The sequence below is a fragment of the Marmota marmota genome, unplaced genomic scaffold (assembly GCF_001458135.2).
Source record: "Marmota marmota marmota unplaced genomic scaffold, marMar, whole genome shotgun sequence".
Lineage (NCBI taxonomy): Eukaryota > Metazoa > Chordata > Mammalia > Rodentia > Sciuridae > Marmota > Marmota marmota.
The window spans coordinates 51,083,185-51,142,435 of NW_025999968.1; the positions used below are offsets into that span (position 1 = coordinate 51,083,185).

The 59,251-nt window shown below is 33.8% G+C and overlaps 3 protein-coding genes across 3 annotated transcripts; 1 reads left to right on the forward strand and 2 right to left on the reverse strand.

The window, feature by feature from the left end:
- Positions 1-962: 962 nt before the first annotated feature.
- On the forward strand, positions 963-11,693 carry LOC107136122 (keratin-associated protein 6-3-like). The gene is made up of 3 exons (XM_048803863.1): positions 963-1,087; positions 10,242-10,296; positions 11,108-11,693. Exons 1-3 carry the CDS (start codon positions 963-965, stop codon positions 11,432-11,434), a joined length of 507 nt encoding a protein of 168 aa, XP_048659820.1. The 3' UTR covers positions 11,435-11,693.
- A 9,229-nt stretch (positions 11,694-20,922) lies between these two features.
- LOC125617016 (keratin-associated protein 6-1-like) lies at positions 20,923-21,518 on the reverse strand. The gene has a single exon (XM_048803864.1). The coding sequence runs from the start codon at positions 21,516-21,518 to the stop codon at positions 21,240-21,242; it is 279 nt and encodes a 92-aa protein (XP_048659821.1). The 3' UTR covers positions 20,923-21,239.
- A 20,895-nt stretch (positions 21,519-42,413) lies between these two features.
- LOC107136255 (keratin-associated protein 6-5-like) lies at positions 42,414-42,982 on the reverse strand. Its single transcript, XM_048803249.1, has one exon. It carries the CDS (start codon positions 42,930-42,932, stop codon positions 42,657-42,659), a length of 276 nt encoding a protein of 91 aa, XP_048659206.1. The 5' UTR covers positions 42,933-42,982; the 3' UTR covers positions 42,414-42,656.
- Positions 42,983-59,251: the final 16,269 nt, after the last annotated feature.

The following is a 59,251-nucleotide window of genomic DNA, read 5'->3' on the forward strand; positions in this document are numbered from 1 at the left end:
AGGTTAACAGATCTGTTTGTTTACTTTCACCTTTCCTTTTCATTATATTTAATAATTCTGTTCAAGATAATGTAAATTGTTCAGAAAATTGTTTTCTTAGTACCTGTTGGAATGTACATAATTTTTTTAGGCATCATTGCCAGAATTCCTATCTTCATCCTGGTGCCAGTGAAGACAAAGATAAAACCAAACTACAGCTTCTTCGATAGCTATCACAGTAAACTGTATAAACTGATGCATCAATGAATAATAACTCAACAAGTAATGTGCAATCAAGGAGTCAATTTACTTTGGGAGGAAATGGACATATTGATAGATTCCTCTGCTTTGAACTGCTTGCAGAACTTGCCTGGACTTTGTATCACTTGTATGCATTGTGAAATATCTGTTGGTGCAGCAAATTGTGATAATGCTGGTGTATATTTGCTGATGGTGTCACCGGTGGTACAATTTTTCCATAGTAGCCATCAATTTCTGTATCCTCCCCCCTTCTGCTAGTGATGGTCTAAAATTTGGGGACCAACAGAGGTGAGGCAACGAACCTCACCCCCCACTGGTGCAAAGGCCATATTTGGGGGCCAACAGAGGTGAGGCAAAGAACCTCACCCCCCCCACTGATGCATAGGCCTATCCACAAGTATGGCTGTATGCTGGACCGGTAGTCAGTGACGGGTAAGATCCAATTGCAGTGGTACCAACCTAAGACAGGAGGCTGACCCCTTGAGGTCAGCTCATCCGATGACGGCTAAAGACCATATGTAGTACTGGACAACCTAACAGGCACGGTCCCTAAGCCACATTGCTTGTTGTTTAATTAAACAGAAGAGGGGAGATGTTGAGAGCCACAGCTGAGTCGGAATGGCCCCTGGCACTTTGCCAGAAGTAATGGTTGAGAGGCTAGCCATTAAGATGATGCTGGATTGATTCAATTGTATATTAGACCATTACTGTCCAGTAATAGGATGGCTCTTGCTGTGTGGGACGCCCGCTACTTTGGAGTTCCCATTGAGTTCTTGCAGGGTTCCGAGAGTGAGTGCGCATGCAACCCATGGGGGGATTTCCGGTTGGTGGTTCCTGGAGGAGCCGTGTGAGTGGCGTTCGGGGGAGTTCCTGGGGAGCGTGTGTGGAGTGTGCTGGTGGAGTTCAGAAATAAAGTTTGTTCCTGCTTCAGTGTCTTGTGATTTGTGCCCAGCCAGACTGTGGTAGTTTTTCAGGATAATTTGTTTAGGAAAATATATACAACATAAAATTAGGTCTCTACAAACCAAATTTGAAATTTTTATTTCAATAAATTAATTGAACTAATTTTTATGTATTAATATGTTTGATATATTAGGCCATATTCTTTATTTGTTAATAAATTTCAAAATGGCTTTGAGATAGTTCACCTAGGATTTGTATTTGTACTTCACCAGTTTTAATTTGTATCAAACAATTTGCTCCTCCTATTTCTTATTTCACTTATAATTGTCTGATTTATCTGTTCATATGTATATTCTTTAACTCTTCTTACTTTTATACAAAATTAACTTAATTTTTCATTTTCCTTTCTCACTCTCCCATTCACTTCCACTTTTTCAGTAGGCTTGTTATTACTTATCATTTTATGTATTATCCAAATGTCAGTTTCTACCCTCTTTCAATCTATATTCACTACCTGTATTTTGCTGAAGTTTCCCTAATTATTCCTTCATTAGATGATTATTACTCAGTTGTTCACTCATGTGAACCTGGAGGTACAGAGGGCTATATTTTCTTATATAGTGAAATATTGTAATTCATTAGAATATAAAGGAATGTTTAACCAGCATTTAAAATGCTTCTCCATTCTGTTTTTAATGATTATAGTGAAAATGTTGATCATAAATCTAAATTATTTTCATTTGTAAAGGATTTGATTTTGGTTTGATCTAAAATAATAAAGAAAACCTTACTTTAACTTAGAAATCTATTATTTTAATTAGCTTATTATTGAAATTGATCTTTCTAAGTTAATATTTCCATGCAACTATGAGTTATAACAGTGAATAATTGCAGGTCTTTTTTACTTTATAGAAAGTTTCTTGAATTATAATTTTAAATATTAGTTCTGCTTTTATCCTTTGATGTACTTTTACTCATAAGAATTTTAGCAATATGAATGTTTTATCTTTTTTGTTGGGCTTTTTTTTCTAAGTATTTTTTCTCTAATAATTTCTTATATTCTTTTGTAAAATTAACTGAATCATTTTACATTGACATATAAAATTTGTACATGTTTATGGATATCATGATACATGTATATTTTGTGCAATATTCTAATCAAAATAAATATATTAAACTTTTTACATGTTTATGATTTATATGTGGTAAGAATGTTCAAAATCCCTTCTAGCGTTTTTGAATATATAGATTTTTTTGTTATTTCTATATTTCAATACCATTCTCTTGATTTTTATACTTCTTAAATTTCCATTATTAAATTTCTATTTCAGTCTATTCTCCTTTAGACACCATATAATTTGTTTTTCATTTATAAGATAGGGTCTGTTTCTTGTTTCTGTTTGTTTTTCACTGAATTCAATGTATTCTATTTAATATATATATTTTTTAAATTTGTGTTTCTAATTCTGATTTTTAAATAAATTTTATTTTCCATGTTCTTCCATGCTTGCTTAAGTATAATTAATTTCAAGGAAATTATTTGTCTTTCTGTTATTCTTTGCTTTATTGTTTAACACGGGGTGTTTTCCTCAGTGATGTATACTGAATTTCATTTTATGACTTTCGCATTAGTTCTCTGTACATTTGGTAAGCTTTCCTGTGGGAGGAAAGTACTTGAGTGATTTAATACTTAATTTAGTACAACTTAATTCCTTCAATGCAGAATTGTCCTGGCACTTCAGTGAATTTTTGTTTATTGTTTTTCAGGAGAAAAGGAGTAAATTGTCTCCTAATTTTCTCAATTCCTTTTGTTTGTTTGGTACCCCTAAGTGTTACCCTTTTCCTTTACTGTTCCTCTTCATTACACCATTTTGAAGAGTGCCTCTTTTCTTACACCTTTTCATCCCCAGCAGCTCGGCATCCTTAAGATTGTCCCTCCACCATGCCAGGTCTATTTTGTCTCTCCCATCTCCTGTTCTCTGATCCACCTGTATACCTAGGTTTAGTACTTTCTGATGGTGTTTTATTCTCTTACCCGCAGTTTTCCCTCTGTTTTTACTATGCAGCCTCAATGAAGGACAGGGTGCTGGGCATACATAGGAGTGGTGAGATTTGTTACTGTTTCTTTTGTTATCTAATTTTGTTTGTTGAGAGTGGGGCATTCCTCTCTCCTAGCAATTTTGGAGTTTGCTATTGAAGTTGTTTCATATCTTACCTTTCTTGCCTAGGTTCATTTATTTATTTCTTTTGTTTTTTTCATTTGTTATTCATTTGGAGTAAAGTATTGGGAGCCAGGTACCTAGACTAGCACTATTTTCTTAAGTTACCTATAAATACATTGTCTAAATATTGAATAGAACTTAGTAGTACAGATATCTGGGCTTATTGTTTTCTAGGTGGAAATGTTTGAATTTATGAATTTGCTTTCTTTATTATATATAGCAATATTCATATTTCCTTGAGTCAGCCTGATAATTTGTATATTTCAGGGAATTCTTCATTTCAACATTTTGTGGATTTATAGGTATTCATTGCTCACAATATCCACTTTATATTTTTAATATCTCTAGGATTTCAGTGTTGATTCATAATTCCTATTGGTAATTTATAATATCTCTCTTATTATTCTTGATCAATCTAGCTAAAATTTATTCTTTTTGTTGATGTGTTCAAAATGCCAAGTTGAGGTATTATTATTTTTTTTAAATGTGTCAATTTTTAATTAAGTTGATCCTACTTTTACCTTCACTTTTCTTCATTACTGTCACTTTGTGATTATTTTTCTTTCTTTATGTTTTTTGTAAGTTTAGAACATTTATTTTTTAAATGTAAATATTATTAAAAAGTATAATTTTTTTCTATAATTACTACTTTAGTGATTTTACACACTTTTTTTTGTACTTTATTACTCAGTCCAAAATGTTTTTCTGATTTACAATGTGACTTGTCTTTTGATTTATCTGTAAGTTAAAGAGAGAGGTTTTCAGGTTCAGGAAGAATCTGCTCTCATGAATCTGACTCTCCTGCCCTCTCTAAGAGATAGCTCAGCAGTTGAGGGACAAAGGTAGGAACTCTCAATGCACCATTAGACATCCCAAATGATGCACAGTAGATGGGATGATTAAACTCATCCTATATGCTTGGACATGCTTGTAAGAGCAGTGGGAAACCAGTGGCACAAGGTAACTAATCAGATCAAAATGACACTAACAACTATGAAATATTTTAACTATAGCCTGGAAGAGTAGACAAAAGCCCATTGTGCTTAACATAAACAAGGTGAATAGCTGCTTCATAAATATTTAAATAGGACCAACATTATCTTACTACATAAAATTTCCATCATAAAATATACCAAGAATCAAGAAAATTTAATTTGAATGCAATGACATAATTAACTAACTTTAAAACTCAGTTTATATTGTCCAAATTATCAAAAAAGAACTTAAAATTCAAAAACCATAAAAATGTTTCAAAACTATATCCTTTTAAATAGTTTCAAAGTAAAAGGATGGAGATACACATCTGTATCTGCATATAGCAGCCCATGCAAACTTTAAAATATGGAATTTTTTCTGGGGAAGAAGCATTTCATAATGAATAAAGAGACAACTTATCAGGAAAGTATAACAACTTAAATCAATATGTACCCAACAATAGAGCACAGAATATGCAAATCAAAAAAATGACAGAATTAAAAGGAGCAAGAGAGGTATGCAATTTTTTAAAAAAAATATTTATTTATTCTAATTTGTTATATATGATAGCAGAAGGCAATTCAATTCATATTACACATGTACTGCACAATTTTTTCAAATCTCTTGTTGTAAACAAAGTAGATTCACACCATTCATGTCTTCATACATGTACTTAAGGTAATGATGTCAATCTCATTCCATCATCTTTCCTATCCCACCCTCCCCTTTGCCCTATCTAAAGTTCCTCCATTTCTCCCATGCTCTCTCTGCCAACCCCATTGTGAGTCAGCATCCTCATATTAAAGAAAACATTCAGTCTTTGGTTTTTTGGGATTGGTTACTTCACTTAGCATAATATTCTCCAACTCCATCCATTTACTTGCAAATGTTTATAGTAGCACAATTCATAATAGCTAAATTGTGGAACCAATCCAGATGCCTTTCAGTAGATGAATGGATAGGAAAACTATGGTATATATACACAATGAAATATTACTCAGCATTAATAGAGAACAAAATCATGGCATTTGCAGGGGTATGCAATGTTAACAATTGAAGGCTTTCAAATCCTACATTCAACAATAGATAGAAAAGCTAAACAGAATGTCAGAAAATAAATAGAAACCTCTAAACCAACAATACCTGAAAATTTTTAGAATATTGTAGCTACTAAGACAGGGAGCAATTTTCTCTCAAGTGCATATGTATAATGTTCTTTAAGATAGACCAAATTCTAGGTCAAAAATAAATCCATAAATTTAAATGGATTGAAATTATGTATAACCATGTATCACCTATCTTCAGCTAATGGAAAAAAAAAGGAAATATCTACCTGATTCTCTCTGTCAGATGCTTTCAGAAGACATACTTTGTGAAACCAAAACACAAGATTTTGGTCATCTTCATATTTTATTTTTCTATAAAGAGATAATTGTTTATGTACCAATTGTAGGTCATAATTGCTTCACTTCTATTTTTAGTCAACAAAATATTATTACATTGATGGTTTATATGTTTTCATTATTGGAATTACTGCAATTTAGTAATAATAAATTGAGTGAATTCAGAGAATTTTTCTAAAGATTTCATGAACAAAATTCAGACAGTCAGGATAAGAGGTACAATATGTAGACTATATTTTGGATCAAACTTTGTATGATTTGATTCATCTGAAGCCACTGCTTTGTTGTAAAAGATAACGGGTCTCTTTCCAAATACAAGCAGATATTCATCCCCTGAAAGATTCACTGAAATAGCCGTCAAATTCTATATTTTCTTGTGACAAGATGACAGTGGCAGACAAAAAAAACATCTGTCCTGCTACCAAACATGAGTTCAAAGATGCATCATCTATAAGGGAAAACAAAAAGCAATAATATAAAATTTTGAGGAATAATCACCTCTATGCAGTCTTATTCAAATACCAAGCAACAAAAATAAATGAAACCCTGTGTACTGTTTTCCTGACATCTTCAAGCAAACATTGGATCTACCAAGGATAAGGCTTTGACCAGGTCAAGATATACCATGGTAACACAAAGAATCTGCCTATGAAAACATATACTACAAAACACTGATGGAATGCAGCCATTGGTTAGAATTGACACATGTGCATTGCCAACTGTAGAAAACAAAGGTCTCAATACTCTCACGCATATACTCAATCAATCTAGAAAATAAACACATAAAATTCTCTACAAGGTTTGCAACAGTGATTGTCTTTAATGAAAAAAAATGAATTTAGAAATTTTCCTAAATAAAACTGGCTAAGATCGTTCATACAAATCACGTAATAGTACACACCTTCAAATAAACATGTTTTTAAATTGATGGAAACTCTAGGCCATTTTAATAAAAAAATGTTCAGATATTACATGATAAATCTAAGATGCAGCTGTCACAGTGTGTTTGAACAGACATCATTATCACAAATAATGTTGGAGGGAAACATAGTGCCTATAAGGAATGGCCTAAAGGCACCAGTGATCTTTAGTTCTCCAGGGAGATCAGAAGACCAGTATCCTCCTTGGCAGTCTGGTTGGTAATAGGCAAATAAGTATCCCTCAGACCACAACTACATCAGGTCACCACAGTAGATGCTATAGAAGTTCATGGTATCAGGAGAGGAAGACTCAGTTGTACAGCAGGGGCAGGCTCTAGGGTTTTAAGTTCATAACATGCACAGGGCTTTGTAAACCAGCTGAGTGGTATGTGGGGCCAACCATAGGCACTGTTGGGTTCACATTCTAAACTAATTAGCATTGAAGCCATCTAAAATAGTTCTTGGCACCAACATACCCAAGATAACTTTGCTATTTATGTGTGAAGACATAGATAATGATATGATGTACCTTTAACAAGAGACTCCTCTGTTTTGGTGACTTATTCATTCCAGATGCCAAATTTAAATTATATTATTAGCTACTGTGAGATCATAACCAATACAGATTTCCCTTCTTGCAAGTCTTTTTTTTTTTCACTTTTAAAGGTATCCTCCTTTGTATCTTCACATATGTAGTCTTTGGAATGAAAGCATGACTTTAAGACAACAGGGCAGGATGGGAATCTCGTGGAGGAAAAGACAAGATTCCAGATTTGATTTGTAAATTCTTGAATTATGATGTTTTATTATTTTCTTGTGAAGCAACATCATTCACTTTGATTTATCCTTCACATGTATACACCCTATAATTTTGTGTAGAGTCCAAAGCAATGGCACAGTCAGTCTCTGAAATTTCAGCAGATGGGCCATGGGTATACACAAAGGGTTATATTCAAAATTTGTTTTTGTAAGACTTGCATTTTATTGTCATCATAATTATGATCCAATGAAATAGACACATCTCTTCTTTGTGTATTCTACCCAAAATGTATAGCTATACCTAGTGGTAAGAAAAGGAGAAGCTCAAATTAAAACATTCTATAAAGCATTTCCCTTCAAATTTGTCAATATAGCTAAAATCAAGCAAGACTAAAAATTTGTGGCTAATAAAAAGATGTGCCAAACAAATGACAAGTGAAATCCTAGATTGGCACCTGGGACAGAAAAATAGATAGCAGTGGAAAATGGTGAAATCTGAATAAAATTGTTGCTTAGTTAAAAATATTGTAAAGGATTAATTTTTCAGTTTTTGAAACTATATTATGAAAGATAAGAACTGACTGAACAGTGGAGATCAAATCTCTTTGACTTTTCCCAAGTCTAAAATTATTTCAAAATAAGGTTGGAAAGGAATTTTTAATTGCAAATTAAATGCAATGATTTGGTCATTGATTAATTCTTTCATGTATCAGATTTTAAGTGATCATTTGTATGTTGGACACTATTGTAAAAGGTGTGTGTTGGGGGAGTTAACAGAACAGAAAAGGTCCCTATTGTTACAGATCTTAGATAAGCCAAGGGGACAGGTACTTCTAAATATGTGGTCAAGAAATACCTCTCTGAGAGAATAAGAGAGAAGGGAAGACAAAGATTTTGCTGTTACTTTCAGAGGGGAGTAACTCAATGGCAGAAGCTTTAATCAGACATAAATTTGATCATTCTGAAGAGTCTGCAGGCTACTGTTATCTGTTTACCATTATAAGAAATAGTGTTGAAAAATCTCTCCTACATAAAGCCAAGGCTGTTGCAGTGCGAGCAATAAAGGCCATGTAATCCAAGCCTCAGGTGCCAGGCCTAGCAATGAAAATTACAAGGCATGCAGTTATACTTGATTTTCAGACAAATAATGTTATACGCATTTCCTAATACAATATTTGAAAGGTTCACATTTTGAATATTAATATTCCAAAATTTGTATTTAACTGAGTGTCTTCTATAATATAGACAACTATGTAGAAAGGCATTAAAGAATTTTTTTTCAGCATAGGTTCTTGGCTGAATGTATCCTGCATATATTCAGATGTAGAAAAAATGAATAAAAGAGATTTGGGAGCATGGAACATTGTGAATTTAGCATCTTGATAATTTTAACCATTTGAGGACATGTCAAGTGATAATTTAGAGATAGATATCTATAGATCAGGATTGGAAATATGTTGTGAGATTAATACTGCAGAAGTATATATCCAACGAGAGAGAGCTAAAGTAGAGAATATAAAGTGACTAGTACCTGCATGGACTCCTTCCTATTTGAGGGTAAAATCTGAAGAAAATAAAAGAGAAAAGTTACTGAACAGGAACAGCTGGTGAGATTGTAATTAAATCTAATGTTTGAAGGAATATGAAGGGAAAAGCTGGGTAGATTTTTAGGAATGAAAAAAGAGTTTGATAAATCTCAGCACAACTCAGGCAAGATGGAGGTTTTAGTGATCCTTGTAAGAGGAGTTTTTCAGTGGAGTGGTACGAACTAAAGCAAAAAGATGTGAGAGAGAGGAGACTAAAAATACACCATGGGAAAACATGTGAAATTGTGTGATGAACAGAAAATAAAGATTTTTCTGTCATTTCTCCTTTTGCTCGCATCCCCCTCCCCCACTGTGAAGTATTCTTAAGAACTCAATATAGATCAGAAAATCCTAGCAGGAAAAAAGTTAAATAGAAATCTCATTGGGTTAATGCTTTGCTATTATGATTAGAGAGAGGAACTTAATTCTTCTGAAGAAAGAAATTAAACTTCAAGCAGGAAGTTCGGTAGAGAAATAATTTAGTAAACATTATTAGGGATATTATATTTCACAAAATGTCTTCACAGCTATTTTGGTTTAATGCAGAAAAAGTTAATTACAGATTTTTAATTGACAGATTCAGTATACTTATGCCAATTTCAAGTAATTTTTCTAAGAACTTAGCCAACAGGAAGACTGACCATCATGTTCCTTAAGTTAGTATTAACCAAAAGATTATTCTAAGCTATTTCTTCATTAACTTTGCACTAGGATAACTTGAGAACACTCTTATTATCTCTATGTGAAATATGAAAATGATATAGTGAAGATATTCTCTAATTCTATCACTTCAAATCAGCCAGTATTAATACAATAAAATGTCATAATGTGTCTATTTAAAACAATTAATCTATCAAGGGATACACATGGAAAGAACAATCATAAACACGCATTAGATGAATATGTGTTTGATCTAATCATTGCTATGATTGTGCAGGGCATGTGTATGTGGGTGCACGCATGTGTGTATTCCTTGGTATTTCTTGGTTTTAATGGTAGGAGGGATTAAACCCAGGGCCATGTGCATGCCAGGCAAGCATGTACCACTGAGCTTCATAACCAGCCCACCATGAAAGTATTTTATTAAGACACATCTTTTTTTTCATTTGATATAAATAAGGTGTATTGGCAATCTGGATAATATCATTCGCTCACATTCACACTTCTATAGACATGAAAGTACATTTTTCAACTAAAGTGCAGATCATTTCCACATTCTTCTGCATCCAATAGGAGTAATTACCAGAATGAATTTAATGAAGACAGTAATAATTCTTGGGCTATTCAAGTGAACTCAGCCTATCTGTCACAAGTAGAATAGTAGCAGGATATCTTATATGAAGGCTTTAATATACTGATAAACATGAATTTTTATGATAAGCTCATTGAGAAATTAGTTACCTAGGATATAATGCTAATATTCACTGGAATATTAACTAATAACTGTATACTCAATTTGGAAAAATACAGGTAGAAATTGGATACCAGGGAATAACTTCCTTTTTATAATACTTCAACAGAAATTAAACATAAATGAGACTTACTCTCATTGTTATAAATGGAAAAGTCTAATGCATTGTGTTCAGATGTGGTTTTCTCAGAAAACTAATTACTTGGGTGATTATTAGCATCATGGGGTTGAAAGATACATTTGGTTTCAGCATAGAAAAGGCATTAAATACCAGATAAAGAAAATTAGTTTTCTTTGAGAGACAAGAAAAAGTCATGAGTCAAAAAATAGTGTTTTAAAAAATGTTTTAAATGAAGAAAACATTGAGGTACAAAACAAATAGATTATGGTTCAGATTATTACTTCTTATGTAGAGGGTACTTAAAAGAGATTTTGAAAGTTCTGTTTGAGGCAGGATTGTACAAAGTTATGTGTCTCCTCTCATTGAAACCCTAAATAGGATAAGCAGATTCCAAACTAGAGACCAAACAAGCCAAGCCTCTTTAATGCCTCTGAGCCTTTATCTTATGGTCGAAAAACAACAAAATAATTACATTAGTCATAAAATAGGGCGGTGGCATGAACACATGTGGTGGGTCCCACCCATACTGAAGGTATATAAAAGGCCTTCTAAGGGACACTTGTCCAGACTCGTCACCTACACTCCTCCTCTACCCAAGGACAAACTCTCCACTCAACAACCAACACCATGTGTGGCAGCTACTACGGAAACTACTATGGCGGCCGTGGCTATGGATGCTGTGGCTATGGAGGCCTGGGCTATGGTTATGGAGGCCTGGGCTATGGCTATGGAGGCATGGGCTATGGCTATGGAGGCCTGAGCTGTGGCTATGGCTGTGGCTTCCGCAGACTGGGCTGTGGCTATGGCTGTGGCTATGGATATGGCTCCCGGTCCCTCTGTGGCTGTGGTTATGGATGTGGCTCTGGCTATGGCTCTGGCTTTGGATACTACTAAGGAGGAAGCCTTGGGAGACTGTTTCAATACCTGTGACACAGGATTCTACCAATTTTGAACCCCACACATCCTGAACTTCATGCTTCGATGAGTACGTTATGCCAAAAGTTCCCGATATCACCTTGCTGAAGATTTGCCCTATGGTGGTCCCTAGATCTGACTTCCCTCTTTGTCCTTCTGTGATTTGAACACACGAGTAGTGGAAGAATATGAAATATATCCTGTGAATTCTGTATTGTCCCGGGGACTGATGCTATCCCAGACCCTGTCTTTTGATTTTTTATGCAGGAGTATTTTCTTTATTTTCCCAATAAATGTGTTCAATCTGAAATAACATTTGTGTTTGTTTTTTTTTTTTTTTCATTCGAAATCTACTACTTCTTTTTTTAATTTAATTTAATTTTTTATTAGCTACACATGACATTACAATGATCTTGGCAATTCATACATTTGAATCATTGGGGTATAATTTCTCATTTTTCTAATTGTAGATTGCAGAATCACACTGGTCATAGAGTCACCTATATACATACAGCAATCATAATGTCTATTCTACTACTTCTTTTTCTGTTTGCATTAAAAGAAAAATTATCTTCTTTTTATTTCTGGAAATACATATGTTCATCTACTTTCCAAAAATGAATCTACCAATAGATAAATACAGAAAGAAAATTCAACTTTATAATATCCTTGATTTCTGACAATAGTATCTAATAATCTTGTAACCTACATCTTCCTGTTCTGATGAAGCAACAGTGGTATTATGATGGGTGGTTGTTAGTATGAAAGGAGTTAGTGTTTATCTATTTCATTGACCACTGCCTGAAAACTCTATACATTCCAAGGGCTGTTTACCAAATCTTGCTCTGTGTGAAATCCTTTAGAAGATATGAATAATTACACATGATTTTGTATTTCTATTATTAATTTGGGGCATATTAAACAAGAGTTCGCTATGTTTTCCCAGAACATGAGATATAAAAGTTTACACTGATCCCTTTCATTTATTTTTTATATATGTTAATATAGTTTACATTTTTCTTGAAAAGGTGCCATCTTCTCTTAAATTCATTTACATGTTTTTAATTGTAGAACTAAAATCATGGCATTCTATATTCCTTTGTTTCTTGAAGGTTTAAGATTTTGAATAAAGTTTTAGAAATATAGGACCTATAATGGGCAGGAGGAAGAACAGAATTTCAGTACATTAGACAAAGGGGAATGAAGGGAAAAGAGTGGGAATTAGAATTGGAAAGACAGTGGAAGGAATCTGTCAAAATTTTCCTATGCACATATATGAAAAATCCTAAGCAAACCCAATATCATATACATCCACAAGTATGGGTTCCTAATTAGAATAAGATATAATTGTGCATGCATAATTCCATCAGAATGGATTCAACTGTCATGTGTAACTAAAAAGAATCAACAAAAAAGGACCAATTACAAGACAAGGAACTAGTTTTACTTTATAGAATAATAGGGGTTATCTGATTAGCTCTCCCTGGAGGGCTGGGTCTGCAATCCTCAAGGAGTTTTCTCCTCTCAGTAGAGGAGTGGAGATGGCTGAGTCTGTAATGTCCAGGCCTGTGCAGACTGTTCCAATGGAGGGAACTAACCTCCCAGGCAGTGGGGGAGGGCTGGCCAGCCTTACCCCCGCTGTTGCAGACCAGCAAGCTGACCTAGAGCCAAGCTCTAAGAGGCAGCTTGAGCCCTGGACATTATTCCTATGAAGGGGAGATGGCTCACTGCACAGAGTTATGTGAAGCAGAAGAGGGTACAGGAAACAGACGTCATCACTAAGAGGCCCGTGTGGCACAAAGGGATGTTGTGTATGTACACACAGGGGCTAGGAGGGCTACCTTAGCTACTTGTGGCTGGATGACTTTGTTCCTTGTTTTGTATTTTTCTGTTTCATGTAATGCACACATTAACTGAAAAAAAAGTCTTTAAAAATATTTATAGGAGCTATCAAAACAATTAATATTCACAGCCCTGGAATAGCAAATAATGGGGGAGAATAAACTGATATAGAAATCTACTTAAAGAAATGATATTTTAAATGTACCCAATTCGTTAAAAGTCAGAAATATACAGAGGTAAAGGTTATAAACCCAATCAGATTAAACTCAAAGGAAATTATGTCTAGTTATATTATATTTGAGTTTTGGAAACCAAAAAACAAACATTTAAAAAAAACTTGAAAGCAGCTAATGATAAGCAACACATTACTTATAAGGAATAATGAATTACCATGGCTTTCTCAGGAGAACCTATACACTCCAAAGGGAATGAAAAACAAATAAACTGCTGATAGAAAAAAACCTAATACTCTATATCCAATAATAATACCCCTCAAGGACAAAAGTGAAATAATATCTTTCTCAGATGAAGGAAAAATAAGAGAAATTTGTGTTTACAAAATCTTTTCTAAAAGAAATGTTAAAGGAACTTTTTCAGGCTAAAAGAAAAATGATCCTAAATGGAAAGTTGGAACTTTAGAAACAAACAAAAAGAAATAGAAAATTATAAGCATTTGGGTAAATAGAATAGATTATTTTCCCTTATAATTTCTTTCAAATTCATGTAACAGGAAACAAAAAATTACAATATTGTATGAGGGAGTTTGAAGTTAGGTTGATGTATGACAAATATAACAATAAGAAACAATAGTAAAAGTATCTAAAATGAATCTTACGCCTTTTAGCTAAAGCAAAATATGAATTCAGAACATTGTGAATGATTAGTTATGAAAATTGTAATCACTGGAGTAATCTCCAAAATTAAAGAGATGTAGCCAAAAATATAATAGATAAATTAAAATATAATATTAAACCATTCACATATGAAAAATGTGGGCAGAAAAATAGAAACAAATACTAAAACATTATTATGGTTTAAATATGAAATGTCTCCTAAAATTCACATGTAAGAGTTTTCTGACATAAAATAATTAGATTATGTCAGGTGGAACCTGATCAGTGCATTAATCCACTGATATGGATTAAATGGGCAGTAATTATAGGCAGATAGGGTGTAATTGGAAGAAGTACATCTTTGGGTGAATTCTTTGAGATTTTTATTTTGTGCCTCCTGAGGGGGACTTTCTCTTTTTCTCTGTTCCCTAGCTGCTGTTTCCTGAGCTGCTTTCCTCCAACACGCCCTTCCACCATCTCCTCACTCCATCTCAGAGCTGTGGAGCAGGCCAAGCATGGACTGAACCTGTGAAACCATGAGTCAAAATAATGTTTTCCTCCTCTAAGTTTTTCTTCTTTCAGGTGTATTGGTCACAGTAACAAATGTTGAATAAAATGAATAGTCTAAACAATTTCAATCAGAGCAATAACTAAATGGATGTGAATTCTCTAACTATATAATTAGAATACACAGATTATCAAATTGCCTAATATCAGATTCATCTATATATTGTCTATCAGAAAATATCTTTGTGTGTGTGTGTATATGTGTGTGTGTGTGTGTGTGGTTCTAGGGATTGAGCTAAGGGGCACTTTACCACTGAGCTACATCCACAGTACTTTTTATTTTGAGACAGGTTCTTGCTAAGTTGCTTAGGGACTCACTAAATTGCAGAGGCTGGCTTTAAACTGGTAATCCTCTTGCTTCAGCCTTCTGGAGTCCCTAGGATTACAAATATGCATCACCATGCCATGCTAAAAAATAGCTTCTAATATGTAGTAAAACAAAAAAGAAAAAAGAGTGAAAAACTCTTAAAAATTTTTTCCTGTGATTACTGTTTCAGCAGTGTTCCAACATTTGTTATGTGTATGAAAAGCTGTATCATGCAAAGAGTAACCAAAAGAATGCAGATGTGTCTGTCTTAAAATCAGAACAATTACACTCATTATATGGAAAATTACTTGAAACTTTGTAGTTTTTACCTAATGTGCAATGACAATTAAAAATAATATTAAAATCTCAGGCAAAAACTCCCAGATACTTCTAATTTTATGTTTTTACATTTGATAATCAATACTTCTCTTAGTTTGGGTAAATATATGAACACATAAATATCGACTAGTCATTCCAACTAGAATCCATAAAAATTATCAATGGATATGGATCCTATCATGTGAAGAAAATTTCAAAATACCCGAAGCAAAAACTGAAGAAGTAATCACATGCACAATTATATTGGAAAATTTATCCATCTCTCTCTGTAATCAGTACAAATAAACAGATATTTAACATAGAAATTAGAAAACAATTAACTTCATATAATTGACATGTATACAGCACTCTCGAAGTGACCTCAGAATACAAATTTTGTGATATGTAACACATTCACTATGATAGATAATATTTTGTATAATAAAACAGGCAAAATGAATTTTAAAAGTTGAAATTATACAAAGTTTGTTACAAAATCATTAAGGAGTTAGACTACAAATCAATAAGGTAGCTGAAAATTCCATAATAATTAAAAAGTAAATGTTACTTTTATATAACAAATGAGTCCCGTGTTATAAAAAGAATATTTAAAATATTTTGAACTCAATGAAAGTGAATTTAGAATGTATCAAAATATATGAGATGAGAATAAAGCAGTGCATAAAGGAAGATGTATGGGGTTAAGTGCTTATATATTTAGAAAAAAGAAATTTCTCAAATTTGTAATTCAAGCTTCTTCCCAAATAATTTGTAATTTTTAAAAACAACAAAAAAAGTAATACAAAAATAAACATCAGGATTCAATACAAATTGAAAGTAAGGAAAACAAAAAGTATAAATAAAGCCAAAAGTTGATTATATGAGAAGTTCAATTAAGTCAATAAATCTCTGGAAAGGCTAACAAAGAAACTGGAGAGAAGACATATGCTGTCAACAGTAAGAATAAAAATGGACCATCACTATAGGTTCTATAGTAATGAAAAGAACGATAATGAAACAGAGGAAATAATACCCGTGCCCATAAATTCAACAACTTAGAAAAAGTTTTATACTGTTTTATACTGTAAAAGGCATAAAATACCAAAACTTGCTCAAAATGATAAAATGTCTGAATAGTTGCATAACTAACTGAATTATATAATTTGTAATTAAAATTCTTCCAACAATGAAAACTTCTGGCCCATATAATTCTGCTGAAAGGTAAGTCATATTTCCAACATTGTAACAAATATCTGAGTCAAACTTGTAAAGAGAAACTAATTTTGACTCACAATTTAGGACGTTCTAGTCCATGATTAATGGACTTTCTTACTTTGGGCCTGTGGCAAGGAAATGCATCATGGTAGAAGTATGTTGCAGAGCAAAACTGCTCATCTCCTTTCCAGGAAGTGAAAAAGAGCAAGGAATATACTCTGATACTCCACAATGTTCTTCAACATCATGCCTCAGTGAAGGTTAAAAAGGTTAAAAAATCTTCCCATCTCTGGGAGACACTTTTGACCCAAACTATAGAATTCTGCCCCTCACCTCCAAAGGTTCATGTAGGTCTCAGAATGCAAAATGCATTTAGTCAATTGCTCAAATCCCAGAATCCTAACTGTTCAGAATTGCTCAGAATTCCAAGTCCAAAAATCCCCTCTGAGACTCAAGGCAAATTCTGTTATCAGCCCCTGTAAACATCAAGAGTGTTGCATACTTCCAAAATATAATGCTGGACATACAAGGCATAGATAGGGTAAACATTTCCTCTTCCATAGGCAAGCAATTAGGGCAAAGAAAGGAAAGTTTAAACCCAAACAAGACCAAAACCCAGCAGGGAAAACAGAATTAAATCTTTTATCCTCATGTCTGGTATATAGGGCTCACTACAGCAGGATGGGAAATTCCAAGGTTTGGGGTGGCCACACCCCTAGAAGTCTTTGCTGGTTATAGTCCATATGGCCATTTTCTTGAGCTAGCTCCACTTGTTGCCTACCACTTCCCTCTGCAAGTGTTGTGTATAGTTGACATCTCTGTCCTTGTGGAGTCACCATTATAGCCTCAGCTTTACTCTCACTGGAGGCTGCCTGTAAAGACTGACTCCAAAACCTATTTCCTGGAATCCCAAGTTTGCCTTTGAAATCTTAATGGAAGTCTCCATGACCCCAAACTCTTCCGGCACAAATAATCAGCATCATGTGGAAAAGGCTGAGGTCTGTCACCGGTGAGAATTGCACCCCAATAAAACCTGGTTGCAACAGTCTCTGAGCACTCTGATGGCTAAATACAGGGAAACAAATACCTAGGAACTTTCAGTGCTCAGGATATTCCAGTACTCCTTTGTTAAATGTAAATCTTTGTAAGAAATTTCCATTTCTGTACCTTTGAATCTGTGATGGTATGTCTTTGCCAATTCCTGGTGTGCCTTCAAGCCATTTTTCCTATAAGCCTTGTACAAAGCACTCTCTTTGACCAGAATCTTACACACCTTTTTCAGTCAAATCGTAAGTTTTTCAAATCTTTCCACCACATAAATTAATCCACCACCCTTAAAATTAGCATCTCACAGTTTCAGAGTACAGAGAGAAAAAAAAATCCAATTCTATGTGACAGTTCAATAGGAGTTGACTCTATTACAGTCCCAATAGAATACTCATTTTCATCTGAATCATCACCAGCATGATCATTACTATAAACATTTCTATCAGCATTCTGATTTTCCGAGTCTCCAAAAGAATCGCCCAGTAAGCTCTGCCTATAGCATTGTAGATATTTAAAAAATTGGCTTCTTCCAACTATGCCAAATTCCTCCTGAAAACCAATACCAAAGGCTCCAAAACATCATCAGATTTATAATAAAATCAAACACCCCACTCATGGTAAAAAAAAAAAAAAATTCTGATAGTCAGCTTTTCATCTCTTAGACAAATATTTGAGGTAAACTTATAAAGAGAAAAGGTTCATTTTGTATCACAATTTTGGAGGTTTTATTCCATTGTTCACTGGCTTCTTTGCTTAGAGATTATGGTGAGGTACTGCATGATGGCAGAAGCCTGTAGTAGATCAAAACCACTCACCCCACAGCCAAGAAGAGAAAGACAGTAAACAAGAGACTTGGGTCCCACAATCCCCTTCAGGAGCACATTCCTAATGACCCAAAGACCTCCCACTCAGCTTTACTCCTTAACATTTCTACCACCTCCAAATAGTGCCACACTGAGGACAGAGCTTTTACCACTTGGACATTTGGGGAGCACTTAAGATTCAAATAGAATAGCTGATAAACTCCACCAGCCAATACCATTTACATTGGGATTTCTGCAGGAAAAAAAAAACAGCAAGAAAGGAAGGGAGAGAAGAAGAGAGAGAAAGAGAGAGAAAAAGCAAGAGGAAGAGGATTAAAAAACGTAGGCATTCCTGAAAATCTTCTGAAATGGAAATGAGGACAACCACCCCATTCACAATATCCTCAAAAAAATAAAATAAAATACTTGGGAATCAACCTAACAAAAGAGGTGAAAGATTTATACAATGAAAACTACAGAACCCTAAAGAGAGAAATAGAAGAAGATCTTAGAAGATGGAAAAATATACCCTGTTCATGGATAGGCAGAACTAACATCATCAAAATGGTGATATTACCAAAAGTTCTCTATAGGTTTAATGCAATGCCAATCAAAATCCAAATGTCATTTCTTATAGAAATAGATAAAGCAATCATGAAATTCATATGGAAAAATAAAAGACCCAGAATAGCAAAAGCAATTCTAAGCAGGAAGAGTGAATCAGGCGGTATAGCGATACCAGACTTCAAACTATACTACAGAGCAATAGTAACAAAAACAGCATGGTACTGGTACCAAAACAGGTGGGTGGACCAATGGTACAGAATAGAGGACACAGAGACCAATCCACAAAATTACAACTATCTTATTTTTGACAAAGGGGCTAAAAGCATGCAATGGAAGAAGGATAGCATCTTCAACAAATGGTGCTGGGAAAACTGGAAATCCATATGCAACAAAATGAATCTGAATGCCTTTCTCTTTCCATGCACAAAAGTTAAGTCAAAATGGATCAAAGAGCTGGATATCAAAACAGAGACTCTGCATCTGATAGAAGAAAAAGTTGGCTCCGATCTACATATTGTGGGGTTGGGCTCCAAATTCCTTAATAGGACACCCATAGCACAAGAGTTAAAAACAAGAATCAACAAATGGGACTCATTCAAAATAAAAAGTTTTTTCTCAGCAAGAGAAACAATAAGAGAGGTAAATAGGGAGCCTACATCCTGGGAACAAATTTTTACTCCTCACACTTCAGATAGAGCCCTAATATCCAGAGTATACAAAGAACTCAAAAAATTAAACAATAAGAAAACAAATAACCCAATCAACAAATGGGCCAAGGACCTGAACAGACACTTCTCAGAGGAGGACATACAAACAATCAACAAGTACATGAAAAAATGCTCACCATCTCTAGCAGTCAGAGAAATGTAAATCAAAACCACCCTAAGATACCATATCACTCCAATAAGATTGGCAGCCATTATGAAGTTAAACAACAACAAGTGCTGGCGAGGATGTGGGGAAAAGGGTACACTTGTACATTGCTGGTGGGACTGCAAATTGGTGTGGCCAATTTGGAAAGCAGTATGGAGATTCCTTGGAAAGCTGGGAATGGAACCACCATTTGACCCAGCTATTCCCCTTACCTTAAAAGAGCGTACTATAGGGATACTGCTACATCGATGTTCATAGCAGCACAATTCACAATAGCTAGTCTGTGGAACCAACCTAGATGCCCTTCAATAGATGAATGGATAAAAAAATGTGGCATTTATACACAATGGAGTATTACTCAGCAATAAAAAATGACAAAATCATGGCATTTGCAGGGAAATGGATGGCACTAGAGCAGATTATGCTTAGTGAAGCTAGCCAATCCCTAAAAAACAAATGCTAAATCTCTTCTTTGATATAAGGAGAGCAACTAAGAACAGAGCATGGGGGAAGAGCATGAGAAGAAGATTAACATTAAACAGGGACGAGAGGTGGGAGAGAAAGGGAGAAGGGAAATTGCATGGAAATGGAAGGAGACCCTCATCTTTATACAAAATTACATATAAGAGGAAGTGAGGGGAAAGGGAAAAAAACAAGGGAGGGAAATGAATTACAGTAGATGGGGTAGAGAGAGAAGTTGGGAGAGGAGGGGAGGGAAGGGGGGATAGTAGAGGATAGGAAAGGCAGCAAAATACAACAGACACTAGTATGACAGTATGTAAAAACTTGGATGTGTAACTGATGTGATTCTGCAATCTGTATACAGTGGAAAAATGGGAATTCATAACCCACTTGAATCAAATGTATGAAATATGATATGTCAAGAGCTATGTAATGTTTTGAACAACTAATAATAAAAAAAGTTCACGATTTTAGAAGTGCTAGAGAAAGTAAGGCAGAAATATTAAGATAATATTTGGAAAAAACAGGCAATTTCAACCTTTTGAAGAAACAAATTTAAAAAGTCAAAAAGATAAAATAAATTAGACCACATGTAATAAATAGAATGAAAACCAGGGTTTTTATTTCAGGTTATTAAAGTTTATTAAAAATAGTAAGAAACAAAATAATGCATAAAAATCAATAAGCTAAGGCAAATGACAGCTTCACTCTGTTGAAAGAGATAAGTAAGTTTGCAGGATTAACATCACATTATCTCACTCATTCTGAGGCTAAACACGAGGTGGAGAACTAAGAATGTTAAATCAACATGGGGCCACCAGATTTCAGGTCATCAACAGATGTTATCAGAAGTTTGAGGTGTAATTTAGTGTTTTGGCATAAGGGCATGGGATTCAGGGATGGTGAATCATGACATCATCTGTGTGGCAGATGACACTCCCACAATCTCCTCAATAATAGTATCCAAAGCCAGAGCCACATCCATAACCACAGCCACAGAGAGAGCGGGAGCCATATCCATAGCCACAGCCATAGCCACAGCCCAGTCTGCGGAAGCCACAGCCATAGCCACAGCCCAGGCCTCCATAGCCACAGCCCAGGCCTCCATAGCCACAGCATCCATAGCCACGGCCACCATAGTAGTTTCCGTAGTAGCTGCCACACATGGTGTTGGTTGTTGAGGTTGCCCTTGGATAGAGAAGGAGCAGGGGTAACTTGAGTCTGGACATTTCTCCCTGTAGAAGGCCTTTTATATGCCTTCAATGTGGGTGGGACCCACAAGGCATGTTGTGCCATTGGCTAATTTTATGACTGATCTCATTACTTTGTTGTTTTTCAATCACAAGATCAATCCTCAGAGTTACTAAGGAAGCTTGTTTGTTTTATTTTTTATATTTTGAGTAGTTTTGCTCTGAAAGAATTCAATGCTAATAATGAGACAGTCGTACATACAAAACCCTGCATTACACCACATATTAATTTGAGCTCCAGTTAGCATGCAGCATTTCTAAATGTACCATTTTAGCAAACCAACTTTGATTTGCTCTTGGTACAAAATAAAATCTATACTCTACTCCTTCCACAGCTAAAAGTAATTACTTTTTAACCAAAGCATTTTGCCTATAGTTTTTTTTTTTAATTATTTATCATCTTCATTGTCAGCACTCTCTCCACCTAAAAAGAATGCAGCATAGAAAATTTTAATGTTATTCACCTGTGTATAAAAATAAGAGCCAGCGTTCAGAAATTTTGTGACTAACTAGCCTAAGCCAACTGCATCTCTACATTTTTGTTTTTATTCACACAACTTGCTTAATTTGCATATGTCTAATTCTTCTTCAGGGCAGTAAAAATAGTTTCATCTATGGATTTCAAATTTTCTTTGACTATCACCAGAAATAATAAAGATGATGATGATTATGATAATAATAGTAATAAAATAATAATAATGTATTCAATTTTATTAAGTCTTTTAAACGTTGCCTTTTTTCTTTCTTTTTTTTTTTTTTTTTGGTACTGGAGATTTAACACAGGGGTGATTTCTCACTGAGCTACACCCCAAGCACTTTTTGTTTATTATCACAACATTATTTTGATATATAATCTCATTAATTTGTTTAGGGCCTTGCTAAATTGCTAAAGCTAGCCTTGATCTTGTCATCCTCTTTCTCAACCTTCTGGGTCACTGGGATTATAAGTATGTGCCACCATGCCTGACTCCATTGCCATTTTTAATAGATAACATTTTGTAACTTCTTAGAAGTTTAAGAATATGTGCCAGTTATATGCTTATGAGCTTTAATCTATTTGAAATACTTTTGTTTCCCAAGACTGATTTAATTAAATTCCCCTCTAATCAACAGAAGAATCTGTTGAGAGTTTGGGATGTAATCAGTCACTATTCTAAGTGGTATTTTATTTCCTTCAAATATTTGATTTTACCAGTCTATTAGATGAACATAAATTCCTTTGTAAAGACATACAATGTAAAATCAGAAGTCTACTTTTAATCAATTATATGGAACGCTCTTGAGTAACCATTAAAATATTTTAAGATTTCATTATTTCCAGTCTGATTACCCAGGCTCTTAAACACACAGCAAAATGAAGTGAAACTTGTTATTTTCTAAACACCCACCCTTTGGGAACATGCAAGGAGGTGTGATTATACAAACATTTACAAAATTAACCTCCAAAGTGTGACACCCCAGTGATGCTTTGTGTTCTTCATATTACTTCCAAGCCAAGTCAAGGAGATGGAGTTGGCTCATGAAGCCATGAAGAGGGTTCAGGACAAGGACCCCTATGCACTTTAGCTGACCCTCCTTTGATGCTGGTCACAATATTTTCAGCCCACTCAGTTCATCTGCCTTGACAGTAATTCTTATTAGTCAAGAAAAAAACAGCCTCTTCATATAACAGAGCATTTTTTTCTATTAATGATTAAATTAAATACCATAATTTTCCATGAATTTTAATGTATATTTTTTAACCTTTATTTTATTAATGACCATTAGTTGAAATAATATTGTAGCCATTTTTTTAAGTCTTAAAAGTCTTATTTATTATATAAATTTGTGGAACAGCAAAAGGTATGACTAGTTAATTAACAAAATAATCATCAGGCAAGTCATTTTATAACTGGATAAACCATCTGTAGTAGTCTGTCATATAACTCAAGCTTCCCATTATAAATATTTATGAGAACAATTCTCTTAGAATTTCTTTTCAGGAATGATTCATCTCTTATGAAGAACTGATATTTGTTTTTATAATCTATGAGTCTTTACACACCATGGAACTTCGTTTTTTGTTTAATGGTGAAATTAATTTTGTGAGCAGGTTTTGAGTTTCAGTAGAATTGAGAAGAAAGTAGAGAGAATTCCAATACAGCCCTGTGCCCCCTCACTGTGGACACTGTCCACCAGATCAGTGCATCTATGACAGATGAAACTTTGCTGACACATTCTTATCACTGGAGTCTGTAGTTCATGTTTACTGTTCATTCTTGGTTGTTGTACTTTCTTTCTTTAGGTTTTGACGAATGCTTAAAGACATGCACCCACCATTATAGTATTGTGAAAAACAATTTCACTGCCTTAAAAATCCTCGTTCTACCTGTTAACGTATGTTGGCCTTCTATTTTGTAAAGAGGGTTTGTCTACCCTGATGCTCGGAAATACAATTAATGCTTCGCTACAATGTAATTAATGAATGCTAAACAAACTGCAAGCAAACATTTCTCCAACTTACTCCCTTTAGTTTCCCAAAGTACTTTCTTAATTAATTATCCTTTTTAACAGACAATTTTGCAAATGTGTGCCTAAGATGGCTGCTTCCACCTTCTTTCTTACCACAGTTTATCTCAATCGTCCAAACCATTGACCCACTGCTCCACTGAAAGTGTCCCCGTCAATTGTTGCCTGATGGAAGTACAGTTCATTTCTCTGTATTCATAAAAATGAAGCTCTGAAACAAAATTTAGGTCAGTTGGATTTCCTCTTCTTTCTTGACAGGTTCTTTCTTTTGTTATCCTTTGCATTAGACTCTCTTCTTTTACTTCCAATTTTCTCTTTTCAGGATTAAGGAAAAAAAATCTTTCCCACCACTTGACCTCATTCTCAAAACTGTGTTCATGGCCTTCCTACATCTTCATGCTTTTTTGATTATATATTCAACTGTCTAGTTGATAATTTTATTTTTTTCTTTAATAGCCATCAGAAATTTGACATCACCAAAACAAGAGTCCATGATTCTCATGATGGCACATGTCTCTTTTTCCCACAGCACAACAAAATCACACCACAGTCTTCCCCTGGAAGTGTATTCTTCATAGATTTCCATTACATGAAGAACAAATGTCATTTGATACTCTGTCACATCTCTCTGATAACATCTCCTACTACTTCCCTTCCAGTGTACCATGCTTCAGACATGGTGGGTCTCTAGCACCTCAGAGAAACCAAGATCTTCCCTTTGAAGACTTTTGCCTTTGTACTGCTGATCCCTCTTTCTGAAAATAGTTGCAGGAATTTCTGAATTCTAATCCACATTCTGGTATCACAGAACCATGTCTATAATCTCTGACCTCCATATTTAATATTGACTCCTCCATATTAATGATTAAAAATTATTCAACTAATTGATTTATATGATTTTATGAATTCTCATCACTTTCAGAAATTACTTCATTAAATTCTGAATTTCCTTGTCTTACATTGCCTGTCATCCCCCAGAATCATGAGAATAGGCACCTTAATGACTTTTTAATTTCTACATCCCATATGCTTAAAATGAAGTGTTAATAATAGAGTTATAAATAATAAGTAAAAAAAAACTGAAAAAATAAAATGTGGAGTAGTTTGTTTAAATTGAGATTGATAACAGAATAAATATCTCCTTTCTATGTGTAAGGTTAATGAAGACAGAGTCTCAAGGATTTCTTAAAATCTAAGCAAAATTTTGGAATTCCATGTGTGCTTTATTTATAAGGTGGTCCGTGTCAATTAAAGATTAAGAATTATCCTTGTAACTTTATATATCTTTCTGATTATACATTCCTCTGTTTCCTTTTGTTGTATTTCTTTAACTTCAAAATATTCTGGGAATTTGGAAGCTAAACATGTGGAATTAATTACATTATTAGATAAATTGCATGAATTCCTATTTTGTACTATGTGCAACAATATGAATGAAGTTTAAGATATGCATTAACCTGCGTTCAAACAAATTCATTACCTTTGGTGAGTCAAATATTATAGTCTGTAAGATTAGGCAGCTAGAAATAAAGGTCTTGGTGTATTCAGGAAAATCTAAGTTTTCATAAGAGATAGATTCACCAGAAAAATTGTCATTAAGACATTAATGTCCTCAGGATTTTGATAGGCATCAGGGAATTTAAATACTCTGAAACCTTTTGTAGTAATTTGAAATAAACATAAAAATACTATGAATGTGTAACATAACATATTCTTGAACAAAGGGCTATGTAGTCTATATTCTAAGCAAGTAAAGCTGATTCTCAAACTGTTTCTGTGCTTATCTAGGATTTCAACCTCAAATGCAAAGCTTTTGCAAATACAAAAGGAACACATGAAATAAAAGGCTCTAACACAGAAGAAGTAGGGTTTTAACATCTATGATTCTATGTGAAAAGCAATTCAACAAGATATTCTTTTTCACATGAAAATAAAACACCGTATTAAACATAAAATAGATCCATCTGTATTCACTCAATTTATCCTGTCTTTATGACTCTTCCTCCACCTCCTATTGATGGTCTCCTACATCTCCCCATGCCATTTTTTTTGATTTCTCATCAAGATAAAATAAGTATTAAATCAACCTTACTACTACTAATAATAATAATAAATAGAATGAGTTTTTTTCACTTTTTATAAGTTCTCATGAGACTGAGTTCACAAGTAAACAAACACTGTATATTTAGAAAACAAGTTTTGTATTTAAGGCACCTGACTACATTATTAGCATCCTGACTCCACAACAGAGTCCCTGGTATATTGGTTATGAGGAATGAATTCTTGAAATTTTTCTTATGGTTAGCCAGTTTGGAAATGAGTCCAGCCTATCTGGCTTTTTCACATACTGTTCAGGTTATGAAATTCAAAACCAAGGGATTGGTTCAAGTCCTCAACTAGACCTTTCATTTCTGGTACCATAGGCTGTTATGGCATTGACTGTGGCAGCCTGAGGCTCCAGTGACCTGGGTTGCGGCTATAGTTGTATTTCCAGCTGTAGGAACTACAGATGTGCCTGCTATGACTCCTGCAGTTTTGAAACGCATGGATTTCCTGGCTACTATCCAGATACTATTTATTAAAGACCTCTTGTATACTTCTCATTGTTATAAAAGGATTCTTCACTAAGTGTTGTTTGGTGTTCTAAAACTAACATCCAAATTCTAAACTAGTTATGAATAGAGTCATAAATTTATTAATTTCCATAACATCTAAAGATTTTACGGGGCAAATCCATTTTTTTCATGTTTTCATGAGTCAAATTTTAGAAAAAAAAATTCCAATTTTCTTTTTCATCATATGTAAATTCATTTGCAAACACATGGTGTATTTTATATATATTTGCATATCTTCATTATTTCTAGGTCTGCAGATATGTGTGTTTGCAGCTGTTTCTTTTGTATGAGCTAAAGTCTCTTTCAGGTACATTACTTAAGGAAATACCTCATTCTGAACTCTCAATGGCTTGCAATAGGAAGCAATCTATATGGTTGAAAAAGGTACCAACAAGTATCTCCCAGATCTGTATAAAATATAATCAAAATGTATATTTTACCAAGCACATAGCATTTACATTGAATTTAGAATAAAAAAATGTGATAACACATAATGTAATTCATTGAGTCGTCACATATTTCCAGGAAAGAAAAGAATATTATAATAGTTTTTAAGATCTATATTTCTGAAAGAAATTAGTTAATGGTATCCATACATGTGTAAGAACTTTCTTTAGTCCACTTGCTAAATTTTGCTTTTGTTGCCTGTATTTGGGGTGTCACATCCAGGAAATCACTGCCAAAGTCAATAAGTCAATGCCAAGAGTTCTTCATTTATGTTTTCTTACAGACATGTTAGGGTTTGAGTCTCACATTTTATGTCTTTAATAGGTTTTGAATTGATTTTGTGTGTGTGTGTGTGTGTTGTATAAAATAAGAATACAGTTAATGTTTTCTCTGTGGTTGTCAGGTTTTCCTAACCAATATCAAAAACTTCCCTTTCCCTATTTTGTATTTTGAGCAATGCTATCAAAGTCTATTTGATGGTCTATGTATGGGTTTATGCTGGGACTGTGCTCTGTTTCATTGTTTTCTTTGCCTATTTTAGTGTCAATTGCACTTTGTTTTAATTACTGTACTTTTCTAGATTATTTTTTTCTAAATATTTTGAAATTAGGAGGTATGAGACCACCAGTCTCAACCCTGCTTTGACTATTCAAGGTCGTTTGTGGGTCCATGTGAATTTTTAGATTATTTTTTCTATTTCTGTAAAAACTGACATTGGGATTTTGATAGAATTTTATTAGAACTTAAGATTGTTTGGGGTAGCATGACCATTTTAATAGTATTAATTCTTCTCAATCACAGAACAAGATGTCTTTCTACTTGTTATTGTCTGTTTTCATTTCATTCATCAGTACTTTAGAGTTTTCAATATATAAATCTTTCACATCTTTCATTAAGTTTATTTCTACATATTTATTCTTTTGATGCTATTGTAAATAGGATTTTTTTCTTAATTTTATTTTTATAAAATTTATTGCTAATTTACAGAAACAAAAGTGATTTTGATTGTTAAATTTGTATCCTACAAATTTATTGAATTGGCTTATTCATTCTAATATTTCCTTGTTAGATCATTAGGATTTTCTATACAAAAGATAATACCATTTACAAACAGATAATTTTACTTGTTTTCTGATTTAAATGTCATTTATTATTGTTCTTGCCTAATGTTCTGGCTAGAACTTCCAGTGCTACATTACATAGGATTGGCATAGGTTGTCCATGTCCTTTCTAATAGTTCTGTACGATCTCTTTTACTTCTGTGGTATTGGTTGTAATGTCTTCAGTTTCATTACAGATTGTATTTAGTCTTATCATTTTTTCCCCTACTATGTGTAATTAATGCTTTGTTGATTTTGTATTTCCCCAAACCAACTACTCGTTTTGGTGATCTATTGTCTTTTTATTCTCTTTCATTTATTTCAGTTTTAACCTTCATTAATCTTTTTTTCCTTTTGTCAAATATGGGCTTAGTTTTTTCTTATTAGTTTACTTGTGTGAGGTATAAACTCATTTTATTCCTTTGAAATCTTTCTTCTTTTTTAGCATATGTGTGTATTGCTATAAACTGGCCTCTTGAGACTTTTTCTGCTGCATCACATACATTTAGCATGCTTTCGTTTTCTGTTGTCTTAAGATATTTTATAATTTCCATTTGATTTATACCTTGGTTAAATGGTTATTCAAAAGTAGGTTTTAAAATTTGCATTTATTCATAATTTTTTTTCAAATTTCATACTCAAGGTTTTGATAACAGTGTAAATACTATGGTAATTATGTACTAAACTAATAATAAAATAATAAAGAATAATGGCATAAGTTTTTGGAAGTGATGGATACTAATATGATATAGACTATGATGATGTTTTCACAAGTATATGCCTACAAGTCTGTCAACCAAATATCCATAAAGTTGTTAAAATTATTAGAATAATAAATCAAAAACTGTACAATATTTAAAAATCAATTGAATATCAAAAATCTACATATAAAATGAAATACATAATAATGTGTCTTTATTAATTTTTTGTGAAAATTGACAAGAATTCTGGAAAAAAAATATAGTCAATAACTTAGGATTCCATGTATCTTAAGGGGGAAAGAAAAACATCTGGGAGAATATTAGAGGAATTTGAAGTATGGCATCATTAACATGCTGGCACAGATCAGCAAGACTGTCACAACAACCTGAAAGGTAACATCGTCACATGGTATTGGGAAACAGCACCTCCACTGCTCACACTTCACAGTCACCCCTTGAGAGTAACAGATCTTGTTAAAGAGGCAAAGTAAAATTATAAACCTAAACATTTTCATTTATAAATGTCCACATATGAAAGATTTGCATATGAACAAGCATGATGTCTGATGGGACAAACTTTTACCCTGAGTATTGGGTATGTAGATCATTCTTTCTAAAGAATAGCCATATGAAATGACTAGCTGTCAAAATCAAAAGATTAAGCTGAGAACTCCGAAAGCATCCAACTTTCAAAATAGTACTATAAAAAAGATGGGAAAACACTTGAACACAGTATTTGAATTTCTAAAATTCATAATATTTAAGAGCCATTGAACATGTAATGTTATAACAAGTATACCGGCAAATAGCAAAATCTTAAAAAGGAAAGTATGTACTTTCCATAAGAAAACTTGTAAATTAAAAAAAAAAATGACAGAAAATTTAACAGGAGATAAGAAGAGTGGAAGCTATTGAGAAATTATCCTGGAGTTTGGAAAAGAGGCAAACAAAGACAAACATTAAACCAAAGAAAGTAAGAGTTGGGCAGAAAAGATTCTAGATGTCCAACATGAGAAAATTGTAATTTCACAAATAACATGATAGGGAAAAAAATAAAGGAGGAGGGAAAATGCAAATTCTTATTAGAGGGAGGAGGTAAAAAATAATTTTTCTCCAAATATATTTTAATTTTACAATAGTCTTTAACAATTAAATAACCCTTAACAATTAATAATAATTTTTTCATAAAATATTTGGTGAGAAAAAATCTATGGCCGATTAACAAATGCAAATAAGTTTCTTTTAAATATAAAGAAACATCTAGTCAGTGAATATGAAGCATTTCTTTTGTCATGCTAAACCTACCAATGAGAAATTGATGCACTTTTTGTTTGTTTGTTTCACTCAGTTTACAAATGGACATCTTTTAAGGCAACATTAAGCTGTTTTGAGATTTCTGTAACAAAAGTACTTTCATGAGGATTAAGTACCTATATGAAAGAATAGGCTCAGTGATTCCTCTGTAATAAATGACAAATAAATGCTATTTATTATTATTTAAATTATAAATATAAATTATTTACATGGAATTTTGACATATTAATTCTATAAATAAAATATGATAAGTACAACCAAATAATATTTTATATGAAAAGAGCAAAAACATACATATAATAGTTAAAAGTTATACTTATTAAATACTAGACATTGTTCTAAGCACTCTGCATGTTTTAACATATTTATGTCTAATAACATCCCTAGAATGCAGGTTCTATCATTCTACTTACTTTTATATGAGAATACCAATACCAAAGAAATTATATAATTTGAAAAAAGCCATTAAATAGCGGATCTGTTTCCTGATTCAGTGCAGCAATTTGGGAAGTGTTTTGTGCATATTACTAAATAAGGTAAATACAGCTATGCTGTTGAAGTAGACGTTCCTTCTTTTGGGGGAAAGAGAGACATAAATAAAGAATAGTGTAAAGTGCAAAATATCAGCGCATTTCAAGTGCAATATGAGATAGTCACAATTTGAGGACTTCAAAGAAGTGAACAAATCAATGTCAGTGTAAAAGACATGTTTATCTGAGGACATTAATGGTGGCTTTTAACTTCAAATTCAAAATGTCAGAGCTTCCAAGAATTCTAATCAATTTTAGATGGCATTAAGACAGAATCAAGTAGCCTGGCACGGTGGCACACACCTGTAATCCCAGTGGCTCAAGAGGCTGAGGCAGGAGGATTAGGAGTTCAAAGCCAGCCTCAACAAAAAGGAGGCACTAAGCAACTCAATGAGGCTCTGTCTCTAAATAAAATAGAAAATAGGGCTGGGATGTATCTCAGTAGTTTAGTCCCCCTGAGTTCAATCCTTAGTTCCCCCCATCCCCGCAAAAAAAAAAAAAAAAGACTGAATCAAGTGGAGATCTTAAAAAACCATAATCAATGGCAATCTTAGTCTATGCGTTTATTTCTAAAGCATTTTTGTATCCAGTGATTATGACCCATAAAGAGATCAAAATGGGTTTAAAGTCTACTATTTCCTGAGATGTATGAGTGCAGGCCCTTAAAGTTCCATTTAATATGAAATATAAAATATAAGCTTCAATAATAAAGTAAATTAGAAAACAGATTCTTTTATAAGCATAATTAGAAGAAAACATGTTTTCTGTTTGGTTTGGATCATTCTGGAGATCTTAATTTCGTCCTGGTGGCACCAACAACCTTATAACTTTGAACCTGTTGGAATGAATTGGGGCATCTGGACTTCCCTAAACTAAATATAGCACTTAAATTTTCTCATGCTTAGCATAAGATTCAGAAAGTTGAACATTATAAAAGATAATTGTCAGATTTACAAATAGGAGTCAAAGAAAATTGATGGGGAAGCAAATTATTGTAGATATAAACTCTGAGAACTCAGAAATCACAAGGAAGAAATATCTCAAGACAGAGAATGTAGAATATTGTCAAATGGTTCTAAACTTACATGCTTTATAGGTGTTAGGACTGATGTCACATTTTCAAAACTAAATTTTAAACTAAAGTAGGGCACGTAAAACTTAGCTGGGAACAGGCCTAGTTTAGTTTGAACTTCTCTACCAATTGAACTGGAGAAACATATATTCTTTCCTTAAATAGAGCCAAACCAAAGATTAGAAGCAGGAATCATACATTAACATTCATGTCTTCAAAGGGATGTCATTCAGATGAAGGTTTTGATGTAAAAGCACTTATAGATACTATTTCCAGTCACTGCTTGACTAAATTGATAAATATTTCACTGTTTTTTCTATCAATAACTCAACATAATATATATCACAGCTGAAACAGAGTGGAAAATTGAGAACTGCTAAGATTATTGCCTTCTTAATGTCTTAAATCAAGAATTTTTAGAATAACTGAGGTAGAAATAGGAAAGCATTATACATCCTAAAAAGTGCAGTCATTTTCTTTAATAAGAATAGAGGGGGAAGTAAAATACTGGATGTTAAATAAAGAAAATCAAGATCATTTTAGGGGTTGAAAAAGTTTATTAGGAAAACATTAGAATGGGTCCTGCATGAAAATCAAAATGCAAGGTTTGTCACTGTTTCATCTCGATGAGAGATAATACAGGACTTCACAGGACAAGTTCAAAGTTCTCTTGAATTTCAGGAGTTAAATCTAAGAAAGGAAAAGTCTGAGGTACCAGATCCACAGGGCACTAGGGTGTAAGTCTTCAGCAAGATCACACCAGGAACCTACGATGCAGGATGATCTTCACCCAGGTAAGAAGCTCAGAGCATGTGGCATTCAATATTGGTAAATCCCAGTGTCCCAGGTGTCGAAGCTAAGAGTCTCACACTGTGTCTTCAATAGTAGTATCCAAAACCAGAGCCATATCTGGAGCCACATCCATACCCACAGCCACAGAGAGAACGGGAGCCATATCCATAGCCACAACCATAGCCACAGCCCAGGCCTCCATAGCCATAGCCCAGGCCTCCATAGCCATAGCGCAGGCCACCATAGCCATAGCCTAGGCCACCATAGCCACAGCATCCATAGCCACGGCCACCATAGTAGTTTCCGTAGTAGCTGCCACACATGGTGTTGGTTGTTGAGGTTGTCCTTGGGTAGAGAAGCAGTGTGGGTAACTTGAGTCTGGACGTTTCTCCCTGTAGAAGGCCTTTTATATGCATGCAGAGTGGGTGGGACCCACAACAGGCACTCATGCCACTGGCTAATTTTATGACTAACCTCATTATGTTGTTGTTTCTCAACTGTAAGATAAACCCTTAGATTTATACGACAAGCTTGTTTTCCCTCAGAGTTGTGAGTCTCTTGACCCATTTGAAGAAGTCTTCAATAAAAGGAGACACTTCACACACATCCAGTCCTGCCTCGAAGCAGGCTTCCATGTTAACCTCCTATATTTATCCTTCCATATAACAGATGCTGACCTTTATTCATTACACTCTACTTGCCACGGCCTCTGTATTTTCATTCTTTTAAAAAACATTTCACAGAAATAACACTCCTTTAGACTCGTAAGTTTTCTTCTCTTGATCCAAATCAATTAACTTCCTCTAGAACTAAATTCCTTCTCTGTACTGAATCCAAATACATCTTTCATACCCATAGAGTTGATAATATATCTAAATTAAGATTTGTTAGATCCAGGTTTGAGCAAAATGCATTTCTGCTTTCCTATTTAAGGTTCAAACTGTACTGAGAAACACAAAAATACATGTTATCCTCTAGAATATAATTTCTGTATTCATTTTTCCCCAAATTTTATATCTAGTGTTTAGTTACTAATCTTAAATAACTATTCTTTTGGTTTAACATCATGAGTTTGAGGTTATCAGTGAATTGGACAGAACTGTTTCTTTCTCGAAGCCCCTGCTCAGTACCCTTTTAGACAGCATGCAGAGCTCATGAGCACTTACTGTCACCATTTCAAATCAGTGCATTAACACATCCCATTAGGGAGCCAGAAAAGGGGGGAATTAGGTTTTCTATATTAAAATTTAAAACTAAATCTCTGTGTCTCTAATTGAAAGAATGTAGGAAGGAAGCATTTTCCACATATTCTCATAGGTTTCTGGTATTCCAGACATATTTCTGACATCCCTATGACAGTTTTTGGGCAAAATACTATTTTAACATACGCCTCCATGTACCCTTAGGTGGACTTGATAATTGGAATTATTGGAGGCTGGTTTATATTGGGTCAAAAGAGAAAGACAGATAGATAGATATTAATTTAATATTTTCATACCTAGGATGAAAGCAACTCATCCATTCATTCATCCATCCTGTATTTTGAATGTTGTTTCCATATTTGCTTCTTGGCAGGTGCATTTTTGTAAAATTGATAAATGGTTGTGACCTTTTACGATCTGCTGGATCAAGATAGTAGAACAGGATAACATCTTCACTCCCTCATACTCAAATTTGTAATAGAGAAATAACTAATAGCCTCAGCTCTCAGTGTAGAATCAATTTAACAATACATTTTAGTTAAAAACTAGTAGATATAGCAAAAGTTTCACTTTCTCCAGACTAAGTTCTTACAACATCACTAAAATTGGTAAAATTGAATTGCATCAGGAAATTTAAAAATTAACAACAACTATAATTAACCTGAGCTTTTTGTACTGTATTAAAAGGGATATTGATATATTGCTTTTAGTTTAACACATTGTCCCTGTTAACAACATTTGCTGTTACATTTTTCCTCCTTAAATTTTATTTCCAGGATGTAGTTTCTTTCTCCCCTCAAATTGAGTTCTTCTTTCTAATTACAGCAGTGAGAACACTGTCCTACATGACATGCCATTCATTTTTTTAAATGTTTTTTTCTCATGTATTTTCTGAGTATACTCAGTTCTCATCTATATCCCTAATCAAAAACAACAAATCCTTAAAAGCAATCCTCATTTAAGTGTATTTCCATGGTAGCATACTAACATTGCTGTATTACTCTGCTCATAGTTTTTGGTCTTTGGTCCCCAGTACGAAACATATTTTTTAGGGATCATCAAATTCTAAGTCCTGCCAAATCCAGACATTGGATCATTGTCTTCCTCAGACTCTGAGCAACATTCAGGTTCAACAAACCTTCCTTTCATTCATGAAAGACACTCCAAGCTATACCCTCATCCTACCATGGGCATTTGATTTAATTCAACCTCACCAGCTGCTCCTTTGAAGCATCCTTTATTTTTCTCTCTTCATATTTCCTCCCAAATTTAGGAGTGCCCATCTGGATGCTGGCTCCTCCAATAGTCTCTAGTTTTATGTAAACTCTGTTCAGATGGATCACTTTGGTACCCTTTTCCCAAAAATTAATCTCAATTTTATGTCCAATGTTACTATACATAATATGAACATGCACAATATATATCACTCAACATCTGCTAATGTTAACATCTTTCACAACCATAGTATAATAATCAACCAAAAAAATTTAACTTTGCTGAATAAATAAAATGTTATTTCACTCCTTGTATTCTTCTAGTGTCTTTTCCTTCTGTTTTAGGGTGAAATTCACACTGAGTTTGCGTGTCACATCCCCTTACTCTTCACTTGGGGAGAGTTCCCCAGTCTTTCCTTTACTCTCATGGCCTTGAAAAGTTTAAATAGTCATAGTTTTTAGAATATTCTCCAATTTGTATTTGTCTGAAGTTTTCTTTATAAGTTGATTAAGGTTGTACATTTGAGGAAGAATATCAGAAGAGAGATGACTTTTTCAGTGCTCCATAGCAGTGGACACATGATTTTAGCAAATATTTGAGAGATTCTGTAGTCAATTTTAGTCATGATTCCTAATAGATAAACCAGTCTCTTTCTATATATTTAGGGTAAATAGAAGTAAACAGGGTCTCTGCCATGACTTTAGGTCTTAAATAAACTGAAAATTCATGTGTGAGAAGTACATGTCAAAATGAACAATATTGTTCTACACACTATAAACAAATGAAATACTTCACTATTCAACTTTTTTTTTAAGAGAGAGTGAGAGAGGGAGAGAAATTTTTAATATTTATTTTTTATTTTTCGGCGGACACAACATCTTTGTTTGTATGTGGTGCTGAGGATCGAACCCAGGCCGCACGCATGCCAAGCGAGCGCGCTACCGCTTGAGCCACATCCCCAGCCCACTATTCAACTTTTAAAAGTGAATCCTGCCACCCTGTCTTCTCTTTAATATATGCATAATTCCTTACTATTTTGAAACCACACTTTTGCTCTCACCACATCATATTTGCAAATAGGAAGGAGGATATTATTAAATAAAACTAGGATTTTTTAATAGGAATAATCTATTTGAGTTATATGATCTATGGATAGCTGGTAATTAGTTTATATCTGGTTTTAGAAATAAACACGTTATCAAAGTAGGAGAAGAAAAATCTCTTGTTAAAGGCATGTGATTCCATCACAAAGCATCCTGGCACACACTGATGCATATCTTGGATATAGTAGTTATGAGAAATATTTTAGATGACTTCAATGCCAATTACTTTGATGTGAATCCAACAGTGCATATGGTTTTCCCCACATACCACTTAGCTGGTTTACAAAGCTCTGTGCAGATTAGGAACTTAGAACTTTGGAATCTGCCCCTGCTGTATAATGCAGCCTTCCTCTCCTGACACAAAGAGCTTCTGTAGAATCTACTGGGGTGGCCTAGGCTATGGCTATGAGGGTGTTTGGTGGGTACAGATGACCTGTTACCAGCCAGGCAGCCAAGGAAGACACTGGTCTTCTGGCTTCCCTTAAGAACTAAAGATCGTTCTCTTAGGGGGAACTATGTTTTCCTCCAACACTATTTGTGATAATGATGTCTACTCAAACACACAGTGACCACTGTATCTTAGACTTATCACGCATTATCTGAACATGTTTTATTGAAATGACCTAGAATTTTCATCAATTTAGAAAACACTTCCTTGAAGTTGTTAGTATTATTCAGGTAAACTGTCTTAGCCTGTATTATTTAGGTAAATGTCACAATTCATTTTTAATTAAGATTTCTTTTGAAAACGTGTAGAAATTTCATATACATTTATTTTTCTAAGTTATCTAGTCCAAAAGAACATAGGACTCTTAATATCTCCTCAACTTAACTAGTCTATTTATAATATGTGTAGGATATTCAATCTTAAGGGTATACCTAAAACAATTCAGATGTTGATGATAAGCAATTAAGAGAAAACTGGTTTCTCCATGAAAGCAACCAGTTAAGCCATAGATCAGTTAGTTTACCAGAGAGAAACAGGAGACAAAACAACAAAGAACAGCTCCTATGAGCTCAGAACAAATTAAGTCTGGCCTCAAAAGTTATACCTGCTAAGGATGCTAAATTGATTTGTTAATATTAAAGCTTTATTTAGATATAATTGACAAATAAGTGCATGTATTTAAGGTATATAACATAAATTGGTGAAGTTGGTGTGTGTAGCTCATTAACATACAATCAACACAAACAGTTGACTCTGTGTGTGTATGTGTGTGTGTATGTGTTAAAAATACTTAAGATATAATTTTTTAACAAACTCAGATAATAGAATAGTGGTTACCAGGAACTGAGAATTGAGGAAAATGGGGAGACATTGCTCAAATGTACAAATGCTCACTTATAGCATCAATAATTTCTGGTGATGTAGTGATAACAAAGTGACTTTAGTTAATAATAATGTATCATATACTTGAAGTAAAGAGTTAAAAATTAATTAAATCTGTGAAGTCATTTGTTTCCAAACATATTTTTGAAAATCATGTCATAATCACCTAAAATTAGTGAACTTAACAGTTGAAAGTGATAGGAAGAAAGAACAAATATTTAACAGAAGAATCAAGGAAAGAAAGGTTTAAGATATTTAAAATAAAATCTCAGGATGACACTGCACATGTCATAGACTACACCTGCTGTAGACATTGTAGACATTGAAGACTTTTCAGCAAGAGAAAATAGAATTCATTAACATTTAGTTAAGCCAAGTCACTAAACAAATAAAAAAACGAGAAGCGTATCCAGAGTAGCCACAGAATACAAACTAAAAGTTCCAGTTTTCAATGTTATTATGAGATATACAAGAAAAACAAAGATGTGGTTTACATATAAAAAATGCCATCAGCATATAAAAAGTGAACTTTTAACAAGAGTCTTATGTCAGACTTATCAGACACCTAGTTCAAAGAAGTCATTATGAATGTGTTCAAAGTAGTAAAAGGCAATCATGCTTTTTAAAAACAAAGTCTTCCAAAGACCTTTCTTCCAAAAGAATGATGAATAGCAAGAAGGGCACATTTGTTTCTTAGGTTCCAGTAACAAATTACTACAAATAATAGGGCTTAAATAATACAAAGTTTTATCTTGCAATTTTGGAGGCTAGAAGCCTGAAATCTAGATATCAGTGGGATATATTCCCTCAGAAGCTCCAGAAAGAAATCATTCATTATTTCTTCAGGCATCCTGAAGTTACTAGAAATCTTTGATGCTCCTTGGCAATATAACTTGTGGCAATATAATTGCAATTTCTTATTCTGTCTTTATATGGCATTTTCTGTGAGAGTCTCTGTGTTCCTGTGTCTTCACATAGCCTTCTAAGAGAACACCACTCACTGGATTTGATCAACCCCTCTATCTGACCTCATTTTAACTTGGTTACATTTGCAAAGACCTTATTTCTAGATAAGGAAACACTTGCAAATCTTAAGGGTAAGGATTTTAATATGTTTTTTTGGGGGGGTAATACAGTTCAACTCACAACAAAGGAACACAAAAGCTATATGAAAAATGACACCCTCAGCAAAAATGAAAATCAAAGTATGACTAATTTCAACAAAACAAATTAAAATAAATCCTAATACCTAAACTCTCTTTTACCCCATCCTTGTCCTGCTGCTAAGCTTTGTGATAACAAAAACAGACAGAAAAAAATTTCAGGAAGACAGTAGAATGGTTAGAAAGAAGGCTAGATGTCCATCTAGAAAACCTACCCAAAAGGATAACTCATTCTGCATATAAAATTCAGAAGGGAAAGATGGGAAGAAGGGAGGGAGGATAAGATAAGAAGGAAAAACAAAGAGAAGGGATTGTGGTAGATAAGCAAATAGACATCAGGGAAGGAGTTGAAAACTATGCATGGTTTGTAGGGGCAGTTGCAAAACTCATAACTTATTTTTTTGAGAGGTTGGGGGTTCTTTTGGTATCAGTGATTGGATTCAGGGGTGCTTATACACTGGACCATATCCCCAGTCTTTCTCTTTTTTTTGAGGCAAGTTTTCCCTAAGTTGCTTAGAGCCTCATTAATTTGTGGAGCTGGCCTGGAACTTGCAATCCTCCTACCTCAGCATCTGGAATCACTGGAATTGCAGGCATGCACCATCACCCAGCAAAACTCATAACTTCTTAGGAAGAAACATATAAAGAGATGGGAGGAGCAGTATTTAGAAGTTGGGTAATGAAGGATAAATAAGTAAATTGAAAAATTAGGATCCACCCAAAACAAAGTTAAAACAAATTTGAAGGTATCCAACTTGTATCATCAGAAACAAAACAGAAAATGTTAACAAAAGTGAAATTTATTGTATTGGTGGAAGTGTTTCATTAAGTTAGAAATCATGTAAATTATACTACTACCAAAAATAAATAACAAAACACAGATTAACAGTTGGCACACAGATTTATTGCAAAATGTCTGTAAATGAAATCAATGATACCAACTGAGAATAATTTCCCCTGGAAAATTAACATTGAAACAGGAAAACTCAAAATCATTATATAAAAACAAAAACAAACCCGAAAGTATTTAATAAAAGACATAAAGATTATTATCATACTTTCTGACTGGAGTGAGATGATATCTTAGAGTAGTTTTGATTTGCATTTCTCTGATTGCTAGAGATGATGAGCATTTTTTCATATATTTGTTGATTGATTCTATATCCTCTTATGATAAGTGTCTGTTCAGGATTTTTGGCCCATTTGTTGATTGGGTTATTTATTTGTTCTGTGCTTAACTTTTTGAGTTCTTTATATACACTAGAGATTAGTGCTCTATCTGATGTATAAGGGGTAAAAATTTTCTCCCAGGATGTAGGCTATCTGTTCACCTCATAGATTGTTCCTTTTGCTGAGAAGAAACTTTTTAGTTTGGTTCCATCCCATTTATTGATTCTTGGTTTTAATTCTTACACTATAGGAGTCTTAATAGGGAAGTTGGGGCCTAATCCCACATGATGAAGATTAGTGTTGGCGAGGGAAAAGATACACTCATACATTGATGGTGGGCTGCAAATTGGTGCAGCCAATATGGAAAGCAGTATGGAAATTCCTTGGAAATCTGGGAATGGAACTACCATTTGACCCAGCTATTCCTCTCCTTGGACTATACCCAAAGAACTTAAAAACAGCATACTACAGGGAGCAGCCACATCAATGTTTATAGCAGCACAATTCACAATATTTAAACTGTTGAGTCAAACTAGATGTCCATCAGTGGATGAATGGATAAAAAAGGGNATGTGAGGTGTCCCACAAAAGTTCATGTGTAAGACTATGTAAGAAGGTTTAGAGGAGAAATGGTTGAGTTATTATAGCCTTAACCCAGACAGTGACTTAATCACTGATGGGATTAACAAGAATGGTGGAATGTGATGGACATCATTATACAAAGTACATGTATGAAGACTTGAATTGGGTGTCAATATTCTTTACATACAAACAGAAATGTGAAAAATTGTGGTATATATGTGTAATAAGAATTGCAATGCATTCCACTGCTGTCGTGTATTTAAAAAAAATAAAATCAATAAAAGATTAAAAAAAGATTATTATCATAAATGTCAGTCACATCCATATATATGAATAGGCTTAGTTTATATTAACTGAAACACTTTCAATTTGACTCAAATTTCAAAGCAAAAGCTGCACCAATTACAAAATACATATGCATGATATTTATGCTGAAAAAAACATAAAAATCTTTATGAATATATATATATATATACATGTATATATATATATGAATAGGAAAGCAAAAACAAGCCAAGTAGAAAACAGAATAAAAGGCAGATTTCAATAATAAGACAAAATACTATTATGTGAAAGAAACAGAGGTATAGATTGCTTGCTTGATCAAGATAAAAGAAACCATACACAGCATAACAAACAAGGAGGAAATAAAAATTGAAATTGAAGAAATATGACATATCATGGGACTACTTTGCAGACTCTATGTATTTTAAATTTATAAAGATGAAATAGATAATTTCCTATGGAAAGAAATTACCAAAATGAGCCATTAGATTTAGAAATCAATTAGATCTAATCTAGATCACTGGATTTAGAGATCAATTTCCTTGGAAGTAATAGAAAAAATCACCAAGTATTTACAGGCCCCGATGATTTCTCAGAAGAATTTTACCGTATCTTCAAAGACTAGATAATACCAATATTTATTCTGTAAATTGTTAAGAGCACTGAAAATGAAGAACCACTTTCTAACCCCTATTCTGAGGGACAAATCACACATAATTGGAGATAGGCAGTTTCTCAACATGCCCCCCCCCTTGATTCCTGCCTCTTGAGATTGGTGCCCTTGTGTAAGACCTTCCCTGTGAGAGTCAGCGAGACACATGACTTGCTTCTAATCTCATGAGTAGGGCAAGCATGGATAATTAGGTTACTTTAGGTGTAGTACTCTTCTTGATGGATCAACTTTTCTGCCTTCCTGGCTTTGAGAAAACTAACAGCTATGTTTGGGAACCTACTGAGCACCTTCTTCTGCTGAGAGTGGCTTCCAAAAGACAGCCTGCAAGGGACTCAGTTAACTTTCAACAAGGAAATAAGCCCGTCAAGCCCACCTCTGCAAGCAAGTGAATTCTACCAACAAGTACATGAGCTTGAAACTGGATCTTTCCCTAACGAAGCCTGGATATGAACACAGTCCCACCCAACATCTTGAACTGGAAACTTATAAGATCTTGAAACAACTTAAGTCTATTCCTGAAACTGTGTTTTAACTAAGTATGATTGCCTACCATTAAGGCGAAATGCATTTTTTATTTATTAAGTTGAATTAGCTTATAAGACTTTTATTTAGTTTACATCTCCAATTAAAAAAAGTATGGAGGATATGGGAAGAGCATTAATTTTAAGATATGTTTATTGAAAGTTGAGAAAATTGTTTTTCTTACTATGTACTCTATGCTAGGCAATGCATAAAATAGCATATAAATAACACTTGATTCAGTGTTGAGAATTACCCAGAAATAAATATGCATTATTACCTCAAAAGGAGAAGAGAAAAGTGAGTTTACCAAAATAACAACAACAAAAACAAAACAAACCTAACTTAGGTGATCTTTGAAATTATAAAGAAACCAATTAGAAAGAGGAAGAAAGATTATCTACCAAAGAATGTTAATTCTTCTCTTTCTCACAAGCCTAAATGAAAAACTGCAAGTAATTTTGGATACCAAATGACTGACAAGATATCTCTTATAGGTTAAGCAAGTTTATTAGGACAACAGAGAACAACCTCCATTTTGAAAGTCATCAAGGCAGTTGCTCTGACACCAATGTCTGATGAGAGCACAAATGTGAGGTCTCATGAGAATTTCATGAGACATTGACCCACTTCTGGAGGTAAACTCAGGGAAATGGTAGTTTCCATATAGGCCAACAACTGACTCCCTTGGCAGAATCATCATCATCCAAGTGTGAGGCTCGAACACATGGAGTTTGAAATCAGTGAATTCTGATGTCACAGGTGGAGAGGGTGAGCATCTCCCATGATGTCCTCCTTAGTAGTATCCAAATCCAGAGCCGCAGCCAGAGCCACATCCATAACCACAGCCATATAGAGAGCGGGAGCCGTATCCATAGCCACAGCCATAGCCACAGCCCAGTCTGCGGATGCCACAGCCATAGCCATAGCCCAGGCCTCCATAGCCACAGCCCAGGCCTCCATAGCCATAACCTAGGCCTCCATAGCCATAGCCCAGACCGCCACAGCTTCCATAGCCACAGCTTCCATAGCCACAGCCGCCATAGTAGTTTCCACAGTAGCTACCACACATCGTGTAGGCTGTTGAGTAGATAGGTTATCCTTGGGTAGAGAAGGAATATAGGTGACTTGAGTCTGTACAATTCTACCTGAAGAGGGCCTTTTATATGCCCTCAGTGTGGGCAGAACCACCACACACCTCACACCATTGGCTTCTTTGCAGAAGCAATCTGAAAAATTTGTTGACTCATTTTTAAAACCTGGCATTGAGGCATTAAGAAAATTTCCTGTTGTTTAGCCACATCTGAACCACTTGTTGGTCATAAATGTGATTCAATTTCTCATATTCAAAACCCTACCCACACAAGATATTTAAATTATCTTTGTTATAACCAGCTTTTATGGCAAGAAACAGCATTTTTAATAAGTAAATGCTGACTTGATCCAGACACAGCTAATAATTTCACTGTGTTTTTGCTGACATCCAGTAAGCGATGATAATTACCCTTAAGCTTGAGCATCTTCCTCTGTGCCCTGGTACTCCAAACCCATTTCCCCCCATTGGAGATTCTCTTCATTTTACATGAGAAATATTTTATTACTAAAGTCCATAAAGGATCACTCAGTCTCAGTCCAATAGTTTGAAATTTTGGAGCACCAGACTAGAGAAAACTATTCTATCGTATTTGCATCAATATTTTCTTTTATAACTGTTTTAAAAGCACCAAATATTTTCCCCTTGGCTTCAAGTTCATATCCTGAAGCCATAAGCAGAAAATGGAAATGTTGAGATTTCACTTTTTTTTTTTAAATATAGAACTCCATTTTCATGAAAAAGCTTCCTTTAAATTTCAAGACATTTTTTATACTTGTGTTCTGACTCAAAGATGATACAGGCATTTTCTTTACTTGTAACAATAAAAATGGTACAAATGCCTTTTCATTAAACCTAGTGGATTTTTACCAACAAGAAGTTCTCAATAAGTTCTCAGAGTATAAGAGAAATATTACTGTTAGCAAGTACTTTTGTTTACTTATGCAATATAACTCAGAAATGAATTCAATGGTTAAAGAAACTCACCCTCCGAACTGATGTTCTTAGCACAATGACTTCATATAAACCAGTAGAGCATAATAGAGCTATACATTTGGAATAAGCTCTGTGGTTTAAATTTTAATTTTATCACTTATAGCTGTGCAACCACCATAATTGTGTGCTCCAGCTACCCCATCTATAGATGAGACTGTAAAAATACCCTACCTCATAAGGCAATTTTAAGAATCAAATTAGTCCATGTCAAACACTTAGAACAGTATCTAGCATGCAGTTGATACCTGGATAAAGTTTGCCTATTATAATATTTTTCATACCATATCTTTTTTCATGGATATAGCTTTAGTGGAGTGTTGATGAGTTTAACAAACACAGACACAGTGCAGTCTTCCTTTAGGACATGGTGCTATCACAGCCAAAAGGAGAAGAAACCCTGCAATAAGGCTAAGTCTCTAACAGCAGAAAAAGGCACACTCCTTTTCAATGAGTTCCCCAACAGATATAGCATAAGCAGGAAGATATGCAATGACTAAATCCAAGTCCACCCATGGAGACCTAAATGCAGACTCACTGATTTTCCTCCCACAACCAGACTCTTCTAGCTCCAGAGCCAAAGGATAAAGCACTGAATGTTGGGTAATGGATCCACTGGTTATGACAGTTGGAAATGGCAATGTGCACTGCCATAATCAGATGTCAGCAGAGGACAGGGGGAGGTGTTCCCTCCCCACCAACACCATACCACTGTACATTGAGGTTCGCCTCAGGAGAAAGAGAGGTTGGTGGAATCTTTAATGGAATTGTGCTTTCACAAAAGCTAGAAAGTCTCAGTTTTGCTGAGTTTACCTGGAAAAGATAAGAATAGATAATTGGTTAATTGATATAGAAGTTGATGTGATGCTGATAAAAATATACTTGTACATTTTAAATGTTGTATCTTGTAAAGACGTTACTTGAGTAATGTATATAAGGTGAAATGAATTATATTTATAAGGATATTAGGCAATGTTGATCTCATATTTTAAGTAAAACCCAACCTCACACAGAATGTCTTTCTCACCTGCAGCTGACCAGAGGAAATTGAAACTCTTAAAAAGCTCAAAACAATTTGAATCATTTGTTGTTTGCATAGTTTCTGTGACTTCATAGAATCTCATCATGGAATATATATTTAACATTTCAGTGAGGAAGGACTTCAAAACTAGGTCAAGCTGGGCATAGTGGTACATGCCTGTAATCCCAGTGACTCAGGAGGCTGAGGCAGGAGGATCACGTGTTCAAAGCCAGCCTCAGCAAAAGGAAGGAATTAAGCAACTCAGTGAGACCCTGTCTCTAAATAAAATACAAAATAGGGTTGGGGATGTGGCTCAGTAATTAAGTGCCCCCGAGTTCAATCCCCAGCACCTCCCCACCAAAAACAGAAAAAAAAAATAGGTCAAAAACTGCATTCAATTTATATAATGTGATAATGAAAATCTTGACTTAATCATAGAGGAATTTTGACTACAAGTCTTCACTATGCTAACAAATAAGAAATTTATGAGAGTTTTGCTATTGGTGCTATTTATGGTTTATGTAAAACAATTTCTAGTGAGGCAACATTGCATGTAATTTACCATACCTACTACTGAAAAAAATGTAAAAGATAATGTGAAGATAGCGATCAGAAAATTCCCTCCCTCTTCCACACCTGAACTATCCACACTTGACACCATGACCTATGGCTGTGTGTTTCCTCAGCTTTGCATCACTATGACTTAAATACCTGATAAGAACAACTTAGAGGAGGAAAGATTTATTGGGGGCTCATGGTTTTAGAGGTTTTTGCCTATAGTCAGCCTACTCCATTGCCCTGGACTTGACATCATTGGTGAGCATCAGGGCAACAGCATATGGCATAGGAAAGCTGCTTAGCCCATGGTGGCCAGGAAGCAGACAGAGACAAGGACAGAGCAAGCAGTCCGGGACAAAATATAATCCCAAGAGCATACCCCCATGGAACTCTGGCTTTCAGCCTCTTGCTACCTCCCAACTGTTACCAATTCAAATCATTAATCCTTCAAGTGATTTAATCCACTGATTATGCTACAGCTCTTATAATCTAATTACTTTACCTCTGAACAGTCCTGCATTTCCTGACACATGAGTTTTTTAGGGAGCATCTCATGTCACAACCATAACATACAACAACTATAGGGACTAGAGTTTGGTGAGCCTAGCTATGGCTCAGGCTGTGGCTATGGTAGCTACGGAGGTTACTAATATGGCTGTTACCACCCATCATGCTTTGGAAGATATGGGTCACAAGGATTCTACTGAAAAATTTTAGAGCTCCTAGTCCACTGGATTTCTCCAACTGTAAAACATAGATAATGTTTCTCATCTTGTTCATCTTACCCTGTCACTTCAAAATGACAAGCTCCTAAATCTAGGCTATCAAGAAAGATCTGCAGACACTAACTTTATGTGATTGTAATTTGCAAATAGATAAAGAATATCTGTTACAATGTAACAGAATTTTCTATTTGATCTCTAAATGCTTTCAATGAATTTAATCCATTTGCATATATGTGATTTTATTTTCTAATTTTGCATATGGATGATTGATTATAAGATGGAAGCCTATGTGTGATTACGATCCCAAGGCACTGACACTATTTATTCCACCATTTCTCTAAATTTCTACTTCTTTTTTGTACATTGCATGCTATTAGAAGCTGAGCTACCATCTAGCTATAATTGATTACTTCCTCCTCCTCATGTAATTTTGCCACCTTCTCTTTAATTGACAAGCAAAAGAATTCAAGCCTCATTCATATTCACTCTGTCCAACTGAATGGAACATGAATGTCTTTTCAGTGTATTTATCATTTTGATTATGAAGTCCATTTTATATATTCATTCATTCATTCATTTACCCATGAACCAGTTCTTAAAGTAAACCAGCATGCTGTTGCATTTTGTAAGTAGATATTCAAAATTTCAAAATTGCTTCCATTGCAATGTTACTGGACTTTTCATACACTATTCATCTATAAAGCTCTAATATTTGTATAATATTAAAATGTGAAAATAGAATATTCCATTCTGTTCTCAATTTTTCTGAGTAAAGATTTTTAATGTTTTTCCCTACTTGAATAGAAACAAAATCTCTCAATTAATTTGTAAAAATGATCTTTGGAATCAAGGAAGATGTACATTCATCAGCCAAAATTTAAAAATATATTATACAATTAAATAATTGTGTAATTAAATTCAATAATTAAAATTAGTATCATGATTTAGTGAAGGTAACAAACAATATATTTTCACAATACCTATAATGAATTGCATTTAGAACTAGAATCTCAAACTTATGTGTTATAAATATTTAAATAAAATTTATTAAAATATTTTTTATGTATTATAAATTCTTTCTATTATAAATTCACATATTTTATATTTCATGATTATTCATAATTAATGATAAATAATACATGTAAAAATTAAAAATAAATTGATAATTCAAATTCAGAATGCAAAGTCAATATATTCACCAGAATGATTTTGTTAGCCAAAAGGTTTAAAAACCACTGCTCACATCAAGGTTTCTCAAGGAACAGTCTGGGACACCAAGGACTTTTTCAAGGATTCTAGAAGATGAAAATAGTTTTCATAAGTTATTTTTCTTTTTAATTCTCATATATTCATGAATGTACACTGGAGATTTTCAGATAAATACAATGTATGGTTTGCAATATTACGGCACATTGAATATAAAAGCAGATATCAAAAGCTTCCCTTCATTAAGCCAGATCTTAAAAATAATGGGAAAAATTTAAAATATGCCAGCAATCTTAATAATCTTTTTGTTTAAAAATAATTTTTTTTCTAAAAAATGTAATATGTATGTCAACATGCAATAGAATTATGATGATAACTTTGATGAATTAATAAATACTTTAATCAGTTTAAACTTTTAACAGCTAAATATCAGTATATAAAATACAAAATTTTAATAGCTTTTTGGATCCTCAGTAATTTTTATTACCAAGAAGTTTCAGAATCACTACTCTTACCCACCCTATAAAAAACTATAAGTAGATCATTCTTGAGTATTCGTAAAATGATTCAGTTGAAGTCAAAGTCAGTTATTTAAATACAGAGTAACTACCTGCTTTTTAGTTCTGTGTTGAGTTTTCTTGTTTCCTTTGTTTTTGTAAATTTCATTTTAATTAAAAAATAATAATTTATATACTTGTGGGGTAAAATATAATGTGTATACCATTGCAAAATGCAACCAGGCTACTTTAACATATCTATTATTTCTACTGCTTATTGTATCTTTGGAATGAGAAGACTTAAAATTTATTCTTTTTAAAATAGATAGATTAACATTAAGTTTAGTTACCCATGTTGTGTAATAGATCACTGAAGCAAGTAATTTGCCCATTGGTTTTAAGAAGTACACTTTAAGTATTAGGTGCATATTCTAACATGTGTTTTAAAGTGTAATTGTAACTTAGCTATCATTATGTCAAATATAAGAACTACAGTGACTAATATCACTTTAGAATTCACTTGCTGAAGTAATCAATCTCTACGGAATGATTGACTTTAAACAAGGCGAAAAATCTGTCCTGTGGCTTTCCTTGGCTTATCTTTACTGCCATTATTCTCAGGGTTATATTTAACTTTTAAGTAGAAACAGTCAAAATTTACACTCCTAGTAAATTTTCTTATATCCTTTTTATGGTGATGAATTGTTTAGAAGTTAGATGACTAGCAAGCGACAGAAATAGTATACATATTAAAAATCTTTCCCTTTCACTTAAAGAAAATATAGAATTAATTCATCTATAGCTGGCTGTAGTCTTAAGGAATCCAAGTGCTTTCTAGAACATTGCTTCACCATTCATGAAACATAAACTTGATCACAGATTCTGTTACTACAGACATAAGGATATGACCATCAGCCCTTAATAACAACATGTGTATGAATACTGTGTTTTAATGCACATTTACAGATAATGCTACTATTCACTTGAACAATTTAAATGACAGTTCACACAATAAAAGCGCCATTTCTTGTTAACATATGCTAGAGGGGCCTGTTTTTACCTGTTTTTCTAAAGCCCTGGTCAGGTTTCTTGCTTCAGATCTGTGTCTTCAAGTAGGCATATGTTATTTGTCTGCCTCCCAACTCCTGCTCCTCCTCACAGTTTAGTAGCACCATGGTTTGTATACGCAATGTCCACAGAGGCTCATATGTTGAAGACTTGGTCCCCAATACAGCAGTCTTCAGAGGTAGAGCTTCTGAAAGGTGATTTTATCATGAGAGCTCTGACCCTATCAATGGGTCAATCTATTCATGGATTCATAATTCATTGGCATTATTGGGAGGTGGTGCAAACTGCAAAAGTTCGGGCCTAGTTGGAGGAGGTGGGTCACTGGCAGTATATCATTTCCCTGGCCCCTCACCACCTCCTTTCTTCCTGCCATAAGGTCAGCAGCTTAGTTCTGTTACTCTCTTCTGTGAAACTATGAATCAAAATATTTATTTTCTTCTTTAAGTTAATTTTTCTCAAGTATTTTGTCACAACCTCAGAAAACTGACAAACACAAATGGCAAAGGAAGACAACATATACCCTGAATGTGATACCTGTACTTGGAGAGTCTATGATCATGTTATTGATGAGGTGGACCAAAGAAAGCCCCCTGCTTCTCCTCTTGGCAAAATATGAATACTGCAGCAAGCTGAATCACTGGTTTCCATATATATATACACATATGTATGTGCGTGTGTGTGTATATATATATATTCTATCAACTTCTCATCTGAAGAAAACAAAACTGATTTTATCACTTCCTCTTGTTTTCTTCCCCAAACCAATATAATGAAAGATAAGAATCTTCATTCCTAAGGTGACAGTCAAGAACAGGGTCTCTGAACTACTGCATGGATCAGATGCCAACACAAGCAAGTGGAAGCAATACAGGGTTTTCAAAAGATATACATATAATTTTAAAAAGTTTCAACAGCCTAAATTAGGAGACACATTTATTCCACATTTGAGGAAGTCCTATTTCATTGTATTAACAATTGATTCAAAACATTCTCTTTCCATTTTTCCTCTGGAATGGTGTATTTTTCTCAAAGACTCTTATTTACTGACACATTCTCAAGCAATGAATTATCTTATAAAATACTATTCCATGCACTATCATTGGTAAGGGATCAGATCATAGCACTGTAGCTAGAAGAGTTGCTGACTAATGTTTTGAAATCAATCAATGATTATGAATAATGGTGAAAAACGTCTTCCTGAAATTTTATTTTACTTTAGCAGAATGTGAGAAAGTAAGGACATAAGTTTGCCCCACATTGTTGATGTAAAAATTATTTTAATTTACCCAGAGGGTATTGGTTGCTTCTTTCTGTATCCTCTGTGGGATATTCAGAATGGAATGTGGCTTTAGTATCAGAGAAAAGAAGGAACTATCTCTCAGTCCCTTGCCTAACTACCCTGCAATTGTGAATAGACTGAGGTCAAGGGAATTGTGTGGAGTATTGTTTGAAGAATTGTTTGACTACTCAATTAACATTGATTAAAATCCTGTATTTTCTGTATCTAATTCATTTGTAAAAACATAAAAATTTTATGTATAAATGGGATTGAGTACCATGTGATATTTCAATAAAGAATGCACTATGAAATATTTAAATTGGGTTAAACATCTCTCTCAAACAATTATTATATTTTTATTTTGAAAGCATTTATATTCAAATTCATTTAAAATCAAATTTTAAAATAGAATAAAGTTATTTAATTCATACCCAATTAATTCATTAATGCAGCCCTGTTTATCCCATTTGTCAAATGATCCCATTTAATATTAATGTGTAACCAGCTTTCAGTCAATTAGACAAATTGTTCAGTTTGCCTCCTTCAATTTTCCTGAAACCATTCTCTTTTGCTTCTCCATCTCCTTTCCAGCCAATGTCAGTAAGAAGCACTTCAAACAAGGAATCTAAATGTTTATCTTACCCCCTAACCTGATTCATGGCCTCTCTGAGCTCTGCTTCATGAGAAGAAATCTGGCTGCGTCAGACACCCACTTCATCCAGTTGTGCTCTGAACAAAACTCACACATGTACTTTTGGTCTCCCTGTGCCCTTCTCAACTGCCTTATGTGAATACTTCACTCAATGTCCAGCAGAATATTTTGCACTGGCTGCCAGCACCAGGGGAGATGCCAACTTCCTGGAGTATAGCAAAGTTCATCACAGTGTCAATCACCAGCAGCAGAAATCCAAGTGCTTCTGCCCACTGCATCTTGATGTGAAATACCCAACCTGGGTGGAAAGATGCTTTTCTTCACACAGAGCAAGATCAGTTCCAACAGTGTGCACTCACGCCTCATGGATTCTACTGAGAGACTTTTATAAACATGCTAAAATTGCCAGTTCCTATGTTTTCTGAATGTACTTTCTGGGTCTCTCTCTCTCTCTCTCTCTCTCTCTCTCTCTCTCTCTCTCTCTCTTTGGAACGAGGGATTGAACTCAGGGGCACTCAATCACTGAGCCACATCCCCAGCTCTATTTTTTTTTTTGTATTTTATTTAGATACAGGGTCTCAATAAGATTTTTAGCACCTTGCAGTTGCTGAGGCTGGCCTTTTACTCCATTATCCTCTTGTCTCAGCCTTCCGGACTGCTGGGATTACAGGTGTGTGTCACCATACCAGCTAGGATTCATCTCTTTTAAAAAGAGCAATTATTTATCTCAGGCTACTTGGGTAGGAGATAATAGTTTTACATTCATCATCTCCAATGGATGTAACTATCTGCAAAATTGCTTTATAAAGGAATTTTTCTCTCTTATTACTACTTTACAGTTATTGCTCTTCATATAATTTTTCTAATATCCATCATGTGAGATTAATTTTATTTCAATAATCAATAAAAGCTCCTGTATTGACAATATATCATTCTTTTTGGGTTAAATTTGTTATTATATGTGTTACATACAAGAACATAAGAGTATTACTGTAGCAGAAATTTTGCCTACATGGTAAAAAATGCTAAAATTCAGAAAGAAAAAAAAAACAGTTACTTCTAAATGAAACTTGCCTTAGATGAATCTGTAATCACTGCAGTTATTCACCCTTGGTCATATCAAAATGTTACTCCAATTGCTAAATTCTGCTAAATTTTTGAATTAATATATAAAATATCATATCTATACCTCTATTTCACAGTCTCATATTGTTTATACCACAATATTGGGCTGTTTGTCTGGTTCATTAAACACTAAACTTGAATATTTAGGACAGTGTTTCTTTGTGTTTGCATTTGGATTTTCCACTTCATATTGCACTGAATGATCCTCTTTTATTCTCTAGCATAAACACTTAAACCATATATCCTATCTGATGTTAGCAAACAAAGTGGGTCCACAAAACATTTTTGTTTTTGTGAATCTCTAGAAGATACCACCCCATTAATATCTGAGCCTATCAGGCATAAAAATTAGATACCTGCTTTTTTAGGTAATAGTGGCTTTGAGTTTTATACTTCCAGATATAAAAGATATCATTTGAAGAGATAAAGATCTTCTTTATGCATTGAATACAACTTACTTTCAGAAAGAATAAAAAAAAGAATAATGTAATTTCAATATCAGTCCAGTTAAGCCTGATTTTGATCTAGCATTGTGTCATTTTGACCTTTGCTTGAAATCATGAACATATCAGCAAATAATTGATAAGGGCTTGCAACTTTGAAATGTCAGTACGTTCCATGTTGTAGATATTATTTTGTAATAACAAGGTATGTGGTGAGGAAATTACTTGAAAATTGCATGTTCATATTAATTAATTTTAAAAACTAAGTTATAAAATTAAGAAAAGTTATTTTTTGCTGTCAAGTGTAAGAAGTCAGGTCTAAGGCTCTCATCATATAAAATGTTTTAAGTTAAATATCCCCCTTGCATAATAAAAATTTTCAAACTTTTTTCTATAAAAATCATAGTGTATCTTATAAAATAGAGACTAAATAATACTAAGAACACATGCTATTGGTAGAATTTGGGTTGTTCAGCACCTAGGACAGTTCCTGGAAGAAGTAAGCAGTTGTGTATTAATTTTACTTTTAATAACAATTGGTAAATAAATTAAATGGAAAGAAATTAACGAATAAGACTGACAACTATTTGTTAATAATATCTTATGTTACTTTCCTACTTTTAAAATTATGAGCATATGGGGGTGGTAGAGTGCTTTCCTTTTATGTGGGAGCCACTCAGTTCAATCCTCAGCACTGCATAAAATTAAAATAAAGATGGTATGTTCATCTACAACTAAAAAAAAATTTAAATTATGAGCATATGAGAAAACAGGGCCATTAAAATGCTTGTACATTTATATATACCCAGAACTTCAATGCTCAAATGATATACTTTTGTCCAGATAGTGCTGTTTAAATTTAAATTCTTGCCAGTATAAGCTCAATACAGAAGATAAATTCATTATCAGTGGGAAGTAGAGCGTTTTTGTTCCATTATTGGTCACCCTACATACCAAGGCCCAATTTCAGTATACCATAAAAGAATTAGATGGTGCATTTAGACATGTCAAACAAAATTACTTCTCTATACATCGTTGAAAAAACCTTCATCAATCTTCTCATAAATTCCTTATGATGTTACCTTTCTTGAAAGTATTGCCAGGGTACCTTTTATGAAATTGCAATTTCATAAATAAAATGAAACATCATTTTCATACTCCATAATTTCCATTTTCTATCATTTCTCTGATTTCTGGATAAAACTTAGAAATCATAGAAAAAATACTGCTATATTTAAAACAGAGTCATAAAAGAAAATATTGATGCCAGAGGAAAGTAAACCTTTTTTTCTTTCTTTATTTTTTTTTTTTTGTCAACAGCCTCATGAAGCTGAGCGATACCTTATAATTTTTAGTAAAAAACTCTCTCTCATGTGAAAGTAAGAAGAATTCTTAGAGGAAATACATATAATTTTAGCTGCAGAGAGGAAATGAAGAAATTCAAGTTTAAAATGTTCAAAGCTTTTCAATGTCTGCACCCATCCCTTTGGATGGTAATTGTGTTTGTGCAGATATATTACTAGTCATCTGAAATACTGTACAGGTCCCTAAATGTTTTGAAGAGATTTATCAAAAACAGTGATGGCTCATCACCATCACCACATATGAAGTCTTCTGAAAAGTCAAGATTCTGATAAATTTTATCTGTCACCAATGTAGACACCTGTCATTTATTGAGCAAATTTCAAGGTCTTAATACAAAATTATATAAGCTATTTAGTCCTTATCATGAGTCTCCTGGTCAGCTGAGAAATTTATCTCATCAAAAATGACTGCATTCACATTTCCAATCAGCCGCAGATCAGGTAGGGGTATTCTGGAAAAGGCGTGGGGTTTGTCTGTATGTAGGCTGACATGCCTCAGTTTTCTTATGCTCTCTTATTCTCTAGGAAGCTTGGCCAGCATTCTCGTGGTAGCCCTTATAGGATTCCAAGATCATGAGTACAAAAGTTGAAGGTTTCCTAAGGTCTACCCCACAGGTTAGCACTTCCACTCAAAATTTGGGCCATAATCACAAATGAGATAGTCCCTGAAAATCAAAATTCCTAATGCCTAAAATTCCAAGACATCACAATCCCAAAATATATTTCCAAAACAAAAAACTTTAAAATTCTTTAAAAACATTTGTTTACATTCTTAAAAGAAATTTTTATTTGAAAACATCAACAGAACACTTTGTAGTCTACTTTACACAATAAAATAGTCAATAATAGCACATATTTTTTGCAATCGCATCCAACAGTTAAAGTATACAATTGTTATGAGCAGAAGAATCATATTCATAAAGAAATAAGTCAAAAAGCAAAATGTATAAACACACACACACCAGTGTGGTTGGTAATTGCATTTCCCAGATTTTTAACTGGGCTTCTGAAATACTATGCAGGTAACCTAAGTCTTTTGAAGAGATGGATTAAAAACTATCACTACATATGAAATCTCCCGGAGAGGCAAGTTCTTGAGAAATTTTATCTTTCACAAATGTAGATACCTCATCACTAATTGAAGAAGTTTCAACAATTTTTGCATATACACATGATGCTTGTGTTTTGATAATGTTGTGATAATATGCTATATGGAGTCAGATTTGCAAAAGAATGCACAAAATTAGTTAGAACTTTCAAGAGTCTTTGCACAATTTTTTTGCATCCAGTTTGAGAAATCATGAGAAGAGGAAATACATTTTTTCCAAATGCTGACAATTTTAAGTAGTAGGGAAAAATTAAAATGAAAAATAAGAAAAAAAGATTGAAAAGACTAAAAATGTATTTTGACATGAAAAAGCATATTATAGGAATACATTATGAGCAGTTGCAGAGAGAGCCAACTTTCACAATAATTAATGATATTTTAATATCTTCCATAACAAGAAATAGTTGTTTTTACTTTTTTTTTCTCATAGGAGAATATATTTATATTCATTGTGTACATCACACTGTTGGTTTTGAAACACTTCTATGACTTGAAATACACAGACAGCAAATATTTCCTAATAAATTTAACCAACTTCTGTGCCATAATTTTGTTCTTTTTGGGATGCATGGAAATCCATCCCATATGCATTTAAGTGGAGAGAATAAACTTGACAGAAACACTATGGGTGATGAACAGTAACATCATTGGGTGTCTTCTTACCCTTTCACAAACAGAATTATTTTCAAACCAGTGACTTTGCTGGCTTCTTCTGGAATGATGGCTTTAATTCTCTAGAAGGCTCTGGAATTCCATGAACAGAAAGGAATGCCAATGCAGACACATGATTAATTTTTAAACTGAAGTTTTTTTTTTTTGTTTTTTTTTTGTCGCTGTTGTCTCATGTTGCATGACCAATTCCTTCCTCAGAGTTTGGCCTTCTGTTCCTCTTTTGTATCATTTTCTTGCTTTTAAAGTGAGAATTTCAGTTTTCATCATTTGGGTGTTCATGATTTCAACATTTGGAATTTTAATCATTTGGGATTAACACATCTGGTTTTGTCATTTGGGGTATTTTAGACTTCAGGGATATGATATTTGGGGATTTCATCATTTGGGATCCTGGCATTCAGAACCATAATGTGCTTTTCAGATGATTATAAGAACCATTTCACCATACTCTGTTGGCTAAAAAGAAAAGTCTCAAGGCAAGCAAATATCGAAATAATGGAGAACCCCCTTATTGTTAGGAGAGGCTGTGAAATCATATTGCGAGGTACATAAATACAAAGAAGAATGAAGAATTTCTACCCTGTTAGTAAGCACTCTACAACAGTGGTATTATTAATTCTCTATATAATTTATGGGGTGAACATAAGTACTTGGAGAGGAATTTGTTTTATAAGCAATGTGAAATAATCTACTCTGATGAACTTCCTATAGTGAAAAATACTGAAATAAACAAAATTGATTTTTCAATTTGATGACTGTCTGCTTCAAGAAGAAAATTATTTCTGGTTTTCTGATGTTTGGCTACATCAAACTATTCAACAATATGACTCATAATTTAACTGTTGTTTCACACTATTAAATTTTGGAATGGTTAGTATGTAGCAATACCTTACTACAACCCAATAAAGGAATTAAAAGGTGCTCCATAATTTGATTGAATGATACCCATGAAATACTGTTACTTAATAGATACATATAGAAATTATATCTCTTTGCACTTTGCACTTTATTCATAAATGTTTAAATATGTAAGAATACTATATAAATAAAAACTATTAAATTACAAATAACTCTAGGGATTTTTATAGTTGAATCATATGGTAGTGCAATTTATATTTTTTGAAAAGCCTTCAGACTGATTTCCGCACCAGCTGTGCACACTTACATTCTCACTAACAGTGTATGAGAGCTCCTTTATCCCCACATTCTCTCCAGCACTCATTGTAGTTTACATTCTGGAAGATTGCTATTCCAACTGGAATGAGATGGAATCTCAATGTAACTTTGACTGCATTTTCCTGATGGACAAAGATATTGCACGTATTTTCATATAGTTGTTGGCCATTTTTTTCTTCTTTTGAGAAGTATATTTAGTTCATTTGTTTATCTATTGAATAGGTGATTTATATTGGGAGTATTGAGCTTTTTTATTTATGTATTTTCAATAATAATGCTCCGTCGGAGGAATCACTGGTAAAGATTTTCTCCAATTCTATAGGTTCACTTTTCACTACGTTGTTTCCATTGCTGTGCAGAAGTTTATAATTTGATAATATCTATTAATTTTTGATAGGAATTTGATAAGTCATTACCTATGTTTGTATGTTGGAACATTTGCCCTAAATCTTATTCTAGCAATTGCAAAGTTTCTGGCTTTATACTTAGGTCCTTAGTCTATTTTGAGGTGTCTTTTGTACAGGGTGAGAAATAAAGATCTAATTTCACTATGCCACATATGAATATCCAGTTTTCCAAGAACCATTTATTACAGAAGCTGTCATTTCTTCAACATATGTTTTGAGCACATTTGTCAAGAGTCCAATGATAATAGCTGTATGGATTGATTCTATATCTTCAATTTTATTCCATTGATCTACATGCTCATATATATGCCAGTACCATGATGTTTATGTTTCTATGGGTCTATAGTATAAATAGCAATTGGGAATAGTAATGCATCCATCATTGCTAATGTATGATCCAGCTATACGATTAATCAGTTTATACCCAAAAGGATTAAAGTCAGCATACTTTAGAGATAAATTCAAATCCATGTTATGCATATCCTTTACTGCAGCATAATTCTCAATGTTAGTTATGGAATCAGCCAAGGTGTCCAATAACAAGTGAATAGATAAAGAAAAGGTAGAATATATACACAATGGAGTTTGATTCAACCGTGAACAACATTTTGGTTTGGATATAAGTGTCCCACAAAAACTCATGTCTGAGAAAATTCTTCATGACATTTGTCATGATTTCTCATATAAGAGACCAATAGTATATGTAACAAAACAAAAAATGGACAACTAAGATTATATCAAACCAAAAATCTTTTGCACTGTAAGCACAATGATAAACAAAGTAAAAAGACAACCTTCAATATGGGAGAAGATATTTTCAAACATATATCTAATAAGGATAAATATCAAAAATACAAGGAATTGCTATAACTCAATAGGAGGAAAAAACAATTAAAATGGATAAAAGATCTGAGTAGACATTTCGTAATATAAAAAACGGTCAACAGGCATATAAAAAATTCAACATCATTAATCATAAAAGAAATACAGATTAAAACTACAATGCTGCATCACCTCACACCTGTTAGGATGACTGTTATTAAAAGAACAAAATGTAAGTGTTGATAAGAAAGTGGAGAAATCGAAAACTTTGTGCACTTTCCCAAATCAATATTTTAGATTTTCGAGTATTAATTGGTATTGGTAACTATTTCAGATCCTAAAATCAGTGGGGAAAAAGCCAATGAGGAATACTGAATGTGAATTTAATTAGCAATACCCACATTGGTAACATACCCACCTGATACCATATGCCTCCTAATATTATGCAATAAAAAATACAGAGAAAAACCGTAACATATTATTTTTGTTGTGTTAACTTTGCCATTAAAACACACCTGAGATAGATCAACTTACAAGGAAAATAGGTTTCTTTTGGGCTTATGGTTTTAGCACACCATAGTGGAAGAGTACGGTAAAGTAAAAGTCTCCCCTCATGACTGGGAATACCAAAAGAGAAAGAGGAAGGATCTGGAGCCCCACTATTCCCTTCTAGGATACAACCTCAGTGGCCTGAAGACTTCCTGCAGGACCTCACCTTCTAAAGTTTCCATGACCTCTCAATAGTGCTAAGCGAGGGACTGAGCCTTTACCATGTTGGCTTTGGGAGTCATTCCAGATCCAAACAATAGCACTAAAAAACAACTAAGAAGAACCAGATTCACATCAGCCCTCTGTATCTATCTATACGTGACTAGGAGGAACAAGGAATCTATGAAAAGAAAAAATGAGGAAGAAATCAAAACTTAAGAATAGCACGAGGCAATAATGTGGTACATTCAAAAAATGCATAAAAATGATTAGAGAAGGACACTTGTATCTTTAAAAGAATTAAAAGACATGTTTAAATGTAATGTGAGCTCTAATGTGAATAAAAATGGCCATAAAATACATTTGTGAAACAAAAGAAGAAAATTGAACATGAATTAAATATCAGAGGATGCCATGGATTTTTAAAAATTTCATTGGTTTGATAATGGTATTGTGGATTTATATATATATTTA

Bases quoted from the DNA above. Each gene is read 5' to 3' on its own strand.
- LOC125617016 (XM_048803864.1), bottom strand. From the start codon at position 21,518: ATGTCCAGACTCAAGTTACCCCTGCTCCTTCTCTATCCAAGGGCAACC.
- LOC107136122 (XM_048803863.1), top strand. From the start codon at position 963: ATGGCTCTTGCTGTGTGGGACGCCCGCTACTTTGGAGTTCCCATTGAG. The intron at 1,088-10,241 runs GTGAGTGGCGTT...TGCATCCAATAG, and splicing joins GTGGTTCCTGGAGGAGCCGT to GAGTAATTACCAGAATGAAT. The intron at 10,297-11,107 runs GTGAACTCAGCC...ACACTTGTCCAG, and splicing joins ATAATTCTTGGGCTATTCAA to ACTCGTCACCTACACTCCTC.
- LOC107136255 (XM_048803249.1), bottom strand. From the start codon at position 42,932: ATGTGTGGTAGCTACTGTGGAAACTACTATGGCGGCTGTGGCTATGGA.